Source organism: Thermobia domestica, chromosome 7, assembly GCF_964235325.1.
Source record: "Thermobia domestica chromosome 7, izTheDome1.hap1.1, whole genome shotgun sequence".
NCBI classification, from domain to species: domain Eukaryota; kingdom Metazoa; phylum Arthropoda; class Insecta; order Zygentoma; family Lepismatidae; genus Thermobia; species Thermobia domestica.
Window position 1 is genome coordinate 107,425,915 of NC_137460.1, and position 56,051 is coordinate 107,481,965.

A 56,051-nucleotide genomic window follows, 5' to 3' on the forward strand; every position below is an offset into this window, starting at 1 on the left:
TTGAAAACGTTTCGAAATGTATTTATTTGTTTTAAATGAGCAATCTAAATACTAAATTTCATGTCTCTAAGGGTCTCCAAGATATAGATAACTTACTATAGCCCCATATCCTTCTATTTCAACTCGAAATTCCAAAACTCCTTCTTTAGTGGTAGATACCTTACGTCACAAATCCTTTGTACTGTCCAAAGTTCAAGTTTCTAATTTAAGCAGTTTGGTCTAAGTGTTCTTAATAAGGTTATAGGCGTTCTCAGTTAGGCATAAATAACTCAGAACTTATTTTGTATAGAGAGATGAAATGTATCACTATTGCAAGTGTGTTACATAGGCTTGCGCAGATAACTTGAGGATGAGACCTTATAAAAGTACTTATAGTATCAATAACGTTCCAAACATACTTCGAAACGATACTCTGAAGGAAAAATAATATGTTTGAAAATAAGCAGATTAATATCAGTATATTGCATATTAGCTCTGTTTACGTATTGATTAATTTAATAGTTTCGATAAGAAATGTCAAACTTCTTAATTTGTATTTTGTAATAAAATGAAGTCAATCCGATATTGAGAAGATTGACCAAAAGTTTTCAAAGAGACAAACTGTCAAAGAGACAAACAAAAGACTAATTTGATCATGGAAGGAGACAAACTGTCTATGATCTTAGGTTGAAAAGTTTATGAATGACTTTCTTTGGCCACTATTCCCGAAGGATGCAACGAGTTATAAGGATTTGTCTATAAAACTCTTTAGACTTTGGTCACTATCAACGTGGAATTTTGGTTTATTATAAGTTTTGATTGTTATTATACTTAACACTACTTCCACCATGAGTTGTTGAATTAACATTGTCTATTTCAATTTCATTCTTTTTCCTCATATTATTATTATGGGCATATTTCCACTTTATTAAAGTAGTTTACTATGTATATTACGTATAAATACAATATACCTATACATACAAGACTATTTTTTATTAACAAATCAAATGACAGTATATTTGATTTCATAAAGAAACTCTTACTCAGGTAGTATATAGGACAACCATACATATCTCTTATGGCTTTCTTTTGTAACATTAAGAGTGGTTGTACAGAGCGATCGAAAAGTCCCCGAACCCAAACTTCAAAAAATGGCGGTAGTTATTAGGAGAGGGTAAATATTTCTGTGTAAACTGGTTTAATAGGATCTTGGTTATACACGACCCAAGAGATGGCGCTGAGGAGTGGCGCTAGCAGTCGTGGCAAAGAAATGAACTAGATAAAGTGCTGTTAGCAAAATAATCCCGTTAACACAAGTACTAAATAACACACACACACACACACACACACAGTAACACAGGAACACAGTAATCAGCTAACAAGTTACTCAAATGATCGCTGGCGGAGGATAACTGGGTAGATGTAAGCACATTACAAGAGATGCAGAAAGTGGCCCCCTTCCTGCAGCATGTATAAACGTATGCGACGACACATGCTTCGTGTTATGCGATTTAGCATGGGCATATCAATTGCAGTAATGTACTGAGAGATGTTCGTTTTCAGTGTATCTAAATCGGGGGGATTATTTTCGTATACTTTTCCTTTTAAATAACCCCACAGGGAAAAAAACGGGTAAGGTCAAATCGGTAATCTTGTCGGCCAAAAACCTGTTGAAATCACGCGGGCATCAAAAAACTCATGCAGAAATGCCATGTGTCATTGGACGTATAGCATGTTGCCCCGTCTTGCTGTAACCACACATCTTGTTCACCAGCGTCCAAAAGCGCGATAAACTACTGTATAATGTCCTAGTACACAATGGAGTTCACTTGGGTTTCGAAAAAATCAGTCCAATAATTCGTGATCTGGACCAACAGACACCAATTTTCTGCATGTGGAGTGGGGTCTCATGCAAGATATGGATTTTCAGTGGACCAGTAGCGAGTGTTCTATGCAATAACATGACCTGTCAAATAGAATCAGGCTTCTTCAGTGAAGTACACCTTATCAAGGACAGCAATATTGCTGCGAGTGAATCGTTGAAACCACCGACAATACCTCACTCGATCACCATTGTCACCTGGTCGCAGCTCCTGAACGACTTTCGCGTGATATGGTTGTAATTTTAACCGTTTTGTTGCTTTTTGTGCAGAGCCATATGAACGCTCACTTGTGATAGTCCTTACTGTGGTAATTGTTGCAATCGTGCAGCGACGTCTTCGAAAACATCATTCGTCAAAACCATGGTAGAACTAAAAGAAGGTAAACCCACGCGCAGTCTCTTCTTTCGCGTGACGTCACCTTCGACACCAAATCACTGACCCTCCGAACAAGATACTATTCTCGCGCCCCTCAGTTGACAGATAGCTAGTTGTATTTTTGTTGATTTTGTACGTTTTCTTTGATTTTAATGACATTTTCTATGTGTAAATATTATTGTATATTTTGTACTGTACATATTGTATAAATAGAATTCATCTGTATTTGTTTCATTGACTTTGAAAGCTTTAACAATGCCCTCACGCTTTAACAATGCCCTTTTAAAATGAACACATGAAATAGAAAAGTTGGTGAAGAGAATGTCAAGTTCCATTCATTTCCAAAGCAGGAGGATTGTAAATTGTAAACAGCAATTGCAAAAGCAATTGTAATACCAATTTTAAAAGAATAAGGGCGTAATTTTGTCATCTGCGGTTGGGCCCAAGAAATCCGTAGGTCCACACCCTGCTTATGCCATCCATAGTTTTATGAATTTTACCAAATGAATGAATATACTGTATACAATAACACAACGTGTTGTTTGCTAATACCGCTTTAAATACTGCTTTTTGTAATAATATTTTTGGCATTAATTTGCTTGTTGTGCATCGCCCTATATGAAAGAACAAGTCCTGACTAGTGCTCTCAAACGGGTCGGGTCAGGTCAGCTCGGGTCGGGTTGTCGGGTCGGGTCAGTCGGGTCAGCTCGGGTCGGGTTATCGGGTCGGGTCACTCGGGTCGGGTTGTCGGGTCGGGTCAGTCGGGTCAGGTCGGGTCGGGTTATCGGGTCGGGTCACTCGGGTCGGGTTGTCGGGTCGGGTCAGTCGGGTCAGCTCGGGTCGGGTTGTCGGGTCGGGTTATTCGGGTCGGGTTGTCGGGTCGGGTCAATCGGGTCAGCTCGGGTCGGGTTATCGGGTCGGGTTGTCGGGTCGGGTTGTCGGGTCGGGTTAATCGGGTCAGCTCGGGTCGGGTTATCGGGTCGGGTTATCGGGTCGGGTCAGTCGGGTCGGGTTGTCGGGTCAGTCGGGTCGGGTTGTCGGGTCGGGTCAGTCGGGTCAGTTCACTTTGGTCAACTAAGTTTAGGTTGAGCTTAAACTCGGCTGGAGTCGAAAACTGCTGTTTTACACTAGCTGCCTAATTAAAAATAGCAATTTTCAATTGATTTTATAGAAACCATAAATCTATTTTGAACACTTGCAGCTAGTGTTTTTTATGGTAAATGCTTATTTTTGTACTTTTGTGTACTTTAATTTTTAAATGTGGAAGATTGATTTTACCAATCGACTGTAATATTAATATCAATCGACTGTAATATTAATATCTACGCCAATATGGAGTCTGGATTTAGAACAAAACTAGAAGTTGTTTAAGCAAGGCCAAAAGAAAGATTGGATATGGACGACCAAGCCCAAGCAGGGCCGCGGTAGCTCAGTGGTAGAGAATTCATCTCTGGTGCATGGTGTCCATGGTTCGATCCCAGCTTGTGTTAAGTAGGCTTTGTGGTGGAGAAACGCCGTGTAGTGGGTTTTCTCTGGGTTCTCCTGTTTCCTCCCACTTTCTTCATTCCACCATTTCATTCATTTCTCATGGTCACCATATCCCTTAGCCTCAAAGCAGAATCGAGGGACCTTAAACTCAGGGGTGTAGCCAAGGGGGGGGCCATCGGGTCCAGGCCCCCCAAATGGTTTCCTGCCCCCCCCCCAAATGACCAGCTTTAAAAACATCATAGTAAAATAATCTCGCTTCCTTCATTTAAAAGTAACAAAGTTATTGACAATTAATAATTTACGGTAAAATAGTATGGAGAAATATTGTTTTTCCATACTGATCGAACAATAGGATACATTTTTGTGACAGCAGATTACACAATTTACTGCGATTTATATTTGACAGTTTAAAGACAAACATTTTAACAAGGTATTATAAATACAGCCATAAAACAAAGGTACTAAACTGATTTGTAAGTACATTATATTTTTATATGCTTTAACAAGTATTTTAAAAGACAGAGAATGGAAAATTTGGTGAGAAACAATGCTTTTATTCAATTTGGATTTCATTCGCTCTCTTTTATTTCTACTCAGTGTAATAAAATAATTGTTTTTTCTTTTTAGTCACGAATAATAAATAAATATTTTTGTCAGGAAACTATAAAGAAATTAAGTGAAATTTAAAGAAAATCAATCTCGTGTACATAGGTTCTGTATACAAGGTCTTAAATTTAAATAAAAAGGTAACCAAGAAAAGTTTTGTTGCTTTTTCACCCACCACCTTCGAATATCGATACGTCACCTAACCTGGAAGATCAAAAATAGTCCCCATCAACATCGACGACCTTCTGAAAACGTTCTGGAAGGCCATGGAATTCATCGCGGTAGAAGTTGGTGGGCCGTGAAACGAAGAAGGTATCAGGTGCATTTTGGACTTTTACTAGGGATTTGAATTGGCGGCCTCTAAGGTGATTGTCCAAAGAATGGAACAGGTAATAATCGGACGGTGCAATACCCGGGGAATATAGTGGTTGCAATATTGTTTCCCATCCAAGGCGGAGAATGGTGTCCTGAGTCATCCTAGCCACGTGGGACTTAGCGTTGTCCCGTAAACGAGGACCTATTTGCAATTCAGAAGTGATGGCTCCAGAGTTTTGAGTTTTTGTTGAGCACAGCTCAACTGCTGACACTACACAGTTGCATTGATACTCTGACCAGCTGGTAGCAGTTCCCGATGCACGATGCACGAAACACACAGAAGGACCTTCTTCTGGTACAGTGCTGGTTTCGGCTGTTTTGAAATCGTTTCATGGGATGCTAACCAATGATGACGGCGCCGTGGAGCTTCGTATAGGACCCACTTTTTATCACATGTCAACGCCCTGTCCAGAAATAGCTCCGAAACAGTAAATAAACCCATGCGACTGCCGCGTTGCCTTCTGGCCCGGAGTCAAAACATGTGAGACCCAACTTGTAGTGCTTCCCAACTTGATGGATGTGCTGTCGAATGGTTTCTCCACACACTGAATTGTAGTCCCAGTTCCTCTTTGTACGTACATGTGTTGGTCTTCTGGCATGTGGTGTTTTCGGGTGTTTGGTCATCGTCCTTAAACTGGTTAAACCATCGCTGCACTGTCCGCGTCGTCACGACACCCTCAACAAAGGCCTGGCATATTTTCTGTCCCGCTACAGCGGCGTTTGACCTCCATTTGAACTCGTTCAGCATACATGCTCTTATGACGCTCTGTGGATGTCCCATGTTCCCTCTGTCTTTACGCAAGTTCACTGTGTATCTGAATTGCCACAACCAGGTAGTATGTTGGATATACCCACAATAACAACTAACGTTCGCCTTATCTCCACTCGCATTCAACTCACGGTGTGAGGTCCAATTGAACACAGACCTCCACGAAAAGGGACAGAACTTTCTGGTTATCTTTATAGTTATGCACAAAAGTATAGCGTTTGGTCCCGGGCAGTAGTTCTTGATTAAGCATAATAAAAACTATCTTGAATATAATTTATGGATAATAATAATAATAATAATAATAATAATAATAATAATAATAATAATAATAATAATAATAATAATAATAATAATAATAAATAAGATAAAATAGTGTTTTTAGTTTTCCAGAAGGAAACCAAAATTTTCCTTTCTTTTAGGCCTGAAAAACACTAGCAGCAACACATTTTTTGCTTTGTACATTGTAGCCGCCCCCCCCTCAAAAACGACGGGCCCTTCCTACACGAACCTGCTGGCTACACCCCTGCTTAAAGTAAATATATAATTTTATTTCACCAAGCCCAAGGACATCGATACAAGAACAAGATAAAGATTGGATATGCAAGACGAATTGCATAGTAATCTTGCTCTTGGCCTTGTTTTGGTGATCACCAAGTAGCGATGAGCGTATTTTCTAGCTTTCCGTATTGTATGAAATACCATAATCAAAATCACACTTGGTCTTCATTTGTACCGATGAGGTGAGCATTCTTGGCTCTTGTATAGCATGAAAGATCACCAAGACTACGAAATACAAGACCAAGACTTGACTGCAAGACAAAGAATAAGACACAGTATTGATGACCAAGACCTAGGGAGCGAATTGTTTGAATTTCATTTGTTGGGCTGAAAGTGATGAAATAAAATTAGTACTTTATAATTAAATATCAACCTGTATTTTTAAATTCATATTATGTATCTTCTTACGTGCAACTATATATACTGTAAAATACGTTTTAATTACCGAGAAAGAAAAATCAAAGTGGTACGGGTCCCGGAATCATTAAAACCTATTTTGGAATGAAAGTTGAAGGGTTGGAAAAAATCACAGGTGTTCTCCTGTTTCCTCAACCCTTATCATTGTAGTTAAACAATTTTCTTTTGTCTCCGCCAAGAGACTCTTGCTACTGCCTTTCGAGAAGACGCCCTGCCGTCCCAGCAGGTGAGAACACTGACCTTGAAGAAAAATTTCGTCACATAGAACTAAAGAAAAAAATAAAATAAAAATAAATAAATAAATAAATAAAAAAATAAAAATAAAAATAAATTTCTCCCACGTCGGACATTGGTATCAGTTATAAAAAGAAATAACCAAACCTCAAAAGTGCCAAATATTCATTAAGATGCATATACAAATCCCCGCTTGATCTAGCTAGTGGTTAACGTGTAAGACTTCGGTACACGTGGTCCGGGTTCAATTCCCAATGGGAGTGCATTTTGGTGTTCACCCAGTGTTGTGACCATAGTGCTCTCAAACGGATCGGGTTGACCCGACCCGACCCGTGACCCGACCCGACCCGACTCGGATCGGGTCAGCTCGGGTCGGGTTACGGGTCGGGTTGTCGGGTCGGGTCAGTCGGGTCAGCTCGGGTCGGGTTATCGGGTCGGGTCACTCGGGTCGGGTTGTCGGGTCGGGTCAGTCGGGTCAGGTCGGGTCGGGTTGTCGGGTCGGGTTATTCGGGTCGGGTTGTCGGGTCGGGTCAGTCGGGTCAGCTCGGGTCGGGTTATCGGGTCGGGTCAATCGGGTCGGGTTGTCGGGTCGGGTCAATCGGGTCAGCTCGGGTCGGGTTATCGGGTCGGGTCAGTCGGGTCGGGTTATCGGGTCGGGTCAGTCGGGTCAGCTCGGGTCGGGTTGTCGGGTCGGGTCAATCAGGTCGGATCACGGTTCGGGTCAGTCGGGTCGGGTCGGGTCATCGGGTCGGGTCAGTCAATTCGGGTCACGGGTCGGGTCGGGTCGGTCTTCAACCCGACCCGACCCGACCCGTTGAGAGCACTAGTCCTGACTGACTGACTGATCAACGGTCAGGCCATACCGCTTAAGTTCGAAACTTGAAATTTAGACAGGGCATAGGCCCCACAAAAAAAAATCAATCTCCATATCTTGGAATCTTTGAACGTTAAAGACATGAAGTTTGGTATATGAAATTCTCATTTAAAATAATTATACACACCTTTTAATGTTTTGTGATATTTGGCCTAGATGGGAAGAAAAAGAAGAGGGAATGAGAAATGGGTGGGAATTACAATTATTATAATAAGATGTCCATATCTCGGAATCTCGTAAGCTTTGAGACATGAAATTCAGTATTTGGACTTCTCATTTAAAACAATTAGATATATATGTGAACGTTTTTTTAATATTTGCCCTAGAAGGGAACAAACCAGGGTAAAGTTACAATTGTTATTATAATCGGAAAGCCATATCTCGAAATCCTTTAAAGTTATTGGCGTGAAAATTTGTATTTATGTTTTTAATTTAAAGTAATTAAATTTAAAACAATTAAAGACATGTTTCTGCGTTTTTTTAATGTTTCCTTAGAAAAAAAAGAGTTGGAGTTGTAATTTGTAAAATCAAATGGCCATATCCCGAAATCCCTTAAAAGTAGAAACATCTTATTTAATTATGTATTTCAGAGTTTATATATATATGGTCTAGGAATTAATTCGTGCGGTTGGTACGCACACATTGAAGCTGTAGTACAAACACAAAATACATAAATACCTTAAGAAAAATATTGTCCATCACTAGCCACCACTTTCGCCCATCTGTCAGGCAATGTACGGATTCCGTGGCGAAAGAAGTCCTCATCCTTGGAAGCGATCCAGTCAGAGACCCATGTTTCGATATCTTCTGAAGAAGTAAACCGCTGTCCAATCAAATCGTTGTTCATGCAATCGAACAAGTAGTAGTCCGAAGGAGCAACGTCTTGTGAATACGGCGGGTGGGGTAAAACTTCCCATCCGACATTTTCTAAATAGGTTTTGACCGGTTTTGCGACATGTGGGCGAGCGTTATCATGTTGAACAATAAGTTTATCATGTCTGTTCTCCCATTCTGGTCGTGTTCTGGCCAGAGCTTGCTTCAAACGCATTAATTGTCGTCGATAACGTTCTCCATTCATAGTTTCACCCGGTTGCAGCAGCTCATAGTACACCACACCTTTCATATCCCACCATATGCACAGCATAACCTTTGCACAGTGAATATCTCGTTTTGGTTGTGATGGACCTGGTTCACCTGGTTTCACCCAGGCCTTTTTTCGTTTAGGGTTCTCGTAATGGATCCACTTCTCATCACCCGTAATAATTCGATGCAGAAACCCCTTTCTGCTCTGTCGTTGAAGCAGCAATTCGCAAATGGTTTTTCGTCTTTCAACGTCTCTGTCTTTCAATTCATGTGGAACCCAATGTGACATCTTTTGAATCATTCCCATGGCTTTCAAGCGTTTGGAGACTGTTGTTTGATCAACGCCTAATGCTGCTGCAAGTTGTTCCTGCCTTTGACACGAATTCTGCTCGAGCAATGCTGTCAATTCTTCGTCTTGAAATTTTTTTGGCTGTCCAGCTCGCTCTTGGTCTGCCAAGCCGAAATCACCACTTCTAAACCGTGCAAACCACTTCTGACACGTTCGCTCAGCTAGAGCATGGTCACCATACACTTCCACCAAAATACGATGACTTTCAGTCGCACATTTCTGCATGTTAAAGTAATGCAGCAGGACACCCCGCAAAAACACTTTATCAGGCACAAATTGCGCCATGTTCACTTAACTACCAACTGGTGTTGTTGACGCTTTAATCCACTGCCCTATACTACGAACAATACGCGATGACAGGAGTTTGCAACACATGTGTGGATACACGGAACTGTGGGACGCTCCGTTCGTTGCGCCATCTCTTGTCCACCCGCACGAATTAATTCCTAGACCAAATATATATATATATATATATATATATATATATATATATATATATATATATATATTATCGTTAAAAGGGAAAAAAGAGGGGAAGAGAAATTACTGGTTGCAATTGTTATAATAAGAAGATAGTTATATCTCAAAATCCCTTAGACCCTAAGATTAGAGAACTTACGGATATAAGAAGTGAAAGGCCGTGGGAAGAGGAAATGTAGGGGTCTAGAGGCGAAGTTCCCGGCTAACCAAAGGCTAGTTATTTAATAAATAATCTTCATGAGCTAGACTTTACATACCAATTTCTGGGCATTGGTTTTTGAAGTCCTAAGTTAATCACATAACTTTAATTTATATGTATTTATTTTCTAATATTCAGTAGTGATTTATAAAAGAGTATTTTGGAATGAAAATTTACATTTAGATTCATATGATTTTTTATCATTTATGTCAACTTCATTTTCTTTATCAGGATAATAGAAGATAATTTATTCGAATATTTTCATAGCTGTGGCTTTTGTTCTGCAATAATTAAATTCTTAAGCAACTCCCTTTAATATGCTACATGTTTCATCTTTTTTAATAATCTTATTATTTCTAAAATTATTTTAGATCAATCAGGGAAAAAGAAAAGATATAGTCCATTCTTTTCCGTTCATTTCAGCTGTTATTTGTTCCTTTCATTTTGATGAAGAATCAAATTACAAAAGTATGCAGGAAAAATTGCTCTTGACAAGGAAATTAAATTAAGATAGTTTAGAAAACGTTTTTTTTTTCTTATATCAGAGGCATGGATTCAAGCAACGACCATCCGGAGTCTCTAGGAGTTAAGTACAGGCTAAGAGGATATATAATGGAAAGAATTCTGCCTTTTTATTTACCCACAGTTAAAAAAAATCTACGCAGCAGGAAACAGTAAGATCTTCATTAATTGAATATATATATATATATATATATATATATATATATATATATATATATATATATATATATATATATATATATATATATATATATATATATACTTGAAAAAATCCGTACTGCAAGTGCATGATGAATTATATACAACAGTGCAACTGTTGATGCATATTTTATCAGAAGATGAAAATGAAAATGAAAATGAAGGTCAGTGTTCATTAAACACAAATTACCTTGAAGAACAAAGTCTTGAATTTATAGCTGGGTTGGTAGGTTTCAAATTTAAAATCAAATATTCACAGCTCCCTGTCAAAAGAACCTCTTCAGGGAGTGCAATACAACTGGACACAATTAATTTCAAAAGCAGGACTGACATTTCTATCAAAGGAACGTCTAAACACAGTCAGAGCAGCTAATAAATATTGTATTGAATACCATAGAGAATTTACCCGCAAAGGAAAGAGTATCATTAAAAAATTAACGGTATTATGAAAAATGAATTTGATAATAAGTGTGAACCGAAAGTTTTAACATATTTTATCCGGCTTAAAACATGCATAATAATAAATGAACTAAACAAGCAACTGAAAAGTTCTTCCTCCAAAAGAATATTTTACAAGAAAATGAAGAAAGTGGTGAAATGACAGAATCAAGAGGTCAGTAAAAAAATCTGATTGGCAAATGCAAGTGGATTAGGCCTCTTGGGGATACCACTTAAGAAAAAAAAAAACACCACGGACAATACTTCAGAGGTCATCGAATAACTTGTCTATATAGAGAGGTGAAAGTTTGATTCTTTATTGAAATACTTGATTTATCCTATCTTTCATTCTATGTGCATTTTTAACAAATAAAATATATTCCCATGCCGGAATAAAATTCTAGTAATATAATATACATCTAAATTAGAAATAGTAAATAGACATCTTAAAGTCACGGCAGCAAGCAGACGACAGCGCGATTCCTATCCCGAGCGTGTGTCGAATGTGACGTCATTGCACGAGTAGGACGCAAACGCGTTCTCTGCTGAACTTACCTTGTCTTATTTCTACCATGGTCAAAACTGCAGAGCGCCCACTACGCGGCTTTCACGCAGACTGCAATGTTCACGAAATCTCGTGATTAATGCATGAATAGTTAATTTACTCACAGAACGCCCGAAACAATTCACAAATTTCTCGTTCGCAGCACTGTATGATGCAGTTTTGAAATACTCCTCTAACAAAAACACGCGCTCCTTCACCGACAAACTCATCATTGCAACTGGAGTGATTATTTTTCTAACAGCACTTTATGTAGCTTATTTCTTCGTCACGACTGCTAGCGCCACTCCCCAACGCCATGTCTTGGGTCGTGTATAGCTAAGACCCTAGCAAATCAGTTTACACAGAAATATTTACCTTCTCGTAATAACTACTGCCCAAATTTCTTATTTTGAAGTTTAGGTTCGGGTACTTTTCAATCGCTCGGTATTTTTGCTTTATAAGTGTAATCTCAAATAACATATATATCGATATATATAAGATGGCTTGTATAGACGCATTGTACACCATTCTTTTTAAATTTGTTGTTAGGACTATTCTAAAGCGATACATAATACCTATAGAAGTTATCTACTTTTCTTAATTTTTTAATCTGCAATTCCCATATCAAATGTTGATCTATTACTATCTCTAAATATGATGTACACTCCACTCTTTTCACTTCCAAGTTCTTAATATCAATTTTATTGGGCAAATTTACTTTTACAACGGTTTTTGAAACTTTTCTAATTTAAATTTTCTTAGTTTAAAGATAAAGAGCTTATACACAACTAATGATATAATGTAGATATGTATTCCTTAATATATGATATTAATTTCTCTGTAGTGTCTGCCTTATAAAATATACCACGGTCATCAACAAATAAAGTTATTCTACCCCTTAGTTTAAGTAAATGTATATCATTCACATAGATTAAGAAGAGTAACTGTCCCAGTATGGATCTTTGTGGAACATTATGTTCTACGTTTACATCATTGCTTTCTTTCCCATTTACTAACACATGTTGTAATCAATTAGATAGATAGTTTTTGAACCAAGAGAGAGGTATGCCTGTGAATCATATATTCTCTAGCTTTTGTAGTAATATGTTATGCGCGAGTACATGTGCGCCGAGTACCTGGGTGCTCCGGGGCTCCGGCACCCACACAAATAATCTTCTGGGTGCGGCGCACCCACAAGATTTGTAGTTTGGATCCAGAGCAGCTCCAACTTATCCTTTAAGTACCGGTGTATTTTACTTTATCACAGTATAGCACTTTGTGACAGTGTTCATAAAAGATTTTAGCTAAAAATAAATCAATCAAATATCGAGACTTCCCTGAAAACATATAGGCTAACACGACCCGCCATTGATATGCACCCACATAAAATTTGGAAAGTCGGCGCCGTTGCTCGAGTGTATCAAATGCTTTCTTCAAATCAATAAATAATCCTGCTGCAAGTTAGTTATCCATACACTTGAATGTTCACTACTACATCAGTTACAGCATTCAAGGTACACGACTTTTTTCTATAAGCATAGTGATATTTATAAAAGAAATTCATAGGATCCAAATATGTTAGTATTCTTTATATACGCTCTTCTCAATTACCTTAGAAACACGACTTAATATAGATATAGGTCTATAATTAAGTTGAATTTAACTTATCTCTATACTTATAAATTGGAATGCGATTGAAAATCCAATTGAGGTAAAGGGAGAATTTCTAATTCAGATATTGTTTAACTTATAATTGATTAACATTTTATTGTGAAATCTATCTCTTAACTGATTTTTCTTTTTCTTTATTTCTATTGCTATTTTCCTTTCTTAACAATTTGAAGTTAAACTAATTCAGTTATATAGTATACAGGACTATAAGCCAAAATTTAAGAAAATTCAAAAGATTATAATTCAAATTCTTATATCAGCGTTACGCATTAAAATTGATTATTTCTAGATCATGGCATTGAGTTACCATCCGAAGGTTTAGTATGTATTGTTAAATTAATTTGTACATCAAAATTACGTATCCCACAGAATCTCCTGAACTCTTTCTCATCAATTGCTGTTGTCGAAAAGGTTGCCAAATAAACGACTGCAGCTGAAAAGAAAAATAATAAACAAAATAAAGTGTCTATATATCAAGGGTGTCTTTAAACTAACTGTGCACTATGAATACATGATTCTACATAGATTATCTATAACTCGTAAACTAGATTACATATATATAGCCTAAGAAAAATGCAGACATCTTTGTAGGTACGAGGAGTACATTTTCAACTTCTTTTATACAAACTAATTCAAAATACCGTTACTTTCAGTGCACAGAAATTTTACGGAAACCTTGATGAACAATTTTTGAAATACACCAGAAAAAAAGGAAAGACTATTGCCATGGCGTACGGACGTTTCCATATCTGAGTATATGTTGGTGTTAATTCGTTTCTTTATACAGCTAGCCAACAAAACTAGAAGAAGGCACTTGTAGTATATTAAGAAGTATGAAGTTTCGTAAGAAGTATTTCTCCGCAGTGGCTTAGTTAGGCATTAAGTCGCATAAGAGGGAAGGGGGTTCAAACTCACAAGTTCACAACATTTCAGGTTTAAATACATATTTAAATTCTAAATTTTTATTTTTATGTAATATATTTTCCAAGAGAGCATTAAAAACTCGCAATTCCCTTACGTACGCCAGTTTCCGCATGTTTTAACTCCACTTTGATCAACAGATATTATTATTATTATTATTAGTAGTAGTAGTAGTAGTAGTAGTAGTAGTAGTAGTAGTAGTAGTAGTAGTAGTAGTAGTAGTAGTAGTAGTAGTAGTAGTAGTAGTAGTACAATCAGAAAAAAACAAGTTATAATACGACAACCAGCTGCGAATACAATCTAACAGTGTTACACTCAGTAAGTCTCCCAAATCACTTCCAAACTATTTTAAACGTATCTTCGCAAAAGATATATTTACGTGCTGCCAACCTTCAAAATTTTGAAATAAAAGATCTAGTAGTTAGGGCAACTAAAGTTCTTGATGATCACTTATTACTGTCTGTGAACTACGAGCTGAACTACAGTTATGTTCTTGCCTTTCAACTTGAGATACTAAAACTATTTTCTTGGTTACCGATAGACTGTTTCAATTGACTCTTAAATGAGATTCTTTATTATACACGGAAACGAGCTATTGATCTTCAACTTGACATTTTATCTCAAATTATCGCAATATTTTCATCTCTTAAGAATACCTAGAGAATTTCATTTTTTGTTTCTTTTTTGAGTTAGTTTTCAAGTTGAAGCCATAGGTAGCCTCACAGTAGTTATAGCTGTACCCACATTAACTCCGGTCTTCATTTTACCTACAACAATACATTCAGATTTGAGTACCTTATCTTTTCTGTGTTTGATTCATTTTGCTCCATTATGTTGTTCTCTGTTGGAAAGTTAATTTCTGTGAACGTAAATTTTGAAAATAGGCTATCATTGGAAAAATTAAGGCGGTTCCATTCAGCATAAGAATATCCTTAGGAATTACATTGTACTTGTTGTACTTAAATAGTTTACATTGTGAAATATGTACCCTTACACACTTAGATTTTCTAAGATATTTCCTTAAGAACATCCATAGATCAGACGTAGATATATACATGTGTACATTTTTAATGTGTTCATAAATGTATTTTTACGTAAGCCCAACATATTAGATATTTTTGTTTTACTCTGTCTAATCTACCCCAAACCAGCGCCACATTCTTCGTCCGTTACTGGTTGAAACCGAAAGTGGCCCGCGCACCACTTCTAGTCCCCATAAAGGGATATACAGGGTGTTAATGAACTATACCGACAAACTGTAAGAGGCGATTCCTCATATCAAAATAAGAGAAAAAGTTCATATGGACCTATGGCGAAAAGAGCATAGTTTCAGAGTTATGCCTGTCCAAAATCGCGAAAAAGCTAAATTTCAATAGACCCGATTTCGAATTCCAGAAACTGTGCATGGTGGTTCTTATCAGCGTAAAGGTAGCCACGCATACACAACCCAAAAGTGCATATTTCATCAATTGTCAATAGGTATAGAGGGTATTTTCAGATATGCTCTCAATAGAGTTTTCAGATACACCCTGATTTTAAGAAGTGTCCAAAGTAAGCATGAGGTAAGCCTTGACAACAATGAACATCCAATACTTCGGAGGGAAGGCGGAAGTGCTAGGAATCGACAGCTCCATGTTTTTTGTGCTCGAAATAACGTTTGATGATATGTATTTCGTCACGGTATATTTCACGTTTTCTTTACTTATAATCGTGAAAGAAAACAAAGCAGTATGCGTTTTCCCGAGTACGAGAGACCATGCTGCTGACGGTCCTTAGCACTCCCAACATCGCACCAAAGGATTCCGTGCTCACTGCTATCAAGGCTTATCGTTTGCTTACTTTGGACCAATCATAAAGTCAGAGCATATCTCAAAATTCGGTTGATGGCATGTCTGGAATTTCACCCTCCAGGGAATACTCTGTACATCCATTGAACATTAATGAAATATGCATTTTTGGATTTCGTGTGCGTGACTTCCTTTACGCTGATAAGGACCACCATCAACAGTCTCTTGAATTCGAAACAGAGCCTCTTGAAATTTGACATTCCTAGCTCTGAAACTATGGACTTTTCGCCATAGGTCCATATGAACTTTTCTCTTATTTTTATGTGAGGAATCACTTCTTACAGTTTGTCCGTATAGTTCATTAACACCCTGTGTATATATATATTATACTAGAGAGGTTTGAGTAATGCTTTCGGGTCTCATCCTAGTTGAAGGGAAAATCTCAACATATGCCTCCTAGTGTGAGAAAGCGGGAAACGCCTCAGGTAGCCAACGTAGGTAGGAACCGATTGACTCCCGAGAGGGGTCAACATCTACAAATTAATGAAGCGACTGTAGCAAATCATTGATTGTAATGGATGCCATCTTCCTGATGTTACATTCTATAAGTAAGTTTGTAATTATGAGGTAATTAATGAAAAGATATATCCTCTTAGCAGGTATCTTTCTTGTTTTCCTAAACACCCCTGTTAGTAGATATAAACCTTTGAAATTGGATAGTCAATGGCGCGCCACCCTGTATAACCAACAGAATTCAGTAAAAGCAAATGTTGCTAGAACCAACGAGAGATTTTAACATAAGAAAAATATATGTTGTACAATTTCACCATATCAATGCTTATAAAATGGCAAATTAATTACACTGCGTTATATTCTCTGCGGTGTTACAAGTAATCTTATTGGCTTTACGGTAATAAAGACTATATTACTTGAGGGATTACTGCATCAAGATATGAACATACATTGGGATCTCCGCAAGATGTTTCCGAAGGGAGAGGAGGGAAAAGACCGACATAAGCGCAGATACGAATATACACATACCTAGATACATTCGTACATATACTTCATGTCAAACAATAATGACTGACACTCATTGCATACTTCATGAACTACAGTACATTAAATATATTATAGTACTGCAGTGTTTAATGTAAATACTACAAGCAGCTCTCGCAGGAATTCACACAGGTACAATTTTCTTTTTCGTTTGAAACTAAAAGAAAACTTTTTTTCGCACTAATTGTTGAATACAATATCATCATCATAAGTATGCTGCCCTTACTGGCAGGTCACTTGCTGCAGCTGAGAAGCTTCCATGCTCCACGGTCCTCTGCTAACCTCTTCGTCTTCACGTATGATCTTTGTTTTTATATCATCCATTAATTGTAGTCTCCTTCGCTCTCTGCCTCTCTTTCCCCACATCATACCCTCTATGACGTTCCTCATGATATAATTTCTTCTTAGGCAATGCCCCAACCAGTTTCTCTTCCTCTTCTTAACAATATCTAAAACTGTTCTTTTCTCCCCCACCATTTCTAGACTCTCTCATTCGTTTTCCGCTCGACCCAACTAATTCTTTCCATCCTTCTCCACACCCACATTTCGAATGCTTCCAGTCGTTTTTCATCACTTTTACGTAGTGTCCACGTTTCCACCCTATACAGTACAACGCTTCACACGAAACATTTTATGAGTCTTTTTCTCAACTCTCTATTCAAGGTCCCACAAAACAGACTTTTCTTCCTCCTAAAGGCTTCTTTCGCCATTCCTTTATTTCACGTTCGCACTTCATGTCATTACTAAGAATACTACCCAGATATCGAAAACTTTTCACATGTTCTATTTGCTACCCTCCCACTTTTATATTTGACACAGATCTCTTCGTTCCAATCACCATGGTTTTTGTCTTTATAACATTTATTTTCATCCCATATTCTTCAAAGCCCATCCTCAGGTTTTCTAACATTTTATTGATTTCCTTTTCAGATTCTGCAAGAAGCGCCATATCGTCTGCAAATCTTATGCATCTAATCATTCTACCTCCTACCGAAATGCCGTTATAATCATGTAAACTCTTTTTCACTATCTCTTCTAGATAGACATGAAATAGTATTGGCGAGAGGCAGCATCCTTGTCGAACTCCCCTTCCAATTGCACTCTCTTCCGTCAGTTCTTCCCCTATCCTAACTTGTTGGTTCATGTATAAGTTTCTTATGAGTCTTCAATCTTTCCATTCCAACCCTATCTTCTTTAGAACTCCCAACAACCATTCCCAATTCACGCGGTCAAAAGCCTTTTCTAGATCGATAAATACAATATACATCTCTTTTTCTTTTCTATAAATCTTTCACCGATAGCCCTTAATAATCCAATAGCATCTCTTGTGCCCTTACCTCTTCTGAACCCGAACTGCTCCTCCTCAACTTCTTCATTTGTTCTTCTATATAACCTTCTGTTCAGTATTCGGAGCAAAATTTTAGCTGCATGGAATATGAGACTAATAGTTCTATAATCCTCACATCTCTTTGGGTTCGATTTCTTAGCCATCGGTATCATGATCGTCTTCAGGAAGTCTTTTGCCCACTCCCCTGTCTCATCTATTTCATTGCAGTGTCGGAACAATTCTTTCTTTCCCTTGTCTCCTATATTTTTAATGAATTCGATTAGTATATTATCTATCCCGGTTGCCTTTTCATTCCTAATCTCGGATATAGCCTTTTCAAACTCATCCCGAAGAATACTAAATCCTTTATCATCCTCGCCTACTTCATTTTCTACTTCAACATTTAGGCTACACGGTCTCTCCCTACTCTCACATAAGTCTTCCACGTATTCTTTCCATCTTTCTATGACCTCATTTCTGTCGCTAACTACCTTTCCATTTTTATTTTCTACTGCCATCGTAATACACCCTTGTTTCCTCCGAAATTCCACAGATTTCACCTCATACATTTCCTCATATTTCCCAACTCTTTCTAATTCTTCTATGTCCTATACAATAGGGATGGCCAAATGTCGGAATTTTTCCAAAATCGAAATATTTCCGAAATCCAGATTCTTCCGAATTCCGGAATTTTCCGATTTTACTTTCCGGATTTTGGAAAGTAAAAATTCCGGAACTGACCATCTCTAGTATACAACATATAGATCTAGTACAATAGATAACCTTGATTCGCTTATTTCAAGTGATAAAACATTATAGTTTACCATAGTGACTTCCCTTATCAGCTGCTGCCTCTGTTAAATATATTACGTCTTCGAAGAAACGAAAATAAAACGGTGGATAATTGTCGTCTCTTACCCCATCCTATGGGCGACCATGAATGTACGTTTACTTTCAATCTTATTATAAATATTTGAATTGGAAAAGAAAGATTACGTACCTTGTAACTGACCTTCATCTACTATTAATCCTGCTCCAATGTACCTGGCAATTCGTTCTTCGTGAATAAATAAACTGGCCTGGTACTGGTCCATAAAACTTTCCAGAAGAAGATTCTGCCCTGCGGATAGTTCTTTGACTCCATCAGTGACTGTGCCAGGAGCTGATTCTAATTGTCTACACTACAAATGAAAAGACGATTAGTTAAACATTTAATACAAGTAATTTATCCGGTATCTGTTTAAAAATCTAATAAATGACTTTTCTGAGTAACAGATAATTAGTTGACAAACATTTAAAACTCATTTCATAAAGTTTTGACTATAGTAATTAATAATAAGGATCATAATCAATCATGTCAATCCACAATTCTTCTCCACTACCATTTATCTTGTGTAGTCTTTTACCACGTTACTCGGTATGCTGCTTGATTTCCTCACACCACATTGCATGAAAAAAAAATTGCTAAAGAAACCTTAAGTGACTATAATTGAATATACAGTTACTCATAAGATACTACTGACAATTAAGCGTTCTCACCAAACAATCGGGAATTTAGACATGGTATTCGTAAAATACTGACCGATATTAATAAGATTATGAAATCAGAGCGGCAGACATCAAAGGGTATAGGAGTTGTGAGGGTCTAAAGTTATACTCTGATCGTGAGATTTGGAGGAGCACATTGTACATCGTTAATATTCCGCTAAGGCATCTGGGGTCCATTTAGTTGTCCTTTATGTTCAACTCAGAACTTTGTCCTTTATGTTCAACGAAGAAAAAAATTTGTACCATTCAAATTAACAAAGAAGGGCCATTTCAAAATTTGGTCCACTTCGACCATCTGTAGTGCGAAATCTTCCAATTCGTATTTTAACTATCAATACCTTAGAATTTTCCTGATTTTTGTAGATTTTATTACTACTAAGCTAGTTAAAATTCGGATTTGAAGATATCTGACTACATGTGATCGAAGTGGCTAAATTTTGAAATGACCATCCCTTGTTTATTTAAATAGTATAAAATTTTTCCTTAGTTGAACAAAAATAGACAAAATTTTGAGCTAGTTAAAATTCGAATTTGAAGATGTTGCACTACAGATGATCGAAGTGGTCCAACTTTTGAAACGGCCCTCCTTTGTTAATTTGAAAGTTACAAATTGTTTTCTTGGTTGAACAAATTGGACAAAATTTGGTCTAAATTCTGAACTAGTTAAAATTCAAATTTGCAAATGTTGCACTACAACTAAATGGACCCAGGAACCTGCTATCCTCCGTCCAGTGCGTTTGGTAAACCTTCTGAACATGTATTACAAGGCGCCACATATTAATGTTGTTGTCCCTTTTTACAGAAACCCTTCACTTGTAACTACCACCAAGGACGTTTATGCTTGGCCCCTCTTTCAGTTACTTTAATAATTGTAGTTTTGAACCATTCTTAAAGATTGTAAGAAGGATTATTGTTGTACATGGAATGTGAAAAACTAACAAATTTATTTCGGGGGTGGGGTGCTTGAGCCCGTTAGGTCCCCTCAATACGCCACTGGATATAGTGATACATGATTATAGTTTCTACTTATGTTAACGGTGACATTTTGGATAAGTATTTAGTCAACTATTCACTACGATTTTTCTGTTATATAAGGCTGTACGAAACATTCACAATGAAACAAATATTTGAACAGACTCACTTTAGGCTTTCATGAGATTGAGCTTTATAAAGACAAGTGATTGTTTTCGTGAACACTAGCACTCAGTTATTACATGTATATATAGTACTTATACCACTTGCTACTAATGTGTTCTACAGCAGAAGCACAATTGTAATAATTAACATTAACGTGTTTATTAAATTGATTCACTTATTGTTTCATGTGAGATTGAAGTGTACTTAAACAGGAGAGAAACACATCTGTCAGCAAATAAAAGTGAATAACATATGATTTGTTCTTTTTATTTTTAACCCTAGCGTAACAGGAAGGTGTGACTTGCCATCACAGTATCCTTGAGTTGGGTCGGGACTTGACTTTTAACTGTGAGTAGAAGATGAGAGGAGCAGAACTTTTTACTGGGAAAAGTTACTGTATTTCAGTGAAAGTGAATGGAGAGAAGGAAAGCTCACAAAAATAACTGATTTTCTATAACTTGAAAGAACTGTAGAGTATATTCATTTCAAAACTGTGTTCCCAATGATATAAATAGATTTCTCCGAATCCCGTGCCTCAGACCTATCATTGGCCACACTTCAGCAGGAATTTTTCCCATGGCTGCAAAGAACACTATACATTTATTTCCAAACTGGTTATTCTTTCGTTTTGGTATTTTGTTTGTAAGTCAATTACTGTATAATTTTCAACGGCATTTAGATAATCTACTCCTAAATTTCACAAGCATCGGGTTATTACGGTACTGCATATTACGTTTCATGTGATAATGCGAATATCATTATCCAGTTTATGATCCATCTATAATGTCATCATTTAAAGCTTACCTGTATCGTGGCTATTTGCTTTAAAGTTTTCAACTTCATTAATTTCATTATTCTCATAGCTTCCTCATCAGTTGCATCTACATAGTCAGTTACCTGAAACACAAATATCATGACTATTCATTTAAAACATTATATCAATCCAAATCAAACACAAACATTATATCAATCCACTTTAAAAGTTCGTTAGTGAATTCTCTATGTCTATGTGTGTGTGTGTGTGTCCAATTTTGAGCCCTTCATTCGATAAATCATCAAAAACTATCTGAAAGAAGTGATGGAATGTTTTTGCTTCACTTTTACCGTTCCCGAGTTATTGGCCAAAAAAGTTCCGATTTCAGGAGATTTAAGGAGCCATATCTCGGGAACAGTAAGTTATAGAGAGATCATATTTGTGTTGATCAGTACCTAAGAGAATGTTGAACATTTTGATAAATAGTAACCGGTGGACACTGGCCAACTGGCCATCGTTTCCCATATATTGGCCAAAAGTCTTCGGATTTCAGGAAATTTAAGGAGCCATATCTCGGGAACCGTAAGTCATAAAGAGATGATATTTTGTGAATTTTTCAATTTTGAGCCCGCCATTTTGAGCATGTGTCTTCGTAAAACAACATATCGTAGAGCATTTTAACAGAACTCTTAAACAAAACATGTGAAAAAAATTTAGTACTTAAAGAAATTATAAGTGGATAGATATATTACAAGAATTATTTAATGAGTATAATAGTGAAGTACAAAGAACAATTGGCATAAAGCCTGTAGAATTTAACAAGAAAAATCCATTCTTTATTAGTTCGTTCTGGCAATGCTCTTGGAGCATTCTCAACTGGTTTTATTAAAAACTCGTGTAACAACGTTTGAAACAATTCTGCAAAGTTTTATGTATCCCCAGTGGTTGGTTGGATTAGAATTTAGCATCCTTTTCAGCAGCGACGCAATATGAGACATGAACTATAGTTTAACATGGGATCTGAACCACATGAGTCCCAGCGGAAATCTAACATGGTTCTCCCACACCAAAGACCATTAGTCTTAACAGAAGCTCAACGTTCTATTTAAATATTCATTTTTTTATTTCTTTCTAATTACCGTAGATAAACTGTATTGAATTGATTTTAAAGCTTATTAAAAATATACTATCTACATACAGTATTTTGCCACAATCATATAGATTTTTCTACAACTGACTATGATTCTTATGAACAATACTGTGTACTTTCAGAATTGGAATTTGAGTTTAAAATGTTTTCTAAAAATCATTTATCAGTCAGAAAATTCTTCACAATACTGTCTTTCTATAGCACATAAAGTTTTAAAGATAATTTTGAACGAAATAAAAGTTTTAAGGTACTTTTCCCCATCTAGTACAGGGTGTCCTATATACAATGCAACCCGAAGTTTGGGATAGTAGAAATTTTGAATCTGAAGCGATACACAAATAATAGTTATACCAAAATGAAGCTTTGTTCATGCATATATTTTTAAACATGATAATTTCAAAGTTTCTTTTTCATCGTTTTCAGGAACTGCATAATATAGACAGATCCTTAACACACTTATAGATGCACTGAAACATCAGCAATGTTGCCAATTCAGAGGGTTAATTTATGAAAACTACGATTTCCTTAGTTCCCCTTTACAGAGGCCTCTTCCGATTAGTTGTCGGTGGAAATGAAAAATTATTTTTTCTGCTCCATAGTTTACAAGTTACTCCAACTAAACAAACTGAAAATTAACGACAGAACATCCATACGTATGAGTTATGAGCCAATTTACATGTTTTGCAAAAACAAAAGAAAAAATGTTTTTGCTGCATTCAAACAATTCGAGACTCACGAGTGCTCCGAACATTTCGAGTATCTCGAACATTTCGAGTGTCTCGAACACTTCGAGTGTCTCGGAAGTTTGATAATTCGATAATATTGAAATTCTTTATCGGCGAAACGGTTTTGAAATTTTATCGAATTGTTATCGATTACTCGATTATCGGAACAGCACTAGGCTGGTTTCCCCTTCCCTCCCTTCAGACGCCTATAAGTAGAATAAATAACTGTATATTTCTTTCTTTTATATTTGCTATATTAAGTTAGTACGTGGACTTCGAAAAGTGCTTTAAGCTACACCCACTGGAAACGACCCTACCCTATGTTATGGTGTTAAGTGATACCCAAGACAACATTTTATTTTCCATCCTTGGTTTTATAGAAAATCTGTACAGCATCGGAAGTACTCTTGTTATTCACACTAAAGGGCCTCATACACTTTCGATGGAGGCTCACTCGCGAAAAATTACTAAAATAATTTCAAATAATTACGTGAAAAGTAGAGTGAATTAAGCTATAATTAACAAAACGATTTAGATTGCAAAATACAGCTGATGTAGTACACTGTTTTAGAAGGTAAGGAAAGTAAATAAATATACAAAATACAAATATATTTTTAGTCTTAGAGTCTTTTTTTGAATTGCACAGATATAGTCTGATATTTTTTGCACAGGTATTTTTTGTTAATTCAACTTTAGGAATAGTGCAATAAGGATTCAGTGGAAAATTTATCATTAAATGTTATTAATAGTACAATAATACTCTTCACAAAGAAAGAGTAACATTTAAATGATATTTATATTTGTAGAAGTCAAATATATATATATATATATATATATATATATATATATATATATATATATATATATATATATATATATGCCTAAGTAGAATATGAACGTAGAAATAAGTGTTCGTCATTGTCGTATAATTCTATGACAGTATCAGGGTTCGAGTCCTGGTACGTTCCCACAAAGGAAAGCCATACATTACAGTCCTGGGTTCGATTCTCGTCTATCCCTGTCTGTTTTCATATATAACTGTACTGGGTTCGATCCAGGTACGTCTCACTCCCTATCGGGATAAACCCTTTTGTTACTGTATGTGGTTCGTGTCCTACGGTCCCAAAGTGGGCTTACGCTTTTACTATGGTCTGGGGTTCGATTCTCCACCGCTCGAATGTCTTCTTTAGCATTATCTAGTGGGTTTGATCGACCATTGCAACTGACCATATAGCCGTCGGACAACAGGTTCAGAGTTCGGTCAGAACGTTACGGGAAACCGGCACAAAGTTAACTTCAATTGTATTATATAGCGCTAATGCAATTTATTAATGTATGTATTACTAAGTTGCATAGGCGCTAATCACTCGTGCTGCAAAGAAAAATTAATTAGATTATTTCTTAAAATAAACATATGTAAATTTAAACCATGATTATTATGTTGAAAGGATACTCGAATTTCTATCTTTACTTTTAATTCACAACACTAAAACTTTATGAACATATAATACATAAACAGTGGCACTTCACTTTTAATAACCAATAATTTAGACCCATTTAATAAGAAAGACGCGGATGTCGCGGTAGACACGAATCATTCGTTATATTTCGTCACTCGGTAAATTTTCGTAATTCACTAACACTTTATTCACTTTAACACTGGAAAGGGAGACTGTATTGGGTATCCAGGGGTGTTATCCAGTAGGTTGCGGGTTGCTCTCCTCTTATCCTCCTTGTAACGAATTGAATGGTATGCCGTTTTCCAGATCCATGTCGCCAAAACAATTTTATTCACACATTACAAATATTACTTGACATTATTCGTACACTGTAATTGTTTGTTCTAGGTACTAATGAAGAGTTTACTAAACGTATGTAACAAATACTTCATTTTTGTCGTATGTTTTTACCAGCTAATTCATTCGTGGTTGCTTCCCCGTGTACGTAAGTCAGACTAAAGCACCTTTTCTTTCCGTCTCGTCTGGTTGCTAGGCAAAAGAATTGGTTCGCTACGCAGTTTGGTGATGTCAAGAGCTAAAAATAGCTATGACAGCCCATAGACAGGAATGTTTTGAGACGACGTTTGTCCATTGTGCTGAATTTTAGCTCCTTATATGGGAAGGAGAGAGGAAGTCTGCGATCTCCGTGGCAATTGAGACGCACAAACATATATGCACATTCGTTTGTTGGCTGAGAGAAAAATTCTTGGAAGCACTATTATGCGAGGTTCATTTAAAAAGTTAAAAATTTCTTCTTAAAATTTGACTGAGCTGAACCGTATGGTTACAATTCTGCGTGCGGAAAGCAAGTATTTTGGACGTTAAACGTTAAAAAAAGCATGTATCGAATATCAATCATATGACACTAATAACAAGAAAGGAAAGTGTAAATCAAATACATTGATATTATGGAAAAAAATAAAATATGGATAGTAATATGCTCACAAACAAAGTGAGCATGCCGGTAACCAGCCCAAAAATGTAGAGGGGGCCCGGTAGAAGTTAGGAGGGAGCCGATCCAACATATTATATACTTCATCACTATATTATATTTCATTTGTAAGCCTTCGTGAAAAGTGTAAGGGGGCCAGCAAAGCTTGAGGGGGGCCGGGGCTCCCTAGACTTCAGTGAATACGGGTCTGTGAAGAGGATATAGCAGTACGCAGGAAGTAAACTGTAAAAATAAAAGTGCACGCAAAGTGAAGTCCGTAGATGTTTGTGTAGTGTTGGTTCTATTTCTATGGTGTATAGATTTTTAGTTATAGAGTGATTACAAATGTTGTGCGTCTCTTGCGCTTTCGACACTGTAGTTCTTATAATTTAACCGCAACTCACTTACCTCCGCCGGGTACGGTGGCTGTGTTCGAGAGCTTACCTCAGTTGTGAGGGTCTCTGGTTCGATTCCAGACCACGCGAATTTGTCCATGAATTGTGTCGATGGATTTCTCAAGGTTCACCTGTTTCACCCTATATTCTCGTTTCACTAATTATGTTTTTCATAATGGTTCACTTTCACTAATCATTCTTCTCGGTTGGATGTAAAGTAGCAATTTTATTTCACTTTCGTCTGCCTCCACTTTCTACAGCCTCTACACTTCTCAGTGCCCGTATCAGAGCCTCTACACTTCTCAGTGCCGTTAAGTATCAGAGATATTCAACCATTTGTTTTTCATTAAATTCACTGTTCCCTAACATTGGGCCAATGATCTATGCTACTTGGGTGGTGACGAAGAAAGTTAACTTGTGCATAAATCGTGAAGGACCAAACATGGAATTACCCGGTGGGAAACGACAATTCGTAGAAATTTATGTTTTCTTATAAGATTCGTCATCTTTCCTTCTTTAATCAATGACAGAGGGTTCGCCTCTAGTTTGAAGGGTTCCTAGTTCGATTCTCAACCATGCTAGTTTGTGATGAACATCATGTGCGTTGGTTTTCTCGGGATTGCCCGTTCCGTTCCACATTTTCTTCGCAAATTACATTATCATAATTTACTTTCATTAGTCATGTGTCTCTTAGTCTAAAGAGTATACTCGTGGGGCATAAAGATATGCATTTTATTTACTATGTGTGGATGCATGTTTTTGCCCAGTTATATACTTCCAACTTAAACTCGCAACCATATTCGGCAACTATCATAATTTCCTACAAGAATCTTTCACTGCACTGGTGATATAATTTTATACGTCCCTTGCAAGAAGTGTAACTTACATATTTGCCTGAATGTTAACTATTACGCGTGATTGAATAAAGGCTTTATCAAATGTATCAACTTTCTTCCATTTTGACCTCACCAAATGTCTATTGTACAGTTTCCATCAGTTTGTCTTATGTTCGGCAATGTGGCATGGAAGGAAGGTGTGAACCCGGCCTCTGTATATGCAACGCATGCCAAGACGGCAACAGAGGATATGGCTAACATTTGACTTCCACAAATTTAATATCTGTCCTTGTTGTGATGGGAGTGGAACGGATTCTCCTTAAGAGGCTCTATCACTGCGAAATTAAAATACCGCTAATTTTACAGTAATTACGTGATATCTTCAAATAGATAAAAGATAATTGGAAAGTGGAACAAGACCTCCCTAGACAATGTTATTTTGCGTGAGTTACCGTTATCATGAGTCACCTAGTAACTTTCCGTTTGCAGTTATTTAGAAACGCGAAAATAAATGCCGATTTTTTAAATGGTTGAAAATCGAAAGCAGATAAGTGAGTCGTGATTACGATATCTCACGTAACATAATATTGTCTAGGGAGGTCTTGTTTCACTTTTCGATTATCTTTTATCTATTGGAAGATATCACACAATTACTGTAAAATTAGCGGTATTTTAATTTCGCAATGATAGGGCCTCTTAACTCTCAGTCAACGAATTCCATGAAGCAGTTATGGTATGCTGGTAACCTTGAATGGCCCCCTTTTACTAGTGAATGTTTCTGGATGAGCAAGTGTGGTGCCTCAGATGATTAAACCATTTTCCTTTCATCAGGTGGTGCCACTTCACTAGAATCAACACGATACTCTGGCACATGGAAACGGAGACTCCACTGATAACAACGCCGGCTAAGGGGTTCTGCTTCAACTAAACATTGTTGCCAAATCTGTCAATGTAAATTGATTAATATTCTACAACAGCTAATTATTGTTTGTCTTTTTATTCTAATATTTTTAAAGGTGGTACAAAAATTTTAACTAACCTCAATTCCCAAGACTTCGGTATATGTAAGTTTTCCTCTCTCAATCATTTCGAATATTTTTAGAAATGCTGAAGAAAAAAGTTTTAATTAGTAGAAACCACAGAATATTTACTTTTTTCAATAATATTGTACTTATACTTTCAAAAATAATAATTTAAATATAGTCCCCTATCAGGGGCGCCCGAAGATTTTCTAGAGGGGGCCATCTCCATGGTTGCTATATTACGTCTGGTATTTAATATACATGGTTTGCTATATTACGTATACCTTTTCATGAACCAGAGGGAGGCCCGGGCCCCACCCTGCTCCACCTTCGGGCGCCCATGACCCCCCATATAATTCTTACCATTTATGTGTTACTCATTAAAAAGTATGAACAGTAAATTCTAAATGCTTATAAGAACGACTATATTTACACGTAAAGGATATATATATTTTAATGTCACACCCGTCTCGAAAGGGTTAATATAGGTATTACTCTATGGAAATTAATACGTTTCGGATTGATCATGGTTATGATTATAATGAATTCTTGATAGCCCTTTTGATAGCACATAATAGCATTCTGCAATTAATGGACATCCAGGAAAAGGGGCGTATCCAACGTATACAACGTTCTGAGAGAAAAACAGTTAAAATATTTTAATAACTAATTATACATAATGTAACAATCACAACATAACTAGCTCAGTTGACTTTTGAGTGTTGTTGCCTCTAAAACTATAGTGAGGCTCCAGACTTCGGTTGCCAATCTATATTAAAATATGCTAAGCAGCGTTGCATGTACGAAATGTACGATTTAGTTTGAATGGCATAATATTTTCTCAATTAATGTTGAAACTGGAAGTTGTAGTAGATTTGTGCTACTTCCAGTTTTAGTACGAGAGATTAGGGAAGATGGAATACATTCTTGAGGCACACAACAGAAGCAGAAGAACCAACGCACTGCACCGTACTTTATTATGAATAAATTTTCTATTGCAATTTTAATCTATAAAATTTCCCTATTTACCCAGAGGCTTTCCAAGATGCACGACAGACTATCTCATTCCGTGAGCCCCATTCCGTAACGGTTTGCCTCAATGTAATCCAAAATCTACGTTTTATTTTGCGCAAGCTTCTTATTGGGTTTTGCAAATTTAGCATTGCGTTACGCTCCGCAATTTTTGCGAGGCTGGTAAAGAATGACCCCTCATGTCCATGATGACCACGCATGTAACATTTGTAATCGCAATACAACGCATAAAATAACTGCTCTGCATATTAACAATAAAACTCAATATTTGCGTTACGTTGACACAGATCCAACGGAACGAGGCTCAGAGAGACAACGAAGAATTATTTTGGTGTAGATGTGAGATTTATAAATACATATTTATTTCACGATGTTTCTTTCTAAAGTGTGGAGTAAAGATTTTTATTCACACTTTCAAGACACTTTCCAACTTCAGAGTAAATACATTATGAAGATGTTATCACAAAGTTAGCAATATATAAAGTAGTAGTCCCCCCGTTATATCTAGTCGAGTCAGCAAAAATTTCTCGATTCTGATTGGCTGAGAGAGGTCACGTGACGTTAGGCACCGCCCACGCGGGAAATTCAAATTTTTAGGTCACGTGGTATGACGTCATGAGTCACCCTGCGGGGAAATCCCTCATTTTCTTTTATGACCAAGATTTTTGAAATTTGTTCCCTTTTACGGGTAAGATGTGTGTTTTGATACCTCATTCTGATTGGTTGATAGCTGTCACGTGATTTTAGACCCTGCGATATTTGAAATTCGTTCCCTTTTACAGGTAAGATGAATCCTTTGGTACCACGATGCTGATTGGTTGATAGAGGTCACGTGATCTTAGGCTCAGGGATTTTTTAAAATTCGTTCCCTTTTATGGGTAAGATGAGTGCTTTGGTACCACGATGATGATTGGCTGACAGAGGTCACGTGATCTTAGGCCCTGGGATTTTTAAAATTCGTTCCCTTTTATGGGTAAGATGAGTCCTTTGGTACCACGATGATGATTGGCTGATAGAGGTCACGTGATCTTAGGCCCTGGGATTTTTAAAATTAGTTCCCTTTTATGGGTAAGATGAGTCCTTTGGTACCACGATGGTGATTGGTTGATAGAGGTCACGTGATCTTAAGCCCTGTGACTTTTGAAATTCGTTCCCTTTTTACGAGTAAGATGAGTGCTTTGGTACCTCGATTCTGATTGGCCGACAGAGGTCACATGATCTTAGACCCGCCACACGGTGAACAGAATACGTGGGAAAACCCCTCACTCATTTGTTTCCATTTTACAGGTAAGATGATTGCTTTGGTACCACGATGTTGATTGGTTGATAGAAATCGCATAATCTTACACACCCACCCCAATGCTAGACATTCAGAGTGCTATGACGACGATCCACCCTAGACCTGGATTTTAGAATTTTGTTCCCTTTTATGGTTATCCTTAAAGTTCCCATGGAGGGTTCAACCTCCTCTTAAATAACCTTTTTGGTATCATGATATTGTACTGAAGTTTACATTAAATATTATCATTCTCTTTGGCAGATAAGATGATTACCAGCTTTTTTACCTTGATGGAGATCCTGTCCTTGAATTAGTAGCCTATGTCTCTGGAAGTAACAATGGTGAAAGAGAGGTGTCGCTTGTAGATTTCTTATAACACATTGTTGTGAGTTTAAGCGATTTTTTAAACGCTCAGTAAGCGCTTCATTAATGGAAACAGTGTTGCCAGATTTTTTTACCTAAACTGCTCCGATTCTTTTCGAAACGGTTCCGCAGAGTGCAAGAAATTTTAAACTAAAAAATTTTTCGAACTAAAAAAAATTTGTAACTAAAAAATTTTAAACAAAAATTTTCAAACAAAAAATTTTCGAACTAAAAAATTTTGAAACAAAAAAGTTTCAAATCAAAAAATTTTCGAACCCAAAAAAATTTCGAACTAAAAAAATTGAAACAAAATTTTGTCGAACTAAAACATTTTTTTAAAAACAAAAGTTTCGAACTAAAGATGTAAATCACATCTAAAAATTTTCAAATCAAACTTTTTATCGAACTAAACTTTTAAAATTTTCGAACTAGAAATTTAAACCAAGTTTTAGAAAAATCCTAAGAAATGTTTCTCCAGGAATCGAACTCAGGTCTTTCAAACCAAAGATGTGTATCCTAACCGCTTAGCTATGAATGAATTCGGTTTTAATAGTGCTTGGTGGGTTTCGAACCATGGTCCTTGAAAAGGATAAACTTATACTTTAAGAAAATAAATCTGACAGTGTAATGCTTCCGTTCGTGGATTAAAATAAAATGCTGATAGACTTCTTTGTGTGACGACATAGAAGCACATATGATTGAAAATGCAAACGTCAGCGGATCGTATTACTTTTTGTTTTACTACGAGCGTGTCAGCATGATTCATGAAAAAAGCAAACATTGACATTCTCGTATGGAATATGAGGAAAATGAAATGTCGTCACAGTTACGACAGGTAGTGACATGTAGAAATCATTTGGGATCGGAATTGTGATACTATTGAGAAACATGAATGACGTCACGATCGATTGTTACACATCGTTTTGGTTCGTGATTCATGACAAAAGCAGCGAGCGTTTTGATTGGTTCGTTGTGATGTCATTTTATAAATTTCCTCGTTTCTGATTGGTTGATGATGACATCGTTTTCACAGCGACCTAAATAAAAATCTAAATTTCATTTTTCAAATCCTACATCGCTCTCAACTATCGAGTGAAGAAGATCTCCTTTTAAAAGTGTTTTCATTTAAGCTTCATTGCACCGACTTTTTGTTCATTGAATTTGAGGTAAGTTCAGTGAGATTTTATTTGTTACCCAAGATTCGAAAATCATTTTTAATTAATATTTGTGGGGTGGATCACGAATACACTGTTTTACTTTTAGTACGAAGTATTTACGCTATGTGGAATTAGTGGAATGAGAAAGTGGGAGTACGAATCAGGAACCCCCACACATTAGAAGTAAGCACGATAAATGATATGGTTTAGCGTCCCTTCAGCTTAATGTTGAATGTGAACTCCCGTCGGGAATTGAGCCATGGCCAGAAAATGTGTATGCTTAGTTTTGAAAAGAATGCATTACAGAATATTAAAAACTATGCCTGAGAATAATATGGTTCGATACCCTTTGAAACCATTATTTTATTTTAGCGTCCCCTTCAGCTTAACGTGATATTCGAGCAACCGCCCGGGATTGAACCAAGGCCAGAGGTGTGTACGTCAACCATTTAGCTTAGTTTTGAAAAGAATGTATGATAACGCATGAGAATATTAAATTTCAAAAAAGGCTTGACAGCGATCCGATGTGGGAAAGCAAACCACACCGAGGATTGAACCAGGGCCTTCCACATCCGAACCATGTACGCTAACCGCTTAAATAAAAAAGAGTGCATGAATATTTGGTTAAAAGATTTACGCTATACAGATTTTGTTTCGACAATTACGTATGTGTTACGTTAATGGTTGGTGAATCTCTTCAACTTGCAAACGCATCATTTAAAGGTCGTTGTGAGTAGAAAAAATGCTTACGCGTGCTTTATCACATCTCAGTACTGTTGAAACATTCATTCATGCATTCTTTTTATCATTATAGAATGGCAGGTCAGTTACATGCTGATGTAATGGTCTCGAGTTTGACAGCAATAAAACACACATTTCAGTAACATAATTATTTTTAAAAAAAAACTTTGATTTCTAGTACACGTGCTTTCATAATGAGATTCTGAACGTCACCGCCAGGAATCAAACTCAGGACCTTTACATGAATTGCTTAGTTAAGAATTTATCATGAATGTTATGATTTCCTGGGTTAAGCGGTTAGCATACGCGCTTTTGGCGTGGGAGACCAGGGTTCGATTCCCGGCGGGAGCTCATGTGGTTCGGATTCCACGTTAATCTGTAGGTCCACGTCTCATATAGCCTCGCTGCTGAAAGGGACGCTAAACTAAAAAATCAAAAAATCAACTCAAATTCACGCTGCTCAATTCCTTTTTTTCATATCACATTTATCGCAATTGTACCTGTTTGTTTGTTTTCATTTTTTAACCATGGCCGAATCGGGTTTTACTGTTCGCAATGAAATCACTCGTCATTATAGACGATTTATGTACGTTTATGTATTATGAGGTGTACGTCAACCATTTAGCTTAGTTTGAAAAGAATGTATGATAACGCGTGAGAATATTAAATTTCAGAAAAGGCTTGACATGCCCCGACGTGGAAAGCAAACCCACCGAGGATTGAACCAGGACCTTCCACGTCCGAACCATGTACGCTAACCGCTTAGTCACAATAATAATAAAAAAAATACGCTATACAGATTTTGTTTCGACAATTACGCATGGGTATCGTTAATGTTTGATGAATCTCTTCAACTTGCAAACGCATCATTTAAAGGTCGTTGTGAGTGGGAAAAAAATGCTTACGCGTACTTTCTAACATCTCAGTACTGATGAAACATTCATTCATTTCATGCATTCTTTTTATCACTATAGAATGATAGGTCAGTTAAATGCTGATGTAATGGTCTCGAGTTTGACAGCAATAAAACACTCATTTCAGTAACATAATTATTTTTTAAAAAAACTTTGATTTCTAGTACATATGCTTTCATAATGAGATTCTGAACGTCACCGCCAGGAATCAAACTCAGGACCTTTACATGAATTGCTTAGTTAAGAATTTATCATGAATGTTATGATTTCCTGTTTATCAGGTGATTAAGATTTTTCTTTCTTCTTTTCTTTTGTAGTAAATTCACGCTGCTCAATTCCTTTTTTCCCATTACATATTTGTTTTACCGTAATTGTACCTGTTTGTTTGTTTTCTCCTTTTATTAACATGGCCGAATCGGGTTTTACTGTTCGCAATGAAATCACTCGTCATTATAGACGATTTAACATTGAAGGCAGAATGCTCGAAGTTCAATTCAACGCACCACCCGTAGGAACCGATATCATACAGTATGTACATAATAGTTTCCAAGCAATGCTGGACCATTTGTTAGCCAATGTCGACGATGAGGCGATGGTTGGTTTATCGGTAATATCGCCACGCAATACCAATAAGCCATTTTGGGTGAGTTTTCGCCAAGCACGAAACTTGACACTGGAAACGATGTGGGCCTCGTTCGAAAGAGTGTTACAAAGTAACAATGCATTTCTCCTGCACGAGCCATTCACCGTGCATTTTCATCGTGTGGATATTCCAAGAGGATACGGATATGGAGATCGTTTAGCACAAGGAATACTTCAAAATGAAGAATTGTTACGTTGCAAGCGTGGGATTGTACGTGTAAAAAATCAAGATTCAAGGTGCCTGGCGTACGCCCTTGTTATTGCTATTGGCCTGAAAAAATACAAGAATGCAGATATGAAACGACATAAGCAGTATCAATATCAAACAAAATGTATTGTGGACCATGAAGTGGATGCGTTATGTTCAAATGCAGGAGTGAATTTGGATCATGGTGCCAGTGTAAATGAAATACGACAATTCCAGGCATACCTTAAAGAATATAAAATTACAGTGTATACCAGTTTCTCAGGTCGTGACATCATGTACGAGGGGCCCAACGATGAAAATCGCACTCCCATAAATTTGATTTGTTTGGCTGGCCATTTTGACATCATCCAATCCTTAACTGCTTGTTTAGCAACCAAGTTCTACTGTGAAGCGTGCCATAAAAAGTATAGTAAACGCAATGAACATGTAAAAAATTGTCCTGTAACATGCTCCAAATGTCTACAGAGACCTCTATGCGACAAGAACCAAACACCGATATTTTGCAAAGACTGCAATCGTCAATTTTATGGGGAACAATGTTTTAATAATCATCGTAATATTGTATATCATCGTGGGGAACCTGTATGCAAAATGGTGAAGCAATGTACTAAATGCTACAGAGTTTATTCTTTTGTGCATACAGGACAACGACTTCATGATTGTAATGAGATCTTTTGCAATGTTTGTAAGAAGATTGTTCCAGGATCCCATCAATGTTTTATGCTTCCTGATCGACAATGCTTGAAACCAGGTGTTCCTTCACTCATGCACGCAAAGAAAGCCTTGTTGATATTCTATGATATAGAATCTATGCAGGACATGAATATTGGCGATAATACGTATGTACACATTCCAAATTTATTGGTTGCACAACAAGTATGTTATGCATGTGTTGAAAACAATAATATCCAGCAGTCTTGCAGTACGTGTGGTCAGCGCCAGCATATTTTCCAAGGAGAGGATCCAGTTTATGATTTTCTCCAGTACTTGCGGGAACGTCGTCCCAATATAAATAGGATTTTCTGTGTCGCTCACAACGCTAAGGGATACGATGGACATTTTATCCTAAAGACCATCGTTAGAACAATGCCAATGGAGACCTGACGTCATATTAAATGGGACCAAGATACTGAGTTTAACCTTGAATAATCTGACGTTCATTGACTCGTTGAACTTCCTACCTATGGCATTAAGCAAATTGTCAAAAGCGTTCAATTTACCCGCAACCAAAGGCTACTTCCCGCATTTCTTCAACACCAAGGAGAATCAATCGTATATTGGACCACTTCCAGAAACGAAGTATTATGGTGCAAATGAAATGGCCGTCGAAGACAGAAACAAGTTCATGCAGTGGTACAACGATCATCGTAATGACACATTTGATTTCCAGAAAGAAATTCTCAAGTATTGTATTCAAGATGTCAATGTACTGCGACAAGCATGCGTTTCGTTTATGACGTCATTTGAAACAGAAACCAAAGTGAATCCCTTCTTGGAGACGATCACGATTGCAAGTGCTTCCAATCTAGTATTCCGCCGGAATTTCCTCAAACCCAACACCATTGGAATTCTACCGGCACATGGATATCGATGGAGAAGTACCCAATCGATCGCTGCAATGCAATGGCTGGCCTACATTGAAAAAACCGAAGAAAAACAAATCTTACATGCGGCCCGACAAAAAGAAGTGTTTATTGCGGGATTCCATGTTGATGGCTACTACCAAGATCCTGAGACGTTAGAGGAGCACGTCTACGAGCATGCCGGCTGCTTTTATCACGGGTGTAAAGTATGTTTTACTACAGGCCGTAATCAGTCCATCTACAGCAATCCAGAAGACACCATGGAATTCCGTTATGAACGAACGCAAAGAAAAAATGCAAGACTGCGTGAATTGGGGTACATTGTACATGAAATGTGGGAGTGTGAATTTAATCAGTTCTTAAAACAAAATCCTGCAATGGTGACGTATCTGAAGAATCACCCGTACATGAACCGCAAACCATTAAATCCAAGAGATAGCTTTTTTGGAGGAAGGACCAATTGCGTGAAATTGTACCACCAAGTCGATGAAAAAGCGGGAGAAGTAATAAAATATTACGATATTGTCTCGCTTTATCCCTATGTAAATAAGTGTGCTAAATACCCTGTAGGCCATCCTAGAATTTATCTACAGGGTGATGAAAATATACCACCAATAAATAAAGTCAATGGTCTGATCAAAATGACGATATTACCAAGTCGCCATCTTTATCATGGTCTCCTGCCTTACCGATGTAACAAGAAACTACTCTTTCCACTGTGTGCTGCGTGTGCTGAAGAAATGAACCCAGACCCTACAGCAACGTGTACGCACAACGATCAGGAGCGGTGCCTCACTGGAACATGGGTATCATATGAAATACAGAAAGCAATAGAATTAGGATATCAACCGGTGGAAATTTTTGAAATTTGGGATTATGACATTGAACAATATGATCCCATCACGAAAACAGGTGGCTTGTTCACGGAACATATCAATACATTTTTGAAATCAAAAATGGAAGGGTCTGGCTGGCCCAGTTCCTGTGTCACCGAAGAAGACAAAACAAAATTCATACAAACCGTCCTGGAGCGTGAAGGTATTGCATTGGATCCGTCCAAAATTGAAAATAATCCTGCACGAAGAAGTTTATCTAAGCTTTGTGTTAACTCTCTATGGGGAAAGCTTTGCCAGCGTTCAAACTTTAGCCAGACCACAATTATTGATCGGCCGGAAGAATTTTATGAAAAACTCACTTCCCCCGACATTAAACTCCATCAAATTGTACCCATCAATGATACGATGTTGTATGCGTTCTGGGAGTACAATGAACATGTGCCTGTTCAAAACCGAAACACCAATGTCGTATTAGGTGCATTTACAACATGTCAGGCACGTCTGGAACTGTACAAGTACCTGGAAATGTTGCAGGAACGTGTTTTATATTTCGACACGGATTCTGTGATATTTACAGAGAAGCCCGGAGAGCCAACCATTGAACCTTCTACGTACTTGGGATGCTTATCGGATGAGATGGAGTCTTACGGCCAACGAGCGTACATCAAAACATTTGTCAGTGGAGGACCGAAAAATTACAGCTTAGAAATATACAATCCAGATACCAACGTCACCAGTTACATATGCAAAATTAGAGGATTTACATTAAATTACAATGCAGGACAACAATTAAATTTCAACACGCTAAAAGAAATGATTACAAATCAATGCCGTGGACAAGTCACCATCACTATCCCCCATAAAATATGCAGGACCAAAGACCATACCATCGTCACACGCAAAGAAGAAAAAATGTACAGTATCCAGTACACAAAACGTCGATTTAAAGAATTCAATTCTTATGATACGGTTCCGTACGGGTACGTTAAAAAACAGAAGATGGAACTGCAAAAAGAAGAAGATGAAGAAGAAAAAACTGTAAATACCCAATAAGGCCGCCATTTCTTTTTTTCCTTTTCCTTTTCTTTTTTCCCTTCCTTAACCACAAAGCAGCAACACCAAGAAGAAAATGAAGTACCCACAAGAGTTCATAAACCACCAACACCACCATCAGTGGAAGAAATGCAGTCATCTCGTACCGAAGGAGGAACCTTGACCATAAAGCAGCAACACCAAGAAAAAATGCAGTACCCAGAAGAGTTCGTAAACCACCAACACCACCATCGGTGAAAAAAATGCTGTCATCTCGTACCCGAGGAGGAAGATGAGCCTAAACACATCCATCATTTACGAGTAAGTTTTATTTCTCTCTTATCAATATTGACTCGTTTTTATTGTTTCAGAAAAAAAAGAAATTCATAAAGTAATCCGTCGTTTCTTCTTTTTCTTTACAGGATACGGCTACAAGATTCGAAGATGATGACGCGTCCAACATATTCATTAACTAGATCCTGTATTTATTATGTTAATAAACATGTATAGGAAGACCACATACCTTTCGTTAAATACAACAAGTTGAAAAAAATATGTGTTTTATTATTTCTTGAAACCCTGAACACTTGTTTTCAAATCATGGTAATCTTGAAAATTTAAGGTGGAAAATATATTCAAGATTTGGTTTACATGATTTTGTTCGAAAAATAATTAAAAAATTTTTAGTGTCCAAAATTTGGTTTTTAATTTAGTTCAAAAATTGATTTGAAAATTTTCAAATGTGGTTTACATCTTTAGTACGAAACTTATTTTTAAAAATTGGTTCGAAATTTTTTTAAAATTTTTAGTTCGAAAAATTTTGATTTGAAAATTTAGTTCGAAAGTTTTTAGTTTAAAATATTTTTCGAAAAATTTTTAATTTTTTTTAGTTCGAATTTTTTTTGGGTTCGAAAATTTTTTAAATTCCTTTTAGTTCGAAAATTTTTTGATTTGAAAATTTAGTTCGAAAGTTTTTAGTTTAAATTTTTTAGTTCGAATTTTTTTTGAAATTTTTGTTTCAAAATTTTTTAGTTCGAAAATTTTTTGTTTGAAAATTTTTGTTTAAAATTTTTTAGTTACAAATTTTTTTTAGTTCGAAAAATTTTTTAGTTTAAAATTTCTTGCACTCTGCGGAACCGTTTCGAAAAGAATCGGAGCAGTTTAGGTAAAAAAAAATCTGGCAACACTGTTTCCATTAATGAAGCGCTTACTGAGCGTTTAAAAAATCGCTTAAACTCACAACAATGTGTTATAAGAAATCTACAAGCGACACCTCTCTTTCACCATTGTTACTTCCAGAGACATAGGCTACTAATTCAAGGACAGGATCTCCATCAAGGTAAAAAAGCTGGTAATCATCTTATCTGCCAAAGAGAATGATAATATTTAATGTAAACTTCAGTACAATATCATGATACCAAAAAGGTTATTTAAGAGGAGGTTGAACCCTCCATGGGAACTTTAAGGATAACCATAAAAGGGAACAAAATTCTAAAATCCAGGTCTAGGGTGGATCGTCGTCATAGCACTCTGAATGTCTAGCATTGGGGTGGGTGTGTAAGATTATGCGATTTCTATCAACCAATCAACATCGTGGTACCAAAGCAATCATCTTACCTGTAAAATGGAAACAAATGAGTGAGGGGTTTTCCCACGTATTCTGTTCACCGTGTGGCGGGTCTAAGATCATGTGACCTCTGTCGGCCAATCAGAATCGAGGTACCAAAGCACTCATCTTACTCGTAAAAAGGGAACGAATTTCAAAAGTCACAGGGCTTAAGATCACGTGACCTCTATCAACCAATCACCATCGTGGTACCAAAGGACTCATCTTACCCATAAAAGGGAACGAATTTTAAAAATCCCAGGGCCTAAGATCACGTGACCTCTATCAGCCAATCATCATCGTGGTACCAAAGGACTCATCTTACCCATAAAAGGGAACGAATTTTAAAAATCCCAGGGCCTAAGATCACGTGACCTCTGTCAGCCAATCATCATCGTGGTACCAAAGCACTCATCTTACCCATAAAAGGGAACGAATTTTAAAAAATCCCTGAGCCTAAGATCACGTGACCTCTATCAACCAATCAGCATCGTGGTACCAAAGGATTCAGCTTACCCGTAAAAGGGAACGAATTTCAAATATCGCAGGGTCTAAAATCACGTGACAGCTATCAACCAATCAGAATGAGGTATCAAAACACACATCTTACCCGTAAAGGGGAACAAATTTCAAAAATCTTGGTCATAAAAGAAAATGAGGGATTTCCCCGCAGGGTGACTCATGACGTCATACCACGTGACCTGAAAATTTGAATTTCCCGCGTGGGCGGGGCCTAACGTCACGTGACCTCTCTCAGCCAATCAGAATCGAGAAATTTTTGCTGACTCGACTAGATAGAACGGGGGGACTACTACTTATAATGACACAACTTTAATTTCATTATAATACATTATTCACCTTTCACGCTAATACAAAATTTCCTTCTACGAGATATTACTGCCTACAGTTGATAACACTGACTGCAGAAAGCCTACTGAACGTAATGCAAGCTGAAATGATTATGCTGAAATGTGTATGTGTGGGAGGTGTTATTCAAGATATCCTCTTTCCAACTAGCTTTCATTGAGTTAAAAGTGTAGGCAACCTTTGCCTCTGTTCGATCAGATATTAGGAATTTAATGATCAGTCGCAAGCAGAAAGAGTGCTGCGATATTCCTCCGTGCTCCTGTAAATGCGCTGTTATTCATTTAGAAAAAAATCAACTTTTATGAAAATTATTTTAAAATTTATTCGACATTCAGTAAGTCATTAAGTAACAAGAAGTAGCGTCACTAAATTAATGTGAATGTGCACATGCGAGTTTTGCTAATAGTGAGAAGCCGTTTCTGGTCTTATGTACACTTCTGTTCAAAAAAAGCTAGAAACCCATTCAGAGACTAAGTCCAAAAAAGTGATCCTAGATCCATCACAATTCTCGCAGATCTATACAGAGAGAATTGCATTATCCCTCCGTTCTTTATATACCTAGGTAAGGTACTGTAGACATTAGCTGCAAGAGCAAGTTGTATACACTTATATACGTTTTCCACTTCAGCTCAATCATACAACTGCAACCTTTCTACACATTAAACGCTCTTGAGAATATCTCGGGTCACAGAGAAGGTATTGTCTTCCAAGGACAACCCATCCACGGATGGGATGAACCTCTTGTCAAATAATAAAAGAAAGATATGCATACGCGGATGGTAGCCGAATGTCTTGAGACACTCAATCTTCGTAAAGAATTTGTGAAGCTTGAAGAGGGTTCGAAACTTGGTCTTAGATGTTTTTCATTTTTCTAAAACATGAAGATATGATAAAATAACGTGTGAATAAAAAGTTGAGACAACCGTTAAGAATATAAACTGATCATCCGACATTAAGTCAGCAGACTATCAGCTGCTGTCTTTTCGAAAAGAACGGTTACTAGAAAAAAGAATCACAGGTCTTTTATGTTGATATATATATACAGATCCATCACAATTCTCGCAGATCTATACAGAGAGAATTGCATTATCCCTCCGTTCTTTATATACCTAGGTAAGGTACTGTAGACATTAGCTGCAAGAGCAAGTTGTATACACTTATATACGTTTTCCACTTCAGCTCAATCATACAACTGCAACCTTTCTACACATTAAACGCTCTTGAGAATATCTCGGGTCACACAGAAGGTATTGTCTTCCAAGGACAACCCATCCTCGGATGGGATGAACCTCTTGTCAAATAATAAAAGAAAGATATGCATACGCGGATGGTAGCCGAATGTCTTGAGACACTCAATCTTCGTAAAGAATTTGTGAAGCTTGAAGAGGGTTCGAAACTTGGTCTTAGATGTTTTTCATTTTTCTAAAACATGAAGATATGATAAAATAATTAAAAGTGTAATATTTTTTACACATGTAAATTTCAAATTTATTGCTTTGGTGTTAAAATTAGTATTTACTGCCTTTATTGAATTCTTTTAACCTTCAATTTCAAAACAAGTACTTGTAAGACTTTCCGGTTTACAACCTCTGCAATAATCGGTGGCACTTGGATGAGTGTAAATTAGACTGAAATAAATGCCAATAAGCATGTAATTTGAAATTTATGTATCGAACTAATTTTATATCTGATAAAATACATTTCTACTGCAAATATATTTGATAACCTATTACATACAATACTAACAAATTAAAAAGTTATATGTTAGATAAAGTACACTTACTGAAATAAAGGTAACTTTATTTTCTTCACTATCACGAATATAGATATCAATCATTTACTGTAAAACGAAGAGTTCTGCCCCCAGCTTTATGAAGAATTTCCATATCCTTTTCGCCTTTTCATAAATAATTGTCCGATATGAATTTTTTTAAATATGTGGTAATTTGGCAATGAAAAGGGGTATGAAATTTCCACACATAAAAAGCAATAGATCCCTGCTGTGGCGTAACGTGTGAATAAAAAGTTGAGACAACCGTTAAGAATATAAACTGATCATCCGACATTAAGTCAGCAGACTATCAGCTGCTGTCTTTTCGAAAAGAACGGTTACTAGAAAAAAGAATCACAGGTCTTTTATGTTGATATATATATATATATATATATATATATATATATATATATATATATATATATATATATAAAAGAGAACGTACAAATCCTTTGTCCGCTCATCACGCTAATACGGCTGAACCAATTTCTTTTATTTTTGGGGGGTTATTAGGATTTGGACCCTAGATGGTTTTTATCATATCACTTTAATTTTCAATTACCAGTGTCTTGAGATAATTGACCATTCAGGTGTCCATTACGTACAAATCCTTTGTTAGTTCATCATAGGTATAAAAATAAACGTATGTATATGCAACCCGCATGACCGTGTCACTCGGCGGGTTAACATAAATGACAGGCGTTATAATGGTTTTTATCATATCACTTGAAAGCGAAAAAGTAAAAATTATCTAAGTAACAAAGTTTATTGCGTTCGGGGGTGACCGCAGCGAAGCGGGGCGGGTTAACATAAATGACAGGCGATATAATGTTAACATTTACTGCAATCTTCTATGGTTTTTATCGTATCACTTGAAAGCGAAAAAGTAAAAATTATCTAAGTAACAAAGTTTATTGCGTTCCGGGGTGACCGCAGCGAAGCGGGGTGAACGCTGCTAGTATATATATATATATATATAAGGTCCACTTAATTTCCTCGAATTCTTTAATTTCCTCTACCTATCTTCAAGAAAGAGTGAGTGAAAGTTGAGAATCTCAACATAAAAGACCTGGGATTCTTTTTTTCTAGTAACCGTTCTTTTCGAAAAGACAGCAGCTGATAATTACTGAATAAATGTCGGATGATCAGTTTATATTCTTAACGGTTGTCTCAACTTTTTATTCACATGTTACGCCACAATAGGGATATATATATATATATATATATATATATATATATATATATATATATATATATATATATATATATATATATATATATATATATATATATATATATATATAAAATTGCAGTTCCTACCCCTCCCTCTTTTTTTAACATATCTTTTCCTCTTTCCTAGGACAAATATTAAAACACATCTTTAATTATTCTAAATAGCAAGTCCAAATATCAACTACCATGTCTCTAATGTTAATATGAGTTCCGAGATATAACTGTCTTATTATAATAGTTGTAATTCTACCCCATTTTCTACCTGCTAAGTCAAATATAAATAATTGTTGAAATATGTGTATTACTATTTGAAATGAGAAGTCCAAATAGTAAATTTTATCTGTCTGTTTTAAATAATGTATATATATATATATATAAAGCCACTTGGCCTGATATTAGTCAGCCATTTATAAAAAACAAAACCAAAATCCAAAATCAATCAATATATAAAAAAACTGAATATGGAAGCGATAATCTTATAGCTCTATATACTACTCTTATACTATCCTAAGTAAGTAACATTAACATACCATCTAATTTAGCTCCACTCACAAGTCTTCGGTTTACAATAGCTTCAACCATAGTTAAAAAGTGTGGCATAACGATTGGTGTTGCTTTCTTTGCAAGCATAAACAGAAGACATCCCTCATACATAGTTAGTTTGCTTGTCCATATCCGAGCCTAAAAATGATCATAAGTTACATATATTTCATATGTTCATTATAAAGTATATTTACATGTTACACATATATATCACATTGTATATTATATGATGAATACGAGTGTGTATATCATATATGCAAATGGTTATGAAAATAGCAGAAACAGCTGGGGTTGGAAACATGACAAATATCTGGATTATCAACAGTCAAATAGCGACCATAACGATGGGCTTTTGGTAGTGGTGTGGGCTCTTGGTAGTGGTAAGGGAACAAACTGTATCCTATGCCCCGTACCATGTGAGGAGAAGTAAAGTAGAATGGTATTGTGAAGTGAAGTGAGCACACGGTAATTATGTATAATGGACGACCTTTCTGATTTCTAAGGAGGGCAAATTGTTGCCGCTCCGGTATGCGGTGCGAACGAGCCTCATAAAATTGACAAGTGTTTTGAGTGTGTCGCGATGTACAATGTCGAAAGTGATGGTGGCTTACAAAACTCACTAAGAACCACATCGTTGAAGAACACTGGTCGGAAGAGAACTTCAATTATAGGTCCCACGTTCAAAGCGGATTGTCACTCAGAACCATCGTGCGACTGTGCTGCAAGTAACGGAAGAATTGAAGCATAATCTCTTACAGCCTGTGTTGATGATGACAGTCATCTGCGAATTAATGGCATGGACATGGAGAGCCAGGTCGTACATCGAAATTGCTGATAAAGGGTCGTAAGATTTTAGCACAACATCAATGGAGCCGCGAACATGCAACAAATCGATTACTGACGACTGAAAACGTGTGATGTGGTTCGACGAGTCATCATTCACCTTATTTCAAAACACGACCGTATTTATGTATGGCGGACACACAAAGAAGATTATGATTAGTAGTGGTTCTGCCCAACAGTGAAACAAGCAGCTGTTCTGTGATGCTGTATGTCGCAATATTCTGGTTTTCAGCTACTTCTGTGTTGATACTTACCGCTTCCTTCACTGCCTGTGATTAGGTTTCTATTTTAGGGGAACATGTGCATCCTATGGTCCAGATGATGTCCACGGACAATGTCACTATATATCAGGATCTTAATACGATCATTCACACAATTAGAATTGATGCTATATGGTTTAAGCAACATTGCAATAAAGTTGTACACTACCCTTGGTCAACCCAATTTCTAGACCTAAATATGATTGAAGAACTGTGTTCCGTTTTTGGAGACACGAATCAGATTCGGAGTTCCGTCTATATCCTCTCGAATGGAGCTGAGAAATGCGTTGCATGCGAACTGATGTGATATTCCATTTTTCAACCATTCATGACCTTTATGACTCAATTTTACGTCTCACCAGAATTGTTCTGACGGTGAAAAGAGATTCAGTGCAATATTAATCTGGCAAAGTTGTACTTATTCAGCTGTTTCGTTTGCTTTGATAACCATCTGTGTATAGATCTATACACCTTTGGGAATGTTTGAAGTACAAAAGTTGTATGATAAATTTAAAATCAGGGACAAATATTGGGTACTTTCTTTTACACTTTTTAGAACAGAGACATAAAAGGAAATTCACTTTTACAAAGTCTAAAATGCCCATAGATGCAATGATAGAATTTTTGGTAGGTATACGATCGACTGATTTAAAAAGTATAATGCATTGTCACTTCCGTATAGGCTTGTTCCGAACCGAATATACACTCGTGCTCATAAATTAAGGATAATGCGGATACATGGTGAAACAACGCTCTAGTGGGCGGTTTTCGGTTGGAAAACACCTCGGGGTATGACCATGCGGTGCATTTGACCATTCGGTGTGGTGCATGCAGTGCGGTCGTCGCACGGTGGCGCTGGCAGCAGTTAAAATACGCAGAGGTGTGTTGGTGCATGTCAGAGTACAGTGCAGCGTGTAAGTGTGCAGATGTTGTCAGACGTGCTAATGGTGACTGTGTGTTGAAAATGGCTCAAAGAACACATATTGATGACGTTATGAGGGGTAGAATAATAGGGCGACTGGAGGCTGGTCATGCATAGCAGGTCGTAGCACGAGCCCTCCGTGTACCACAAAGTGTGATCTCAAGATTATGGCAAGATTTCCAGCAGACAGGAAACGTGTCCAGGCGCTACAGTACGGGACGTTTACAGTGTACAATACTACAAGAAGACCGATATCTCACCATCAGTGCCTGCAGACGGCCACGGAGTACAGCAGGTAGCCTTGCTCGGGACCTTGCCACAGCCACTGGAACAGTTGTCTCCCGACACACAGTCTACAGACGACTAAACAGACATGGTTTATTCGCCCGGAGACCTGCAAGATGCATTCCACTGACACCTGTTCACAGGAGAGCCCGTAAAACCTGGTGTCAAGAACACAGTACATGGTCAACGGAACAGTGGTCCCAGGTTATGTTCACGGACGAGTCCAGATATAGTCTGTACAGTGATTCTCGCCGGGTTATCACCTGGCGTGAACCAGGAACCAAATTCCAACCCCATAATGTTCTTGAAAGGGACCTGTATGGAGGTAGTGGTTTGATGGTGTTGGGTGGGATTATGATTGGTTCACGTACACCCCTGCATGTCTTTGACAGAGGAACTGTAACAGGTCAGGTGTATCGGGACGTCATTTTGCATCAGTATGTTCGTCTTTTCAGGGGTGCAGTGGGTCCCACCTTCCTCCTGTTGGATGATAACGCACGGCCCCACCGAGCTGCCATCGTGGAGGAGTACCGTGAAACAGAAGATATCAGGCGAATGGAGTGGCCTCCCTGTTCTCCAGACCTTAACCCCATCGAGCATGTCTGGGATGCTCTCGGTCGACGTATCGCTGCACATCTTCAAACCCCTAGGACATATCAGGAACTCCGACAGGCACTGGTGCAAGAATGGGAGGCTATACCCCAGCAGCTGCTCGACAACCTGATCCAGAGTATGCCAACCCGTTGTACGGTCTGTGTACGTGTGCATGGTGATCATATCCCATATTGATGTCGGGGTACATGCGCAGGAAACAGTGGCGTTGTGTAGCACATGTGTTTCTGAACTTATCACCAACACCTTGGATACCGTGGATATCATCAATACCGTGGTACCGATATGTTTAGTTTGTTCGTATGTTGTATTCACTATGTGTCTATGCTATTAGCGCCAGTATTGTGTAGTGCCACGTTGTGTAGTACCACAATCTGCAGTTATCCTTAATTTTTGAGCATGAGTGTATGTTTGGATGTACAGGTATATGTATAAATGTATATTCTAGTACGTCTGGAGCAATTTTAACCAAACTTGGCAGACGTAGAACTTTCAATCTGGAAAACAATACTGTGGCAGTAAGCAACCCATGGAGTGTGAGTAGAAGGACTGATATTTAAAAATAATGCAAAATGACTTATGTTAACGTACAATCCATAGTTCTCAGGTTCTCTCAAATGAATAGGGACGTTCCCAATGTCATTTAAGTCCAAGTTCGTCCGCTTCGGCGGAGGGTGGAAAGATGAAAAGTACAATTTCAAAAATGACTGAGATTTGTGTCTAATCCGTAATTTTCGCGGTGAAGAAAACGTGTGAACCGTTTGAAATGACTTTTCTTAAGATATAAAGGTAAGCAAGAGGTTCTATCGCCTTTTGTGGAAGTCTGTGTTCACTTGGTTCTCACACTGTGAATTGAATATGAATGGAAATAAGGCGAAGGTCAGATGTTGGTATGGGTATATCCAACATACTACCTGGTTGTGGCAGTTCAGTTACACCGTGAACGTGCGTAAGGAAAGAGTCAACATGGGACTCCATAGAGTGTCATAAGGGCGTGTATACTGTACGAGTTGAAAGGCCTCTGGTGAGGGTGTCGTGACTACACAGACAGAGCAGCAGTGGTTTAACAAGTTTAAGAACGGTGACGAAACACTCGAAGATGCACCACGTGCCGGAAGACCAGCACATATACAAAATGAAGATTTTCAGGCAGCAATTGAGGCGAACAGTGGCCAGATATGTGAGGAACTGGGACTACAATTCAGTGTGAGTGGAGAAACAATTCGGCAGCAAATCCATCAACTTGGTAAGCACTACAAGTTAGGTTGATGGGTTCCACATGATTTAACTTCGAGCCAGAAGGCAAAACAACCAGACACCTGTGTTTCTTTGCTGACTCAAAATTCTAGAGTCGTATTTAAGAAAAACTCAAAATTCTAGAGCCAGCATTTCTGAATCGCAAAGGGGTCCTCCTATTACAGGACAACGCTAGCTAGAATGATCCGGGACATCTTTCTACGTCTTGCATGGGAAACACCATTCCATCCGCCATACTTCCCCACATTGCACCGTCCGATTATCACCTGTTCCATTCCCTGAACAATCACCTTAGAGGACGCCAATTCAATCCGTAGTAGAGGTGCAAAGTGCACTTTCATCGCTTCACGACCCACCAAGTTCTACCGCGATGGAATTCATGGCCTTCTAGAACATTGACAGAAGGTCGTCGATGCTGATGGGAACTATTTTTGATATTCCAAGTACGTCTTAAGTTACATATCGATGTTCGAAAGTGGTGGGTGAAAAGGTGTTAGAACTTCCTTGGTTACCTTTACGTACTTAAAGCTGTATATTTAGTTAGGATAGAGTATTTCAATATTTATGACAAACGTAAATAATCTGTATTTTTATCATTATACTTTCATTGAAATAAAATATTTTAAGAGGAAGGTTATTTATATATTTCTCATAAACCTATTCTCCCCGTGCGAAAACGGACGTTTCAGCTAATTACATATAAATTTAATATTACTTAAATCAAATTTTACAATTAAACTAGCCTTTGGCTAGCTGGGTTCTCCGCCCCAAATTCCCGAGTCACCTTGCACTTCTTATCTATCGGCCTTTGCATCAACAGTGAAACTTCCTCTTCATATTTCCTGAATCTGCCCATCCGGGACCTTAGCCCCCACACACTGTCCTTGCTTGGCCTAAGGCCTCGCACCTCTTGAAATCACAATTCTATCGCTTCTTCTCCTATTTCAACTATCTAAATGAAAATATTTTGTATCCCAGGAAAACGCCCATTTTAATAGCATGGGAATTTCTTCATTCCCCTTTCGAACACAAAAAAATTAAAAATATTCACTTTTGGCAATTTTTCTGTCGGTTAGTCTCGGAAGGCTACAATCATGCCAAATTTAATCATTGTAGCCCTACAGGAAGTGCTCAATAATTTATGACAGTTCATGTAGTTTTATATATATACAGTAGTTAGGACTACCCTTTGGCTTGCTGAAGGCTCCGCCCCCAGACCACCGCGTTTGCTCGGCCTATGGCCTCAAGTATCAGCCTTTGCATCAAGAGTGAATTTTGTGTATTTGCTATTTAATTTGGCACAACTGGGGGCTTGGCCCCCTGACCCTCACGTTTACTCGGCCTAAGGCCTCACATATCTTAAATCCACAATTCTACCAAATTTCAAGTTTTTTTTCTTATTTCTAAAAGATAAGCTTTTGTATCCTAAGAAAACGCCCATTTAAATAGCATGGGAATTTCTTCATCTCCCTTTAAAACCCTACAGAATTAAAAATATTCACTTTTGGCAATTTTCCTGTCGGTTAGTCTCGGAAGGCTACAATCATGCTAAATTTCATCGTTCTAATCCTGCTGGAAGTGTCTAAACATTTTCGGGTGTAGAAGACGTCCCATATAAATAACATGGGAAAGATTTTTCAGTTCCCCATAAAACCATTCTACGGTTGGAAATTTTTATTTCTGATGGTTCACTTAGGTACCGCTAACGGAGGCGTACAAGTATACCGAATTTCAAGTTTTTATTCCAATTCTAATTATCTAAAACATGAGATTATAGTTCCAGAAAAGGCCTGTTTAAATAATATGGGAAAATTCCTCACCCACTCTTTAGGCTGCCTAATATTTAAAACTATTCACTTTTGGCAATTTTCCTGTGGGTTAGTTCCGGAAAGCTACAATCATGCCAAATTTAATCATTGTAGTCCTACAGGAAGTGCTCAATAATTTAGGGGTGTAAAAGGTGTTCCATATAAATAACATGGGAAATTTTTTTTAGATCCCTATAAAAACATTCTAAATTTGGATTTTTTAAAATTTTTCTGATTTGCTTAGGTAGTGCTAACGAAAACGTACAAGGATGCCGATTTTCAAATTTTTATTCCAATTCCAAGTACGTAAAACATGAGATTATAGGTCAAAAAAAAACACCCATTTAAATAACATGGGGAAATTCTTCATACCTCCTTTAGACCCCCTAAAAATTAAAAATATTCACTTTGCCAATATTCCTGTCGGTTAGTCTCGGAAAGCTACAATCATACCAAATTTCAACTTTCCACGTCAACCGAAAGTACCCCTTTAATTTATGTTACTCATGTAGTTTTATATATAGTTAAAATATTGATATAAATTACAAATTTAATTTTTACAAAATAAGGAAATTTAAATTAGCACGAAAAACAAATTGGTAAAATCATACCATTAACATATTAATTTTGTTCACCTCTGGTGCTTGGGATCCCAGGTTCGATCCCAGCCCCGCCAAGTGAACTTTGTGGTGGACAAACACCGTGTGCATGGGTTTTCGTGGGGTTCTTCCGTTTCCTCCCACTTTCTTCATTCTACCATTTCATTCATTACTCATCATCACCGTCTCCTTTAGCCTAACCGGCATAATCGTGGGACGTAAGACTCAAAGATTTCATTTTCATTTCAACATATTAATTTATTTCAAAGAAAATAGAAAAAATAAGTTTCTATCTAAATCAAGGGGTTGAAAAACAAAGATGGCGCTTATATTCAACGTTATTAAGATTTATGGTATTTCACTCAGATTTTGATGGCCTTACCATCATCGGAGAAATATTGCGAGCCCCAATCTCCCGTTGCTCCATTAAAAAAAGACCTCGTCACTTGAAACTTTGCAGTTACTAAAGAAAATTAGAAATAAATACCACGGCTCGCCGCTGAAATCACGCTGCAAACGAAGAGTTGAAATTGATTTTTTTTAATTTATGTTTTTATTCTTTTCCAAACACTAAGTTCTTGAGAAAAATATTTGGTGCTAAAATAGACAAAGAAACAAGCTAACTTTAGTCAAAACTTCAAAATACGATAGTAGACACGAACGTTCTTGTACGAGTTCAACATAAATAGAAGTAACTATGTTTTTATACTATTACGTAATCATCACAAAAATAATTTCGGTAATATATTAATAAGCATGCAATGGTGGAAAGACTTTTTTGACGTAACTACTACTATTGGAATTTATTATAAGAATATTAATGCCATTTTATTATCATTTTGAAATTCTTTAGTGTTATATCCCACTGAGATAACCAGGTATCCATTATTAAACAGGATATTATTTTCAAAGGGAATTTTTTTTCCTTTATTTTCACGTGAAATTCGCCTTTAAAGGTTTCTGAATCTTTGGGATGAAATGTTCCAAAGGTATCAATTCTACAGTAGAAGTGAATGAATGAGGTGGATATATTCACATTTGATAGAAACGAGTAAGTAACTTTACATCTGTAATTTCTACCAAAGGCCTTCCCGTTTGCATAATCCGACAGAGTTTATCCAAAAGATTCAAAAACCATTAAAGGTGAATTTCAAATAAAAATGGAAATGGGAATTTTACCTGTTGAAAGTTAGCTCTTCAAACAACTGAAAACGCTTAAAACAAAATAATTCCATTATCTACATTTTTATTAAATGGTGAAATATTATGATATTTTATAGGATATTTTCAAAAATAGTCTTGAGTGTGCAGTTAAGCCAGATGCTTATAAGCCACTTTTAGCTATGAGGCACGGTGGTTCAGTAATAAAGCAGTTACCTCTGGAGAGAAGAGTTTCTGATTCGATCCCAGCCTATATGAGTTTGTGCTGACCACGTCCTGTCCGTCCATTTTCTCGAGATTCTACCATTTCCTCCCGGATTCTCACGCCAGCAATAATTTCATAACAACTCACTTTCATAAACTATCCGCATCCTTTAGCCTAAGGGCGTAACTGTGCTAAATTGAACTAGAACAATCTTCATTTTTGGATCAAAAGATCGAATATATTTCAGGCAAAAAATTTTCTTGTAGGTCTTATATTTGGAGAACTACATACAGTGTAGCCAATCCCAAACTATTATTTAACTCGGTATGATGTGCTTATTTCGTTAAAAAAAAAAACGAAAACTCGATTTAGGGGCCGTTCAAAAATCCTGTGGCCCCTGATCAAAAAAATCCAATATATTTCATTCAATTAAAATTTTTCTTGTACACCTTATATCTGAAGAACTACATACAGTGTAGCCAAACGCAAACTATCACTTAACTCAGTATAATGTGCTTATTTCGTTAAAAAAAGAAACGAAAACTCGATTTGGGGACCGTTCAAAAATTTTGTGGCCCCTGATCCAAAAACTAATTATTGGCCAAGATCGCAATTTTTTGATGCATTTTCTTTTGGATCATTCCTTTTTAAAAAATCTTGGCCAAATTCGCAATATTTTGATACATTTTTTCGGATTATTCCTAAAATTTTTGTTTTATTTCATCTTTTAGCTAATTGTACGTATCAATAACATGCAATGTTTACTTTCATTATAGTATTATAAAATACTAACCTCAACAATACAGGCCTTCATTCGTGCTTTCAAATCATCATCCGCAAGAGCTCGGACCGCTTCGTTTGTAGTGAAGCCCACCTTCAAAAGAAATTCATGTGGTGAATCTTGTTCACTAAAATGTACCAAATTTTCATCTTGTGTAAGTCTTGCTTTCTTTAAGTGGGGATCAATAATGACAGATGAAACTCCTGCTAAACGTGGACTGAAAGTATCCCTAAATTTTGGGATAAGTAATTTTAAGTCTTGGTCTGAAAGAAGTTCATCTTTCATGGTGTCTGTAGCGTAAATATCTTTGAAAAGAATTGCTTGAGTCACTGATCTTTTCTTTTCTTTCCCTTTGAATCTCCCATCATAGAAGATATCATCTTTTTTGTCATCCTTTTTCCGAAGAAATAAAAATTTCACAAGTCTACCAAATAGAGTCAGAGGTTTTTGCTCCGCCTCTGTTTGTATACTTACAGTAGCCTTTTCTTCAGCTTTTAGTTCTCCTTTACGTTTTCGGTGAGGGAGATATACCACTGCTGCAGGGCCACCCTGAGCATGTATGCATTCACAACAATCACAAACACCTACCTCAACATGTTCTTTACCAAACTCTAAAGGTATTGCTAGCGTTTCTTCTTCCTCCTCCTGGTCTAAATCTTTCTCAAACTCAATTGCTCCTCCAAATCTTATGGTTTTAGATTTTGGTGGTGCCAACTTCCTCTTTGAACCTGGCGGAGATCTTAATATTCCTGTACCTTGCTTGTCGCTATCCGGCATTTTAGTTGGTATATCTTGATAAGCGACAATTACTTTATTTTCTTCCGACGGCTTCCTGGAAAACAAAAACGGTGATATTTTTCTTTCTAGAGTCGCATTTTCTTTCATTTTCGAATCTGGTAGTGTTTCTTCAGTTGAATAGTTCCCTGATTCAGTTTTAGATGATGTGCTTCTGAACTGAGACCATTTATATTTTTCATTATCTTCATAACTTGAGATCCTTCTGTTATCTGCTCCGAAAAGTGTTCGCCGCCACTTCGCTTGTGCTGTATAGTTTGCAATTTGCCGTATTATTCTCCTATCCATCCCCTCATAATCATAACAAAACATTCCTGCCATGCTTGGTCTTCTAGCTCTGTTTACAATTTTAGTATCAACCATTCCTGACTTTAGATCATCATCACGTCTATTTCGCTGTTCCATAACATTTTTATCAAGTTTTGAGGAATCACTTTGTAGTTCGTCAACAGAAGTGTTTGTACTATCTGTTTCTTCTAACAGCATTGCCGCCACGGTTTTACATGCAGTTTTAGAGTTATCTTTTGTGGTAAGATTGCTCTCAGGGACATCAGTTTTGCTGGAATCCACTGTTGTTACCTTCTGTGACTTCTCCATCTTAACAGATTCTCTTTCTTCACTACTGCTACTCTGTTTGATGCTCAATGATGATGAGGAATTTGATGACTCATCCTGTTCTGTAATCTTTAGAGTCACACGTTCTTGTAAGAATGCAGGCCAAATTGTAGTGACGGACTTTTTACCAGATGTCACGCTGACACTTGAATCTGTATCAAGTGCACAAGAACTTTCTTCACTAGAATGAGGAAAACGTTTGGATACAATTTTGCTTTTGGGAATTAAAATTTGCTGAGATGTCCTGACATTACTGTTAGAGCTGCTCAGATTTTCCATTGCAAGTAGTTCTGACTCACTTTGAGACATTGGCAGTCTAAATAGTGGACGTCTTGGTGGTTGCTTCTTCTGTTTAACTTCTTCATTTTGGGATTTCTTTCCAATTTGCTCGCGGTCACGATCATGTTTTCTCATGTCACGTGGATTACGTTTCCTTCTTCTTTCTTTATTCGGGTCTGTTGGTTCCATCCCAATTATCGATGTTTATATTGACCCAATGTCACTTCAAAAAAATCTATCACTATCATTGACTATTTTAGATGGCTTCACAAAATCTCAGAAAATTTAATAAATTCCCATGGAAGAAGTAAATAAAATAAAATATGTCTTGACATTTCGTAGCTCAATCCAACCCAATAGGTATATAAATGAAATCAAACTTATAAGCTAACGTAATTTTAAAAAGAATTCAATTGTTTTTTCAAAATAAAATATTAATAATAATTATTTTTATTTAACGTAAGTATGTAATATTTAATTGTTATTCTACTTCATTGTGAATTATTATATAATTTAAATTCTCACTTTAAAACAAAAAACGGATTTGCTCTCAACGCGTGGTCCTAGGATGAAAACCAAGTTTTAACTATTTTAAAATCGCGTTCTACCATGGTACACATTTCGATTTTTTTTTTTTTTTACAAATTTATATTAATGTGATATTTTTACATATGCTTTACAAACAATTTATTCTGGGCGGTGGTCTTTAACTCTGCCTTGTCTCCCACTTGGCCATGCAATACAATAGTATCATGATTAGTAATACAATAATAATAATAGTAATAAAATATGTATATAATATATTAAAAACTCCCAATCATACGTACACGCACACACACACACACACACACACACACACACACACACACACACACACACACACACACACACACACACACACGTGCACACGTAGATTACTTAGATTACTACAAATAACCACATAATATAGTCACATACATTTTGTGAACAAAAGAAATAAAATGTATTAAGTATAAAAATCAGCAAACAGAGGATCTGCTCAATCGACTTCTTAAATAGGTTGATTGACTGAGATTGTCTTGTACTGGAAGGAAGGTCATTCCACGCAGGGATAGTTGGTGCGAAGAACGCATTCGAGTAGAATTTTGAAGAATGTGATGTGGTCGATGAGTGTTTAATATGAAATGAAATCTTTGAGTTTTACGTCCCACAAATATGCCGGCTAGGCTAAAGAACACGATGATTATGAAATAATGAATGAAATGGTGGAATGAAGGAAGTGGAAGGAAACGGTAGAACCCGTAGCTAGTACTACCCCGTATAGGTATATGAAAAAATATAAAAGGTACGAGCCATAATAATAAACTATTAATATCTCGCTTCTATTTCATAATTTATGTATCATGTCATGGACTAATTATATTAAAAATACAAAGCAAAATATGGTAACAACTGAATTTTAACATAGGCATGACTACCACATTAGCGTGTTATTTTAACACCAAGGATACAGTGTTGCTGGTATTACCTATTTGACACATAGATGGTGTTGAGTAGTTGAGAAACGCACCGCGGTGGTGTTACATAGTTAAGTTAATGGACGAAGTAACAAGGATATAGGAATTATACCATGGTGATCTTTCTTTACACAACACGCTTTGTTAGTAACACACGAAAGAACATGGAAATGCGAATTGTGCCATGGCGATCTTT

General features: G+C 37.0%; 1 protein-coding gene across 1 annotated transcript; it reads right to left on the bottom strand.

Moving 5' to 3' along the window:
• Nucleotides 1-10,475: 10,475 nt before the first annotated feature.
• Nucleotides 10,476-54,700, bottom strand: LOC145690311 (uncharacterized). Its single transcript, XM_081765088.1, has 6 exons — nt 52,683-54,700; nt 43,925-44,075; nt 28,148-28,215; nt 21,623-21,715; nt 19,134-19,314; nt 10,476-13,475 (listed from the first exon to the last, which is right to left on the bottom strand). Exons 1-6 carry the CDS (start codon nt 54,546-54,548, stop codon nt 13,333-13,335), a joined length of 2,502 nt encoding a protein of 833 aa, XP_081621214.1. The 5' UTR covers nt 54,549-54,700; the 3' UTR covers nt 10,476-13,332.
• Between the last annotated feature and the right edge of the window lie 1,351 nt (nt 54,701-56,051).

Coding starts and splice junctions, on each gene's coding strand:
- LOC145690311 (XM_081765088.1), bottom strand. CDS start 54,548: ATGGAACCAACAGACCCGAATAAAGAAAGAAGAAGGAAACGTAATCCA. Junction 44,076..52,682: donor TGAAGGCCTGTATTGTTGAG/GTTAGTATTTTA, acceptor GATCATTTTTAG/GCTCGGATATGGACAAGCAA. Junction 28,216..43,924: donor GAGTGGAGCTAAATTAGATG/GTATGTTAATGT, acceptor TTTTTTCTTCAG/CATTTCTAAAAATATTCGAA.